Source organism: Cupressus sempervirens, chromosome 11, assembly GCF_028749045.1.
Source record: "Cupressus sempervirens isolate cs-2001-9-10 chromosome 11, ASM2874904v1, whole genome shotgun sequence".
In the NCBI taxonomy this organism is placed as follows: domain Eukaryota; kingdom Viridiplantae; phylum Streptophyta; class Pinopsida; order Cupressales; family Cupressaceae; genus Cupressus; species Cupressus sempervirens.
Window position 1 is genome coordinate 644,653,348 of NC_143128.1, and position 72,089 is coordinate 644,725,436.

Here is a 72,089-nt window from a genome sequence, read left to right on the forward strand (position 1 = left end):
TACACCCTGCATTGGATATTGTTCACATGTCAATTTGGAGTGCTCTATAAAATTTAAAAATTTTACTTTTATGATATTTAGGTGATTAAATGATATCATATCAAAACTCATGAGGTTCAATAGATGGGGTTTGGATAATGCTAAGAGCAAGAGATGTGGATGGGAATTGGATGGATTTGATGAATGGAAGGGTTTCAATGATGGTAGGAGATGAAAGAGGATTTATTAGAGGGTTTTAAATAATGGTAGGAAATAGAGGAGAATCTATAAGGGGGTTGGATGAAAGAGGGATGATAGTTATGGGACATGGAAGAGGAATGATGAGTGTGGGAGATGGAAAGGTTTCAACGTGCTAGTAACTTTGCATGATGTTATTAGATGAGATGTCCTTGTCAACTTAACTTGGACATGGATATTCTATTGGCTTCCTTGTAAGACTTCTTAGAGACTAGGTGTTCATTGTAAAACAATTAAGAAACAACATTTAGGGAATTGTGTTGTTATTGTCATACCAGTTAAAAAATAATATTTCAAAGCCAATATCTTATTGTACTTTTAAGAATATATTAAAAAAATAACCTTGAGTTTTCTTTCTCCTAGCCTCGCACCTCTAGCAGAATGAGTGCTCTGTGGTGTTCTTGTACCACTTGCTACACCCTGTATTGCATATTGTTCACATATCAATTAAGTGTTCTCTATAAAAAAAATCAACTTTTATGATTTTTAGGTGATTAAATAATATCATGTCAAAACTCAAACATACAAACCTATGTCTCCTGTTGACTAAATACCATCACCATCAAATCATCTATAAGTGCAAAACCCTCACCTCTAAATGAATAGCAAGGATGCCCACAATGTACACATGGATGAGATGACACTCCATCTTGAGACACCTCAATATCCATTCCATCACACATGAACTGACAAAAAAAAAATTAAAATTGATTAGGCCCTGAAGAGTGTAATGATGCACATAACGATGATGTAGGTGGCACAAGCAAGGATGACACTAGTGGTTTAGGTGATACAAGGAGAGATGACACTAGTGGTATAGGTGATGTTGATGGAGTTTTCATAGACTATGATGACCCTAAAGGCACATCTAATGATGGTCAAGGTTCCATAGGTGATGATGATGGAGATTTTGTAAGCTTTTATTCCCCTAAAGGTGCATCTAATGATGGTCAAGGTGCCATAGGTGAAGGAAAACCACCTAATCATGAACCATTCTCAATGATAACATATGTCAATGATGCAATTGCATGAAGATTTTGTAAATCAATAGACTACTTTACAATTGATGGGAGCACAACATGAGGCATGGTTTTTGGTGCTATATATCTCCTCTTATGTTGTGGTACCACCCTACAAGCCCCAAGTCTATCTTGCATAGAGCCTCTCCCTCTACCATGGAACTCATGGATGTCAAAGTAATTTGGCTTCTTGCCAAGGATGAAATCACAATATAGCTTTCTCAAAAAATATATAGGAACCTCATAATTATTACATTGTGGTAGGTCAAATACCATATACCACCTATCCCAAAAACATGATCTCATCCTAGTATGAGGGCACCAATGAATAGGAAAAGTTTTGGTTGTGTGTAATAGGGAGTTGCCAGATATATGATTAGTAAAAAGAGAACATATAGTACCTTTCTTTATTTCCTTATCTTTCACTTGCTGATATGATAACCCATCAACATAAAATGCATGACACCTATACCTCCATGAATCCCATTTCGTAACCTCCCTAGGCACCTCATTCACATTTTAGGTCATTTGTTCAAGTGTATTCACTAGGGTGGAGTGGTGAGAAAGTGTAGATGACTACAACCTATTGACCACTTGGGCAATGTTAGCACTATATTGTGTAAGGTGATTTATGAGGTCCTCTTTTTTACTATATAAATGATGTAATTGTATGTGTGAAGGGTTAATTATAGGCAACGATGGTTGTTGAATGAGAACATTGAGTGTAGGGTTTTGTGGTTGTGTCACTATAGGTGGACAAATTTTGTGTTTGTGTCACAATGGGTGGATTGTTTTGTGGTTGTCACTATGGGTGGAGGGTTTGATAATGCAGGAGGTGGTCTTTTGCCTCTCCCTCATTTTCTTGGATTCATTGATGCATTTGATATTAATTTTTAAAAAAATAATTACAAGTTATGGAAAAAAATTTACAGAACCACATTACAAACTATGATGGAAAAATACATAAACGATGAAAAGAATAAAGACATACCTTGTTTACAGGGCACCATAAATAAAAATACAAGAAAGATCTTCTTTACCTTACAAACCCAATTGTGTTTTGTCTTCTTCCTCTCCAATCCAAATTGCTACTATCATTTGAGTGTATAACAATGCCCTCAAATGCGGGCAGTAGAAATAACTTATGTTTCTTAAAACCTTATCAAATTTTAAGAAACCCAATTAGGTTTCTTAAATTAAAATGGTCAAGCTTGTATACCAAGCATGACTTGCATTTGACTTTTGAATAACCCAATCAGGTTATTAAAAACTCGATCAGGTTATTGAGAATTTTTTTGTTTTGTTGGGTGTCCACTTTTTTGTACACCAACTTGGTGCACTCACCCTTGTATAAAGAAATAACTCCATGCAAAAATGAATATACCATGATAAAAAAAGAACCATATAACTTAGAGAAAGTGAATCCTTATAAAAGAAAAATATATTGAGAAATGAAACCTTCCCCACAAGGGTCAAGGAAAAGGAAAAGATAACATAGTATACACTTGTTGATAGATGATTTATATTAGACACCTTTTCAAAAGAAAAAGATTGTAACTCAAGATGTAAATCTTGTAAAAATGAGAAGATACATAAAACAAACCAATAATGCAAAAAAATAAGATGAATTCTACTCCCCCTATAAACCCAAACACACACAAAACAACAACAAAACAAATAGGAAATTGTGAGAACTAAACAATTGCAAGAACATTAACATTTTCTTTCTATTATATTTGATGAAATTAAATTGAAATATTTAGATGATAACATGCTATAACCACATGCACATTTTCATTACAATAATTTGAAAACTAGACCCATCATATGAACCATTAAAACTTCCCTCGGTGACCCCTATTTGTCTTCTATATGTTGGGAAGTTTAACCGCCCTAGAAGTTTCTTGAAAATATACCACCCCCCCCCCCCGTTTGAGGCCAACCATATATATATATATATATATATACAATTTTACCCTAAATTGGAATATTCCCCCAAATGGATTTATATACTCATTTGATTATTTATAGAGATTTAATATTTTTCCTAATATTTTCGAGTGATGAAAATTTTTCTAGACCTTGGATGCTCCTGCATTAGACACTCATGGTAATCTAAGATGTGACCTTGTCACATATTAGGTGTTTAGAAAAAAAGAAATGTATTTAACGTCTTCCTTTGATATGCATTTTGAGTCTTCAATAGATCATCCTTTCCATTTTACCAAGTACTATTCATATTTCATGTCTCTTGTGCTTTTACCAACACAATTATCTAAGATGTCTTCCATCTCTTTCGTAGCTAAAATAGGTGTTAGAATCTTTCAATACACTTTTGTTATCTCATCTTCAATACTTCCTTCATGGTTATTTTTCAAATCTAAAATATTAAACATGGGTGAAATATTGAGTTCACTAGGCACTTCATAAGTATAAATCTCAAATCATTCTTCTTTAGGATTTTTCATGGTCCATATTTCTTCATCTTCAACTTATTATATCTTCCCATTAGAAACCTCTCCTTTTGTAGATGAACCATGACTTCATTACCAATTTAAAACACCCTATACCTCCTCTTTTGATACTTTGTTATGTGAAGCCTAATTAGACTTTGAGGTTGATTTTTCCCCACTTCTTTCAACATAGTTTCCCTGCAATTGTTTCTATAGGGAGTTTTGGGCCAGTGCCCCAATGACAGGGTCAAGGGGTAGTGCCCCTTGCAAGGTCCTAGGGCAGAGCCCATACAAGGAAAGGTTGAAGGGAAGTGCCCTCATGAGGATTTCTCGAGGACAATACCCTCGAAAGCTCAAATCACTTTATTATGAGAAATTGGAGATTGTGCATAAAAATGTATGGGGATCAGCTTAGGTATCTTCCCTTGGTGACTCTCATTGTTATGTTACATTCAATTATGATGCAACATAAGGATATTCTCTTTTTTAAGAGATTTACATCCTAACTTTACAACCTTGTGTATGTCTATCCTAAACAAATATCATTACATATATGTTTAAATTTTTGTGCCCTTCATCAATAATCCATTTTCACCTAGAAATAAGAGGGTAAAAGGGTGCATTGTTGTTCTATTCCCCTCTTTGTATTGAAGATGTTGTTTTTGTTCAAGAACTCTTCTTGAAAGTAGATTTCTTGTAACCAAGATCTCTTATGTTCAATGTTCTCTTATCACTTGTGAATATCCTTTCATGATTATATATTCCTTGGTTAATAAGAGTTATACTATTTTCTAGGGTTATAACATATGTTATTATTTTAAGGATATCTCTTTGTTGTTGGAAGTAATTATTCTTGTTCTTCTTTTTCATAAGGAGGGAGGGTATATATGTGTGTCTTCCTTTTATATTATACAACATTATTGATCCTTGAGGAGATAATGATTTCCTTAGGATTGATTTTCCTTATTGATCCCTAAGAAGGCAATAATTTTCTTAGGACTGATCATTCTTATTAATTCCTAAGAATAAAATGATTTCCTTAGAATAAATTATCCATATTGGTCCCTAAGGATAAAATGCTTTCTTTAGGAGTGATAATGGTTTTTGATCGTTGGGGAGACAATGCTTTCCTTAGGACTAGTCATTTTTATGGATCCAAAGAGAGATAATGATTTTCATAAGACTGATCTTGTAAGCCACCCATATATGTGAACTTTTTAAAGTTGCCCTTATATGCAAAAAAAAAGAAAAAGCTAGTCCTAAGTGCATAATATTATAGGGAGAATTGACTAGCATAACACGACTTGCTAGACCATCAATTATCCTCTCTCTCTCTCTCTCTCTCTCTCTCTCTCTCTCTCTCTCTCTCTCTAGGATGAGTAGAACTAGTATAGAACAACTTTCTATCCTTTCCACTCTTTTCATCATCTTCTTTAATGAATCACCTAGCATTAGACAACTTACTAAATTATTGGATTGATGATCTCTCTCTTTCTTCCATGATCACATATATTTTCTAGTAGGTAGATTATAGAGTGTATTTAATCCTTGGTGTAAAATTAACTTAATCATTCATATCTTGAGTTAGTGAGCTCTAATTATCACACTATTTGTTGTGTTGAGATTGTGATTTAGCTCCCTATATCCAAATTCTCTATAGAATGTTTCAAATTCATTTTGAAACCTATCTACAATGTTTGGCAAAAAAAATTGTTCATAGTTCACTATGGGAAACATAATACATTGTTTCACCTTCCTAAATAGAAGGCCAAAATTGAGGTGGCATATAGAAACCTGTAAATTTCATCATTATCTTAGTAATCCTTTGGTGGTGTATGGTTTTCAACTAACAAAGTGGTTTGGCATAATATGGTTTCTAATATTTTGTTGTACGCATTGCATGATGGGGGCTTTTATTTGACAACTTTGTGAAATAATTATATATCATTCACTAATTTGTTATACTTTAGCTTAAGATATATGTACATAGTGTCATATAGTACTATATAAAGTGGGAGTTAAACTTACCATTGTAAATTGTAAGCATAAGAGTTTTATACCATTCTAGAATTGTTTTACGTACCTTGGGGCATTCTCATTATAGATTACATTATAAAATTCATAATTACACTGAATGGGTATCGAAATTTAAATATGGGTTCTATATCTCTTTTAAATCTTGTTTAAAATTAATGTAAGCCCTTATTTCTAATTTTTCTCCTCTACTTTTCCTCTAATCAAATAATGTATTTCATCTCTTAATCCTTCTATCACTATTTTCAACCTTAGTATTTTATCGCAACATCCAAAGTGATTGATAGATATTTTCCCACATCTACTAATTATCTAGCACCCATAGTTATAGTTTGTGCCTAAAATGGATGGTATAGGTGCTCCTAGATAACCTATAATAATAATTCATCGTCGTACTCAACCCACACCTTACATTTTGGGCATAGATTTGAATTGATCCCCTATCTTGGTGAACAAATGAGGGATTGAGATCTACACTCTACCCTTTTGATTATTTCTCTTGGTTTTGTATAAAAATATTCTACACACTTCATTTTGGTAATATGGAAGTGATTGTAAGGTTGGATCCCCAATTCAAAGACATCTCATGAAATGGGGACTTTAAAATCAAGGCTACATATCAATCCTATACCAAGAATTCAAGCATTCAAACTTCTTTCATCATCATTCTAGCTACAATTTAACTATTGTGAAAATGACTAGGACAACATTGATTATTGATTGGGTTTTATCTATCCATTTGCAATTGTATATGATTTCTTTTTATTTTCATATCTACATAGTTGTACTTTAGATCTATACTTTTTACATGCTTTCAATCATACATTTATTTCAATTTCATATAAGGTTACTCTATCACATTAGGGTAGATCTATACATTAAATTTATTCATTTATCTTATTTATTATGACATTCTAGATTCACAAACTATACTAAACATGTTTATCTCTATCATACTGGTTATTTATGGAGGAAGAAATCACCAAAACATGGGGTTGGTTAAGGAAAATCCCTAAATAGTTACCCACACAAACACATTTCTCAAATTTGTAGGTATAGAAAACCTTGAAAATAATTATCATAACATTTTTGGCATCATGACATTGTGACAGTCAATCTACAACTTGTTCTAACAAGAAATGTAGAGTATAGATCAAGACATGCAACCTATACCTATGTATAGGTCACACTAGCTAACCTATACCCTCCAAAAAGTAGTAAAATTTGCCAAGCAACTACATATAAATCCTGGGATCTTATAAAATTAATTATAGCTAGTTTTGGGATACTGACAATTAGAAATTAAAATTTGTATCTCCATATTTCCATCTTGATTTTAGAGGCATTCAGATCTAACCTAGAATCTCCTTCATGTTGATATTGTGGTGATTGATTGTGTAGTGGGTTTTGATGTAAAATATTGTAAAACCCTAAAATGGTTGATTTTAGAGGTTGCCCTAAAATATTGTTATAAGAAGCTGAGATGCATAATAATTGACATAATAGAAAGGTTGAAGGTTGTGTAGAACGTGGATGTACCCTAGGTTTTGGGGTGAACCACGTTAAATTTGTGTGTTATCTGTGTTCATTTTGTCTTCTTCTTCCATGTCTGTATAACTGTTTATTCTTATATTGTTCTAGATCTATCAATCCCTAAAACTTCATCTATTTTTCAGCCCGATCAAATCATTTGTTGTTTTGTTTGGTTAATTTCCATACTAGTTTTATTCATTCTTTTCTAATTCTAAGTAGCAAAGAAATAAAAACCCCTTGAGAAAGAATCTTGTATTAGAATTCCTACCTCTAGGTTGTGTTCCTTAGGTTTATCTTTGTATTCCAATATGTGTCATATGAATTGGGGAAAATTAGGCTTTTAGGTGATCCCCAAGTTTCATACATCACAAAAACTTATCAAATATTTTTTTCAATGTGTGTAGAATGAAGTCTAGTTTCTTAAAAAATTATTTGTTTTAAAAAATGATGATAGAGTACAAAAATACACCCAAAATACCACACCTTGGCTTTTGACAAAGAAAGGAAACATTAATACAAGATAGTAAAGATGAAAACTTTAACATACTCAAAACCTAGAAAAATATAAGCATATATAGCTAAGAGAGCCTAATGTCATCATAATATTTTTTAAAAAATGGATCGAAACATGGCAAGCCTTATTGAAAACAAGCCAAAAGATTTGTCAAGCATTTTTTTATATAGAAAATGTGTCTTTGGACATGAGATGGTCATTGAACACTATAAAAAGAATTCCCAAGACAAATCCAACCCAAGTGATTGAAATTTTGCAATGCAAATAATTATATGAACATATGTAATGATCAATTTATTAAATACATTAAAAATGACCTTATCAAACTTACTTTTAGAGTGCATGTATAAATATATTTACTAAATCCTATTAAAATTAATCTTCTCAAGCCCCCTTTATATTACAGAGTCTACACTATCATAGAAGCTAATTTAGACTGATGTAATTTGATGATGCTAAACATACATAATCCTATCAAAATCAATCTACATAAAATATAGTTAGAGAAAAAGAGTGCAATCTTAATCAACTTGCCCTAGAAAATTATAGGCATCATCAATATAACAATATTGGTGGTCAATGACAAATGGATGGCTATTGACAAATAGGTGACTTTTGACATGGATAGCTTTTGACACATGGACGGCTATTAAATCCTGGTACAATTAACAATTTTTAAAAATCTCCTATAATATAAATATATTTAGATTTTTTTTGTTAGAGGCATCAAATCTTTATATATTTTTATGATAATATGTGCTAAATTTTTTTTTTTAAGAGTACAAGAAGACAAGGCAAAGGCAAAGACTCAATCAAGAAATAGTAATAATAATAGAAGTCTCAATCACTGAGAACTTTGTCTTTCTTTAATCCTCCCTTTGTACTTGATAAGAAAGTTCCCATTTTGAGGTCATGGTCGTTTAATTCAAAATTGAAACTATTATTCCATTCTAAGGAATATGTGAATCAAATTCTTGGTTATTAGGAAATTGGGCAATAATGTCATCGTTTGTCACAACAACAATTCAAAACATATATTGCCCATCACTCACCTGCCACACTTATTTTGATTGGAGCAGATACCTATTCCTCCTTGTCTTGTGCTTATATAATTATCCCATACACCTAAGATTCCAATTGTTTATTCCCTACCAGAGAACTACAAGTCAAAGAATAATGTTATGTATTCATTCACATGCATTCATGTCGGCAAAAAAAAGAGTATACAAACTTGTGGACTTTGTAAGATGAGTTGTCATTGGAGCGACATTTGAACAATATGAGGCATGAGGAGGTGCCGTCCTAAAGCAAAATGCTTTCTTTCACAGGGTCCACACAATAAAATCCAAGAACTTATACAAATCTATCACCACTTTGCCACATAATATAAACCTGAAAAATGGGGTTTTGCTTGATGAGGTGTCCTAGATTTCCAAATTGGGTAAGGTTTGTTCACAAGTCCACTCAGGCAACCAGACTGTTTATGGAAATTGGAAAATGGGTGACACCATTAGAGCCAAAAAAAAGGTGTAAAGAGGGTCCAGCAAGGCGAGGAATCATCATTTTATATGTCTTGACCATTGAATGGTGCTTGCTTGGTTGTATTGTTTGATGGAGAAATCTATTGAATTGGTCTTTTCTCATTGGTTGGATAATGAGCATTCTCATGATATGGACTTCTTGTGGGATTAAACAACCTACCCAGATAAAAATATTGGGTTGAATCTGCCAATTATTGCCATGTTTCTCCTTGGAGACTATATATATCCATGGGGGTTTTGATGGTTTTGATCAACCAGATGTTTGGACACTTTGTTCTCTAGGTTTTTACATGTTGGTGGGTAATAAAAAATGAACTGGTCGCTTTCCTTAAATATCAGCAGTACATAGTTTGGATTGGCCAAGGATTTCTCATTCCAACGGTTGGATTGAATGGCTTTCAGGGTTTTATAAGCTTTGTTTCTTACTGTTCTTGATTGTGTTATCATGAACTTGCAAGATATCAGCTTGGCAAGAACTACGGCTTCCACTCCTAAGAAGCAATTTCTACTGTTCCTACTCTCTTCTCCATGTTTTGTATGGGTTTGAAGCAATTATTTCAATGGGTTTGAAGTTTTGGGCATAAGAAGTATATGGAGAGTTTTGTACATATCATGGAGATGCCCCAGAAGAGTTTCAGTGCTTCCACTTGGTTTAACTTTCTAGAGCCAAAAGAAGAAAATTGTTGGGTTCGACCCGGAGATTACAGAGATGGGCCTCAATTCAAGCGTCTCAAAAGTGTTAACCAGGTTAGCAGTCTAACTCCACACATTTTCTTTCTTAATTTGGGTTCTAGATGCCAAAAGTAAGTAAACAAGTATTAGAACATGATTATAAAGTAAGTAAACAAGTACTAGAACATGATTATAATGTTGGTGTTCATGGTTTCTGATAATTGTATATAGACATGATTTCTTGCAGTTTATAATGTTAGTGTTCATAGTTTCTGATAATTGTTGTATGATTCAAACAACGAGATCTGTTATCAGTAGTAAAAAGCAAGACAAAGAACAGAATGGTAGATCATGTTGAACGTTTCAGACCAGATAAAATGATTTATAATCAGAAAGAAAAGAACAAAACAAAACGATAGATCATCTTGGTTGATCCAAAACATGATTAAAAAGGAAATAACATAATACCAATATTAAAAGCAATGCCCAATAAGTGTTAAAACTGCTTCTCTTTCCATTTTTTAATATTGTATTAAGAAAAACAAAACATTAGAAAAGGCTGAGACGAAAAAAAAACCAGAAGTGGCATGGACAAACACAGCTGCATAACAGCGAAAGTTTCAGTGTATTGTTTTGATATTATTTTAGTGATTTAATTTATGCAAAGGGCTCAGGTTTCATATCTCTATGATATTTCTTTGACCATGAGATTAGAGAATAGGGACCCACTTTATATATAAATTATGGTGATGATGTTTGGTGGCTTTTGGGAATTCAAAGGGCCGCCATATGTTTCGTAAGGATTGTATATTGTGAAGGCAGTCAACATCTCGAAACTCGGGTGGGGAAATGCTGCTTCTCACCTTGACCCATGCTGTCACCGTGTCATTCTATTATACATAAGTGGTGCCTCCTCACTGCATGCATAAAATTAGGTGTCCAAGTAAAAATAACACGCAACCCCTACCAAAAGTGAGAGGGATGTGGAAGACCCAAATAGGAAGAGAGTGGAGTGGTGGGGAAGACTGAGTGTGGACGAAATGCTTAGTTTAGTCAATATGTAGTCATTGTACAATCTGAGTTGACCTAATCATGGAGAATTTGTATTCTTGAAAGATAGGTCACAAGTTCAAATCTCATTGGGAGTAGGGTATGTAATTCGTGTTTGTAACAACTATGGCTAGTATGGCAGACTATAAAAGACAATTTATTGTCATAGTTGTTCAATATCGTAAGACCCTCATTTTTTATATTTTATAATGTAAAAATGTACACTCGACTATACTAATATGTTTTGAAGGTGCGTTAACATCTAGAGCGAAGTGTCAAAAGATTTTTTTAAAGATTTGACTAAAACTTAATATAAAAGTTCCTAGTTATTAAATTTTAACATATTATTTCCAGTATTACTAGAATATTGTATTTATATGTAAAATATAACATATATGCAACTTAAATTGACCAAATACCTATTACTATTTTTTAATAGTTGTGATAGTACTTGTTGATCTGATGTCCACACTTGTTGATTTCATGCCTACTATTTTTGGCAATATTGCACTCATAGTTGTGACTTTAAAGTCGTTAGTTCTATCATGACTATCTATAATTGAATGAAAGGTGTCCATTACTTCTAAAAAATAACGAGTTGTGTAATGGCACATCAACACACCAATAAACATGACTTAGTGCACATGTACTAGTCCAACATTTTCTAGTTGTTTTGGACATCTTAGCAAAAACAAAACATGTTGATTTGGCATCATATTTGATGATGTAGCCCTAAAACCTTGGTTTAAGTAGGGGACTTGCCTAGTATGGTACTATAAGAAAATTGGGAGTGATTTGAAATTTTCACATTTGATTTTGAGAAGCATGAAGTTAGGGTGCTCAATTGCTAGTCCTCTCCCCTAGTTTACTACTATTGGATTTGTCCTCTCTATCATTCAAAGTTGTGTATTAAAACCAATTCTCACAATCATATTAATGGACTTATTATGTGTGATATAGTCTTTTAACTCTCAATTATTCATATTTCTCACGTATACCCTTTTCATGTCTTTTGTATTTGTTTGTTGAAGATAAGGAACCATACTCTCCTTGGTGAGGGCATCTTATGAATTATAATTGAATACTTAAATAACAATATCATATTGTTCTAAAAAGTCAATTAATAATAGTCTACCTAAACTTGTATGAATTGTGATTGATTAAAAGGCTTATACATGACTCATTTTCAATCAAGAATCGCAAGTTAAAAAATGTACAATTTTTTTATATAAGCCAAACAAATTAAACATACCAATATATACAAAAGCTTAAGAATCTAGAGACCTATACCTAACAAATTATAAGAAAATTAGATCCTTTTAAAAAATCTATTTAAAACATGTATAAGTTATTCTACTAGAACTTTAAATCAAGATAAATTATAAATATGAAATATAAGAAAACCTATTAAAATATTAAAATATTAGAAATTATAAGTGTAAGAATTTTTCTATAACAACCCAAGATCTAGAGGCCAATGAATAGAACAAAAGAAAGAGAGAAAAAGATGGACAAGAATAATTCTTATTCACGTCAAGATGCAACAACTTTGTAAGCCACCTCTAAAGGCTTGATAAATAAGTGGTTGTGTGAAGTGAAAACATTATATTGTATTTTTCTCTTCCTTAGATAGTAAAATATGGGGACGATGATTGTTTATATGGTGGGTGTAGCCCATATTGGGTGAACCATGTTAAATCTTTGAGCTATTTGTTTTTTTCCCTTCTTTATTTTCATTATCGTATTATTGTTTATTGCTCATATCTGCCTAAACCCTAACAATTTGTAGGCCATGGAATGGTGAAACCAAACTCTACCCCTCGATACTCACCCACAATTTAAGAAAGATCAATATCATGTTGCTTATTACCATGGGAACAAATGGAGTTTGAATCAAGATAAAAGCTATAACCTAAAGTGGACTTACAATCATCAAGATCGCCACCCCAATCCAATACTTTGAAACCAATCAAGTCGAGTTCAGTGACTATTGAATAGTGAATCCCATAAGTATGCATTCCCTACATATGTAATGTAAGATGTACATTTGGTTTCCTTGTAATGAAGATATATGGTTCTTGTATAAAGTGTGAGACCATGCCAATTGCAAAGGATATGCCAATATGTGTATGAATCAAGTACATGAGACTATGAACAAGTTTGTAATACAATAAGATATCAACAAGTCATGTGGAGCACTTTTCTTAAAGCTCGACTCCTAAAAGGGAGGGAGTCAATGCAAGATTGCAATCAGTCATAGGAAACTGAGCAAGTAAATTAAGAGAATACTTAGACAATAGAAAGAATAATATCAAAAGAGGATAAGAGTGATCTCAATCCAAAGAAAGTAGTACAAAATACCCAATTTAGTCATAGAAAAATTTTCACACAAAGAATATATGACTCTACCACTAATGGGTGAAGTGCTCCTTGTTATGATCAATTCATCCAGATAGAGTACACAAGTATCAAATGTGATCATCCTACCACAAAGTGTAGACATTTAGATCTAAATGATACCCAATAAATCTTTTTGAGAGAAGATAGGAATCAATCTTGGCATACCAAGCACTAGGAGTTTGTTTGAGGCCATAGATAGACTTCCTCAATTCGCAAACCAAAGAATAATTGTGTATGAATCCTTGTGGTTGATACATTTAAATCTCATCATAAAGATATCTATATAGAAATGCACTCTTTACATCCATCTAATGTGCACCTCATACATAAGCCACAACAATAGCAAGAGTCAAATGAATCTAGTTCAACTTAGTTGTGAGTGTAAAGATGTGTGTATCATCAATACTTGGAACCTATGAGAAACCTTTAGCCACAAGCCAGTCTTTGTACTTATCCACACTTACATCCATTGTGAGTGTAGTTTGATATATCCACTTACATGAAACCATCTTTACTGCCCTGGGAAGAGGAAGTATAACACATGTATGATTTCAAAACAAGGAGCTACATTCTTCCTTCATTGTTGAAACCCATTTAGGAACTCTTGATGCTTCCTAAAATGACTGTGAATCATAAGTTGTAGCAATGTAAGTGTGTGGACAATTTTGATGTTGTTATTGTGTTCTTTGCATGTCTTAAAGATCCCCCACAATAGAACAAGTCAACTCAATAGCCTATTAAGCCCAACAAGGTCTAGTAGAAGATGAAGAAGTATCCTTAACTATAACTAGACCTTGTGAAGGTGTAAGCTTGCAATCTGGGTTGAGTAGAATCATCATCTAGGTCACTATCATCACAATCTTCTATGGAAGAAGGATTCAGATGATTAGAGACGAAGATAGAAAAGATTTCCTCAAATTGAACACTCCTCTCAATAAATATCTCATGAGTACTCGGATCCAAATGTGTAAATGCCTTAACAATGCCAAGATATCCAATAAATATGCAAGGCCTAATGAGGTTCCAATTCCATGTGTTTCTATGTATAGGTATGTGTGCCCAAGCTAGACAACCAAAACCTTTAAAGTATCTCACAATTAATTTTCTATGACACCAAGCCTCAAAAGGAGTGATACCCTTCAAAGCCTTGTGCACAACCTAAATTTGGATTAATGTGGCACAACTAATAGCTCTTTTTCAAAAAGATAGACCAAGAGACTTGATACGAATCATGTAGCTAGCCATCTCCTTAAGGGTTCTATTTTTTCTTTCTATAAGACCAATTTTTTGTGGAGTGTAGGAAATTGGGTGCTAAAAATCAATCCCCTCAAGTGTTCACATATTTGATTCCATTGTTTGTACATAGAATCTTGACTTGCTTCTCGAATTGTTTCTCAATGCAAGCCTTGAAGGAAAGAAACTTGTCAAAAACTTCACTCTTGTAACCAAGAAAGTAGACCCATGTGAAGTGGGGAGTAATCATCAGTAAAAGTGAGGACATAGCTAGCCTTTCTAAATGATGGAAGTAGAAAGGGGTCTAGTGTATCATTGTGAAGTAATTGAAGAACCTTGAAATCTCTCCAAGGGTTTCCTTTATCACACTTCTCTTCTAGATGTTTTCCCATGGAACACATTGAATATATACCATTTGAAATTTTGATTAGAGGTAGACCTATAAAGATATTCTCGATGCTAAGTCATTGAAGATAGTGGTAATTGATATGTTAAAACTTCACCTAGCATTGCTTACTTCTTAAATTTGAATGGAGGGAAAGTTTGTAGACGGAAACCAAGACATAAAGTAGAAGAACATGAGTAAAACCTCATGTTGTGATCATATTTTCCAACTACAACCAAAATATCATCCTTGACTTTTTTAAAGATGATTGGATCAAGAATAAAATCAACTCTATTTTCATCTCTATAGTGAGTAATTTGGTAAATTAAAAGTAGGTTAAGTTAGGAACATAGAGGACAACTGAACCTTTTCCTTCAACTTCAACTTAAGTATCATCTCTTATGAATATGTGATGTATCAATAGATGTTGATGAGTATATTTTCTCATTTTTAAAACCAATGTGATGAATGACACATGAGTAGGGTATCCATTCTCATGAAGATCTTGTAGTTGTCACAAACACTTTCCCTTTTACGTTTCAATTGTGAGGAAGTGGAATCCTTTTTGTTGTAGGTGGATGGAAAATTATTCTTGGTAAATTATTTCAACACATCTATTTTATTAGAGTGAAAAAGATGCTCATTGTGACCAAATTCCTTGCAATATGACTAAGTCAGCCTCTCCTTAGTTGAAATTCCTTTCTTATTGGAAGAAGATGAAAATTTTCCCTCTTATGAAGAGGAAGATTGTGATTTCTCTTGTAGTGCATTTTTCTTACCATGCTTATGCTTTTTGTGAGAACCCTTTCTTGATTAGACACCAAATTTGTGAACTTTCAAGACTTAAGAATTCTTGTGTTCATCAGTTTTAATTGCTTTAAAAGTTGAAACAAAACTTGTATGTTATGAAGGAAGCTTGTCTAAAAACTTGAAGACTAACTATGTATTATTATTCTCAATACCACAATCTTTCAGTTATGCTCTAATCTCATTTATCTTATAAACATAGTCTTGAATTGTTTTAGATTTCTTAGGATCCAAGATGATAAGTTCACTATCAACTTTATATACCTTAATCTCACCCACTTCACCATACAATCGTTCAAGTTTACCTATGCTTCCCTAATTATCTTACACTTGGCAACTAAAAGATGAGATCAAGAGAAATGTATTTTCTCAAATTACTGAGAGCCATATAATTTTTGATGAGTCATTTAGCTTTCATATTAGGATAAACCTCAGGGTTTGATCTTTTTGCAATTATTGCATTAGAATAATGATTCAAGCTTATTTTTCTATTAATTTACTTGATACAATCTTTCCATGTCTAAATTTAGGAGCGTCCAAAATTGGAAATGGAAAGAGTGCCAAAGAGAGAGAGCCACAACCAAAAAAGACACCCCCCCAATTCACTTAATCAAACCCACCTCTCCCTACCCCCCACAATATGTGTGTGTGTGTGTATGTGTTATTTATTTATTTGTGTGTGTGTGTGTGTGTGTGTGTGTGTGTGTGTGTGTGTGTGTGTGTGTTTGTGTTTAGAGAGAGAAAGAGAGAGATAATTTTGGTATTCAAATTTTGGTAATTATAACTACCTATGCATGCATGCATGCATGTATAGAGAGAGAGAGAGAGAGAGAGAGAGAGAGAGAGAGAGAGAGAGAGAGAGATGGTTTTGGTATTCAAATTTTGGTAATTACAACTACCTATGTATGCATGCATCCATGGAGAGAGAGAGAGAGAGAGAGAGAGAGAGAGAGAGAGAGAGAGAGAGAGAGAGAGAGAGAGAGAGAGAGAGAGAGAGAGAGAGAGAGAGAGAGAGAGAGAGTTGATTTTGGCACTTTATACTTAGTGTGTGCACAATCGCCACTTTCCAAGAAAGAGAAAAGTGGTATTCAAATTTTGGTAATTACAACTACCTTGATGGAGCCAAATGAGACTTTAATAAATATTGCTAAAGGTCCAACTAAAATCATAACATTACATTGATCATAAATGGATGGTCAAAAAGATCAAATTGTGAAAGTAATATTTCTACCTGAAATGACAAGAAACTTATAGAGAATTATGAAGGTAGACAAAAAATTATGCAATTATAAAAAATAGTACCTAAAACTGTAATTGCATGAGTCTGAATGGAGCCTTTGAAGTTGCAAAATTGAAAATTCAATAGTTACAATTTCCAAAAACTAAGAATTTGGAAAATTGATAATTGAAAATTGAATAGGTATAATCAAAAAATTCCTATGCTAGTGCAAACAGTGCAAAATTCTGCCCAATTTTTTTTTAAATGCTCTCAAAAAAGGCCTTGGGAAAACCAAGATATGAGCCTTCAAAGTTGGACTACAAAATTGAAAAGCTCAATGAGGAGGGGTCTCAAATTTTCATAACGGGTTGATGCTAGTAAGTTGCTACATTAATTTTGATGATTGAATGATCATCATAGTTAATTGTGCACAAACGATGTGTTAACATGTGGCACAAGTTGGTGTTGATTATGCATTGTGTGTCATAGAGGTCAAGAAGTCATTGGTGAGGATAGTAAGTGATTGGTAGTGGGGGGATAGTTTGAAACCATCTAATAGTGGAAGTGGTGGGGCTTGGTAACCATTAAGTAACTAGAGCACGTGTGTGAGTGTCGTAAAGGAAGCCAACTATGAGTGTTTCCAAAAGGATGGAGGATGGTGGGGTTAACTATGTATGGATTATTCTTGGGATCAATAGAAAATTAAAACATGAGACAAAGAAAATGGGGATACATGTGGGGATGGTTCTATTTTTGTAGACCACCCCACAATGAAAAACATTTTTTTTATTTGATAATTTTGGTAATTGGGAAAAAACCTTAAAATAAAAACTATGAACTCAAAAGAGTTTGGAAAAAATTTCAAAGAATTGTTGTTTTCCAATAAAAGCTTATATCATGCACATGTTGGTTGTATGGTTTGCCAGTGTAAAATTGTTTTACCCTTGAAATATTTTTGTCCCAAAATGGGAAAAATTATACTCAAAATCCACCAAAATGGCCTCCTAGATGTAATGATGAGGTTAAATCTAGTGCAAGATGATTGTAATTAAAAATAAAAGAATTGGTCCTCAAATTTGCCAATATGCCCTCCTTTAATTTTGCCAAGACCTCTCCAACAAAACTACTCAAAAACACTCCAATGATTATGATGCCATGTGAGAATTTGACTGTAAAAACAATGCAAGCTCTAGAGGCCAGTGAATAGCAAAAAAAGAAAGAGAGAGAAACATGTACAAGAAAAAACTATACTCTTATCAAGATGCAATTATTGAACTATTGAACTAAACTAACAGTGTACATGCTCCTACTTATATACACAAGAAAATAAGAGGAGAGTACCCAAGGATAATATGTGGCTCGATGAGACACAAGGTTAGGTGGGATAAAATAATAGATAATTTTGTTAAATGTGGATAACCAACCAAAGGTGAAAGTCTCATTTCATTATAAATGGATACAAAATTGTGATAACTAAATCACACCACCAAAGGTGGATACAAAAATAAAAACTATGAACTAAAAAGAGTTTGGAAAACAATTCAAAGAATTGTTTTTCAATAAAAGACTATATCATGCACATGTTGGTTGTATGATTTGTTAGTGTAAAATTATTTCACCCTTGAATCGACTATATCCCAATATGGACAAATTTATAGTCAAAATTCACCAAAACGACCTCTTAGATGTAATGATGGGGTTAACTCCCAAAAAAAACTACTCAAAGACACTCCAATGATTATGATGCCATGTAAGAATTTGACTGTAAAAACAATGCAAGATCTGGAGGCCAGTGAATAGCACAAAAAGAAAGAGAGAGAAAAATGGACAAGAAAAAATTATATACTCTTATCAAGATGCAATAATTGAGCTAAACTAACAATGCACATGATCCTGCTTATATACACAAGAAAATAAGAGAAGAGTACACAAGGATAATATGTGGCTCAACAAGACACAAGGTTAGGTGGGATAAAATAATAGATAATTTTGTTAAATGTGGATAACCAACCAAAGGTGTCCAAGTCTCATTCCACTATAAGTGGATACAAAATTGCGATAACTAAAAAATTATTGGTCCTCAAAGTTGCCAATATGCCCTCCTTTAATTGTGCCAAGACCTCTCTAAGAAAACTACTCAAGACACTCCAATGATGATGATACCACATAAGAATTTGACTATAAAAACAATGCAAGATTTGTAGGTCAATGAATAATACATAAAGAAAGAGAGAGAAACATGGACAAGAAAAAACTATAGTCTTGTCAAGATGCAATAATTTAATTTTTGAACTAAACTAAGTACAATGTACATGTTCCTACTTATATACGCAAGAAAATAAGAGAAGAGAGTACAAAGGGATGATATGTGGCTCAACAAGATGCAAGGTTAGGTGGGATAAAATAATAGATAATTTAGTTAAATGTGGATAACCAACCAAAGGTGGAAGTGTTATTCCACTATAAGTGGATACAAAAATGTGATAACTAAATCCGACCACCAAAGGTGGAATTTCTCCTACAACCATGATACACAATTTCCTAAGTGTCTCATATGAAAACTGCTATAAAATGCATTATTCTAAGTTAATTAATGTATAATTGTATGAGAAGATAATCGCACCAACAATAAGAAAAAAATATACTCAGTTAAAGTATAAATATTAAAATTCCACCATATAATAGGGTATGTGCAGGATCATGGTGTGCCAAAAAGTGGCGATCTGAAAAATATGTAGTTCTGAAATGCCTCAAAGAATTTCAAAATCTATTCCAACTTTTTTCCCACCCATCCTAATACTAAAAGAAAAAAATTAATACCTTTATAATTCCTACTATATCTTTCGACACCAACCTTATATGGTCATCTTTAAAACATCCCGAAAATGTGTTTTTGGCATGTTCTTATGTGTTTTTTTACTTCGAGCATGTAGCTGACAACTTTTTTTTAACCAAAATTTGATGTAATGAAAATGGTTTCTTAATAATGTTCTTAGCTTTTCATAAATGTAAGGTTTTTCAAATTATGAGTTCAGTAAGTAATTATTACTTATTTTCTAATGGAGTTAGCTACAAAGTGTTGATTGACGTACTGGTTGAAAAATAGCTATAACTTTCAAACCGTATAAGATTTGTGAAATCCAAAAGATGCGTCACATTCTATGCTTCAACTAGTATAAGAAAAAAAAAAAAAAATTAATTTTGATTTTTTTTGAACTAGTTAAGGTGGTCAGACTTGGGAGTTTTTTAATTCTGAAAATAGTTTAGTAGAAAATTCATAATTAATTATTTATTTGGAATAAAAATTTCCAAAAATATGCATCACATCTAGGCATGAGTTTAATTTTTATATCTAAAATTATATTTAAAAATATTATCATTTCATTATGATTAAGGTGGTCAGACATACACCTACTTTTTATTTTCACCCTAAAATTTTTGTAGTACTGCATTAAAATCCAAACTTTTGACCAATCAAATTTTTTTTTCTCTAGATAAGGCCTTGTATTTTAGAAACTAGATTCAATTTCCTATAGATTATTTTCTTACAACTTTTTGATATAAAGTCCATAAACACTTTAAAATTATGTGTCAAGTTGACATAACCCTGATTTGCTAGTTTTTCACTGCCACTTAAGGCCATAGTTTGGTACACCATGATCCTGCACATACCCAATATGTAAGTCATAAATTCTAATAAAAAATAAGAAATAATGACAGGACATTAAAATTCTAAACCCTTGGGCAAATTTAAAATTTTCCCTAGGAAGAAACCCACAATCTTTTCTAGAAAATAATGTATTATGAAAGGAAAGCTCACCCCTGAAAAAATATCTATCCGAATAGACCAAGTAAAAACACATAACAAGTAATAGAATTGACATAGAGACTATGCACTTTTGAGATGTGAGCTTTCCTCCCAAGAAAGAATTTGTCTTCATTTGCCTTATAGGGTTTCTTTGGATTACGTGGCAATTCTTTTATAAGTAATGGTCATATCTGGCTTGAAAATATGGCCTTGTCACAACATACAAATGTTGGAACACCTAACCAAAATCTACTTTATTGATATCTTCAAATTTTGCATCATTGACATAGGGAAATGTACTAGAGTAGTCATTATAGATAAATTAAATCAATATTTTTATACTATACATCAAATTTCAACGATTTTTTTTGGTCTCCATATCCAACTTAATTGCTTATAGCTATTGGTATAGCTTATGGGTAGTAACATTTCACATAGTGAGTTTCATTATGTGTGCAAAGGTACAAAAGTAATCCACACCTAGTAATCATACACTATAACCACCTCAATATTTCCCAATATTTATGCACAAATACCCTAGTAATCACACACTGTGGGTACCGATAAAGTTGCACAACTACTCTAATTAAAGTCTATGAATTCTAAAATTTACTAGGGTACAAAGGGGTGGCTATTGGTGCATGTTAAATTTATCAATGGGCTTTTAGTTATCATATTTTTTGGTCTTTCTAAAGCATGGTTGTGGGGCTTGGTAATTGTTAAGTAATTAGAGCATATGTGCGAGTGTCGTAAAGGAAGCCAACTATGAGTGTTTCCAATAGGATGGAGGATGGTGGGGTTAATTGTGTATGGATTATTCTTGGGATCAATAGAAAATTAAAATGTGAGACAAAGAAAATGGGGATACATGTGGGGATGGTTTTGTTTTTGTAGACCACCCCACAATGAAAATTTTTTTTTTTATTTGATAATTTTGATAATTGGAAAAAACTTTATTTAATAAAAACTATGAAATCAAAAGAGTTTGGAAAAAAATTCAAAGAAATTTTGTTGTTTTTCAATAAAAGCTTATATCATGAACATGTTGGTTATATGGTTTGCCAGTGTAAAATTGTTTTACCCTTGAAATATCCTTGTCCCAAAATGGGAAAAGTTATAGTCAAAATTTACCAAAACAACCTCCTAGATGTAATGATGAGGTTAAATCTAGCGTAAGATGCTTGCAATTTTTTAAAAAAATTGGTCCTCAAATTTTCCAATGTGCCCTCCTTTAATTTTGCCAAGACCTCTCCAACAAAACTACTCAAAGAAACTCAATGATTATGATGCCATGTAAGAATTTGACTGTGAAAACAATGCAAGATCTGGAGGCCAGTGAATAGCACAAAAAGAAAGAGAGAGAAACATGGACAAGAAAAACCTACACTCTTATCAAGATGCAATAATTGAATTGTTGAACTAAACTAACTATGTACATATTCCTACTTATATACACAAGAAAATAAGAGGAGAGTACACAAGGATAATATGTGGCTCGACGAGACACAAGGTTAGGTGGAATAAAATAATAGAAATTTTCGTTAAATGTGGATAACCAACCAAAGGTGGAAGTCTCATTCCACTATAAGTGGATACACAATTGTGATAACTAACTCACACCACCAAAGGTGGATACAAAAATGAAAACTATGAACTAAAAAGAGTTTGGAAAAAAATTCAAAGAATTGTTTTTTAATAAAAGATTATATCATGCACATGTTGGTTGTACAATTTGTTAGTGTAAAATTATTTCACCCTTGAATCGACTATGTCCCAATATGGGCAAATTTATAGCTAAAATTCACCAAAACAACCTCCTAGATGCAATGATGGGATTAAATCTCCAACAAAACTACTTAGAGACACTCCAATGATTATGATGCCATGTAAGAATTTGACTATAAAAATAATGCAAGATCTAGAGGCCAGTGCATAACACAAAAAGAAAGAGAGAAATGTGGACAAGAAAAAACTATACTCTTATCAAGATGCAATAATTGAACTGTTGAACTAAACTAACAATGTACATGTGTTCCTACTTATATATGCAAGAAAACAAGAGGAGAGTACACAAGGATAATATGTGGCTTAATGAGACACAAGGTTAAGTGGGATAAAATAATAGATAATTTCATTAAATTTGGATAACCAACCAAAGGTGGAAGTCTCATTCCACTATAAGTGGATACAAAATTGTGATAACTAAAAAATATTGGTCCTCAAAGTTGCCAATGTGCCCTCCTTTAATTGTGCCAAGACCTCTCCAAGAAAACTACTCAAAGACACTCCAATGATTATGATACCATGTAAGAATTTGACTATAAAAACAATGCAAGATCTATAGGTCAATGAATAATACATAAAGAAAGAGAGAGAAACATAGACAAGAAAAAACTATAGTCTTGTCAAGATGTAATAATTGAACTTTTGAACTAAACTAAGTACAATTTACATGTTCCTACTTATATACGCTAGAAAATAAGAGAAGAGTACACAAGGATGATATGTTGCTCAACAAGATGCAAGGTTAGGTGGGATAAAATAATAGATAATTTAGTTAAATGTGGATAACCAACCAAAGGTGGAAGTATTATTCCACTATAAGTGGATACAAAAATGTGATAACTAAATCAAATCACCAAAGGTAGAATTTCTCCTACAACCATGATACACAATTCCCTAAGTGTCTCATATGAAAACTACTATAAAATGCATTATTCTGAGTTAATTAATGTATAATTTTATGAATAGTTAATCACACCAACAATAAGAAAAAAAATACTCACTTAAAATATAAATACTAAAAACCTACCTCTAAAAAATATGTAATGCAAAAATTCCACCATATAACATATGCAAGTCATAAATTCCAATAACAAATAAAAAATAATGACAGGACATTAAAATTCTAAACCCTTGGGCAGGTTTAAAATTTTCCCTAAGAAGAAACCCACAATCTAATGGAGGTGGGAAGAACTAGTTGTTTAAGCATTTCTAGAAAATAATGTATTATGGAAGGAAAGCTCGCCCTTGAAAAAAATATCTAGCCGAATAGACCAAGTAAAAACGCATAACAAGTAATAGAATTGACATAGAGACTATCTACTTTGGAGATGTGAGCATTCCTCCCAAGAAAGAATATGTCTTAATTTGTCTTATAGGGTTTCTCTGGGTTACAGGGCAATTCTTTTATAAGTGATGGTCATATATGGCTTGAAAATATGGCCTTGTCACAACATACAAATGTTGGAACACCTAACCAAAATCTACTTTATTGATATGTCTTCAAATTTTGCATCATTGACATAGGGAAATGTACTAGAGTAGTCATTATAGATAAATTTCAATATTTTTATACTATACATCAAATTTCAACGATTTCTTTGTTCTCCATATCCAACTTAATTGCTTATAGCTATTGGTATAGCTTATGGGTAGTAACATTGCACATAGTGAGTTTCATTATGTGTGCAAAGGTACAAAAGTAATCCACACCCAATAGTTATGCACAAATGCCCTAGTAATCATGCACTACAGGTACCAATAAAGTTGCACAACTACTCCAATTAAAGTCTCTGAAATCTAGTTACTAGGGTACAAGGGGGTGGCTATTGGTGCATGTTAAATTTATCAATGGGCTTTTAGTTATCATTTTTTTGGTTTTTCTAAAGAATGGTTGCATTGATGCCCATCTCTGACCCTTGGTAACACATCTTGGAGACCAAGACATGTCTGGACAATACTAGAGACATTGTCAAAGATGTCTTTAATTACAAGAGAGTTTCAATTGTGGTTTCTTGAAGACTCCACAATCTCCCTTGTTAAAGATGTTGACTCCCACACATACAAAAATACATAAAAGTTAAAAGTTAAATGTATTAGTTACTGAATAATCACACCACAAAAGGGAAATAGGAGTCAACACTAGCTAACGAGACTACAAGTATATGTCATTTAGATATTTGCATTTCGATGCAAAGCTCAAAAGATATTCACATTTTCTATGTTCTTGTTATTGCTATTTTAATTTGTTTATGCGGACTTTGTGATATACAATGGGCATGAATTCTATTAGATCCTTAAGAATTAAGAATTTTCCTATGATATGTATTTTCTATATTCATTCTTGTGTGTATGTCTATATTCATATTCTCATATATATAATCTTTACTCACATTCTCAGTTATATAATTACATAGAATAGCAAAAGGGTTTGCAGCATTGAAATATTCAACTGGTTGGTCTAGACTATTGATTTCAATTTTCTTATACACTTCGTCTATATTCATATTTGGTTTTACAAATATAGGCCTATTTTTAGATTTTATATAAATTACCAAAATATATTTTGAAAATTAGCATCACTAGGCACCCTCGTCTTTTGTTTAGAAAAATAGCCATACCAATGGTGGTAACACTTGTAGTGGTTCAACCTTGCTTTAAAGTTTTTAATTAAGAAATTGGGTGAAGGATGAATAAGCAATCATTAGAACTATTGGAATATTATAATGTTTCTTTAATTGTCATCTTAGTTGATATTTAGTTTATTAGGTAATTTCTATTTTCGTCTTTAGTTCATGATTGTTTCTTTTAGAAATGTTAATTTTGTAAATCTATATTGGAGCTTTCATCTTCTATATTTAACAACAACATTTTACCATAACATGTTATCGACTCAAATTTGACATATTTTTAAAGAAAAATTCGAGCCTCTTCTGATCTAGAATTTTAAATTAAAATCGTTAATTTGTGGTTCGTCTTTGAAGATTTTTGTTGAAAATTACAAGCCTGGTCAAGAGTTTAGATTGTATGGTTTCTTGGTTTGTGTAAAAGTATGATTTTTGAGGGTTGCATGTACTTGCATTTTTGTTGCATGTGCTTTCTTTTGAGTTGCATGTTCTTGCATGTATTGTTTGAACATGTGAAGTCTTATATTTTACCACATGAAAGTTTTTCTATTATGTATATTATTTTTTCCTCCAAAATTATCTAATGGATTTTCATGATTGTTTTACCTTGAAATTTTTTTGATGAGTTTTAATAACATTTTTCCTCAAGTAACTATCTAGGGAGTCTCAAGTACCTCTATCTTGGTTCAACTTTGCTTTAAAGTTTGTAATTAAGAGATTGGGTGAATGACAAGTGGTCATTAGAACTATTAAAATGCTTCCATAGTGATCATCTTAGATAATCTTTAATTTATTAGGTAGTTTTAATTTTCATTTTTAGTTCATGATTGTTTGTTTTAGAAACATCATCATTGTGTGTGTGTATATACATATCTGTGTGTGTGCGCACGCACACGTGTCAAGTTTTCATCTCTTTTGTTAAATAACAACGTCGATTTACCATAACATGGTATCAATGTGGATCGATGGGATTTCATGAAGGGGTCGATGAGATTTCATAAAATTTGACAAAAATTTTAAGAAAAAATTTGAGCCTCTTCTAATTTGAATTTTTCTATTTTTTGAAATAAAAATGATTAGAGGTAATTTATGAAAAAAATTGTAGTTTGTCTTTGAAGTTTTTGTTGAAAATCACAAGCTTGGTGGAGAATTTTAATTGAGTGATTTCTTGATTTGAGCAAAAGTTTGATTTTCGAGGGTTGTATGTACTTGCATGTTTCATGTACTTGCATGTGTTGTTTTACCATATAAGTGTCTCATGTTTTTCCACACAAAAGTTTATCTGTTGGGTTTATAAAAATTTTCTAAAAAATTATCTTATGGGTTTTCATAAATTTTTCCCTTGAATTTTTTTTGATGAGTTAAATCTTTTCTTCAAAAAATATCTAGTGGGTTTATAATTTTTCCCTCAAAATTTATCTACAAGGGTTTCTAATTTTTTTCTCAAAAATTATTCAATTTGGTTTTATCATTTTTTCTCAAAAATGAAGTTTTGTATTATCTTATTGTTGTCTAGTTTTGATCAAATTTCACATCAAAAACTGTGTCTAGTTTTCCTAGGTTTTCTCATTAAAAAATTGTGGCTTTTTGTAGTTTGTTTATATTAATAGACATTTAGATTAATTGTTTGCAAGGGAAGGATATTAGGAGTTATTATTGGGGCATCATACTCATCTGCAAAGTTTGGAGGGTTTATCAAATTTTCCTCAAAATCGTAGTAGTTGTTCTCGATATGTCTTTGTCTTTAGCTATAGGGAAGGGTAGCTTTTTTATCCAACACCAAGTTTGATGTTTTATGACAATTTCTAATTAGATGTTTTGTTGATTCTACGAGGGTTGATAGACTCATGTCAGTGGCATTGTCTTGTAGCTTGTTGCAAATCATTTTGAAAAGGGGACAACCTTCACTATTTCTTTTATTTTTTATGGCTTCTTGGTCATTAATACTTTGCAAATCCAAGGAGCACATTAATACAAATAGAATGTTTTAAATAATTTGTGACTAAAAGACCGAAGTTAGACAATGACCATTAAGGAAAGGTATTAACATATTATAATGTTGTCAAGTAGGAGATATTTTCCACAGATAGTCAAATTGTGATATCGCTAGCAAGATTTAGCTGTGTAATTTTTGAGTCAAACTCATTGACCAATGATTCATGAGTATTGATTCACAAGAATCCATCTCTCATGAAAATAAATGGAACTCTTAGCACTCATTGGATCTAGGTGATGCTTCTTTAATGATCATCGTAGTTAATATTTAGTTTATTTAATGATCATCTTAATAAATATTTAGTTTCAATTTTTACCTTTAATTCATTATTGTTTCTTTTTGAACCAATCTACTATTTTTAATAGCAACAACAAAAATTTATCATAACAAGAACATAGTACACTACTAAACCCATTCTCCTTACTCTCTTTAAAAAGTAAGTATAAAAATGAGATATTATGCCCAATTCCGAAATGAATGGTGTCCGAGACAAAATGCTTCTTAAGTTTTTATTAATACCTTTCTTATATTTAACCGCCAAATGCAATTGTCGGAAAGCCTCGTCCATTTATGATGTCTTCTTGCTACATTTCAAATAATAATAATGCTTCACTTTTTGGACTGCTTGGATGAGGACGGATAACTTTTCATGATAGGGAGATGATCGAAGTTGTCCCATGGTGAAGTTTTGAATGGCAATGTTAAAGTTTTTGGCCTTCCAATAGGAATAATCCCATGGCATGGTAGATTTTATTTATCCTACATTGCTTCCAAGGCAATATGAGTACATTGCTGATTTTATGTTTCAGCTTATTGAATGTAATTTACTGATATTTTCCCAATGGAAGTAACTTACCATCTATGGTTATGGCAAGAAATTGACCCATAATTGATAATTGATGAGAAAGGTGCAATCAACTTTCTCAAAGCCCTGGACAATACCCATAAAAGAGTCACAAAGCGTCTAGTCTTAGTTACATTGGAATATTTTTCGTCTCCTTGCAATGAATTAAGTTTGTCATACATACTCATCCCTCCATGGGCTTTGTGTTAGCCTGACTTGAAATCCAACTCGGTCATATCTTGCATGCACAATCATTTCAACAAGTTATTGTCTTTCTTGAGACCTTGACAGTTATATACATTCTCATTCTCCATGTCCCTCGTTTCTATAGCAAAACATTAATGGGAGAACAACCCTGAGATGGATTAGATCTAATAACTTCTTGCTCCAGCATGCCTTGGTATTGTGTCTTAACTTCCCTCACTTCAATTAAGACTGTTGATTAGATCCCAATGTTTTGGAGTGCGGTACTCGATGGATTTAATGCTGTCTCATATGAAGAATGCGCTCTGGATACTACAACACTTTTTAAAATGACTCAATATTCAACTATTACTTGAGGTTCTTTGTTATTGCACCATCAGATATTTGGGCCGTCTCAACTTCCACCACCTCATCGTGTTTCTCTCTCAATAAAAGCACTGCAAATCTACCACCAGTATTTATGGAGTTCCTCTCGTTGGTCAGCAGAGACAAATGTGAGTTTGGTCTTGATGATTCTAATGATGTTCTCAATGATCTCTTAGTAGGTGGAATGGATCCTTGGCTAATCAATGCAATCTAAAGGTTCTCAATTCCTTCATAAAATTTGGAACACGAAAAGGTCTAACTTGTATCCTAAAGGAAGCGTTGGGTGTTGTAAATGAACTAAGCTAACAATTCGAACATGACTAAATCTGATAGAATACAACAAATGCAGCATTAAACACACAAACAGTAAAACAGATCTAGAATCTAAACACAGAAGAACTTGATTGACTGTGATAGACAGAAGCGTTGGATGCTCATTTCCTAAGGGAGATAAAGAAGCTCTGTACATGGGCTTAAGTAAGTCAAACATCATATTGGACTTTCCATCTTCACAGCAACAATGATTTGTTGCTAGATAGAGTGTATGTTCTTACAAGGAATCAATCATAAATATTAAAATAACATAATAGGTTAGGTATGAAATCTGCTTGAGGAGCTCCACAGAAAGGTGGTTATGCAATGCTCTTTTGAAAGTCCGTAAGGGTCCATTTGGTTGCTGGAATATAAATTAAGCATTGGCATTCAGAATGCTGGCTTTGGGATTCTGGAAATTGGAATCCAGATTATGATTAGGGAATCCAATTTGAGACTGTTTGGTTGACCAAGAATTCATTGTGAGAATACAAATTTCCTCCGTTTGGTTGCACATTGTAGAATTGGAATACTCGCCAAAATAACATGCAAAATACTATCATCCAACTGTAGCATTATCATCATGCAAAAAAATTTAATACTTATTTGGTTTGTTGAAGTCCAAACATTTTTAACAAGTATAAAAATATTAAGTCATGTTGAAAGTAAACATTATCATAATGGATGTGGACAAGATTGTACGAATGGATACTAAAACTTTTATGACTCTTGCTCTATAAAAAAAATACCATTGATTATAATTCACATAATTACTGATATGAAATATGTATATTGTTCAAGTCTCATTGAATGAATCCGAATCACAAGAATTGGTGAAATAAGAGTCAGAAACATCCCATTAAAAATATATATATATTTGTAGAGATCCAATAAAAAAATTGATCATCACAACATTCAAACTCACAGGTGCAAAGTCTAAATTTTTATATTAATTTTTTACGAAATCTTACTTTGAAACACTTTTATGCCAGAAAAAAAATCAATAAGTAGATTGTTTTTGCCCTGCATACAATTCATTTAATTGAAAAACAATGTATGTGAAAAAGTTATTTCACCAAACTTTTTTGCAGTAACTACTGAGGCGGATCAGGCGGAAAAACCCTGATAAATTACTCAACAGTGGCAAATATATGAGCAAGTAACAGCGGAAATTTTTTCAAATTTTTTCCCCCATTTAAAAAAATTAAATTTCAAACATTAGTGCAAAAAAGGTGCCCCCAAATGGGCATCCGAAAGCCAAACCCAATCAAATTTTACTTTAGTTGAAATCTTCATTTTCAAAAAATGGGATTTAAAATGGGAATTTGGAATCCTTGTTTTGGGGGTCGAATGGGGATACCGGATTCCACTTTTTTCCATTTCCAATTCCGATTGTGCGGACCCAAACAATGGATTAGAATTCTTTTAGAATTTCGAATGCCAATTCCATTCTAATTCCAGCTACCAAACGGACCCTTAGTGTTAGTGCAATAATATAATGACATCCGTAAATGAGAAAAATGAATCAAAATTTTGAATGTAACTTCGCTGTAATGAAATTGTAGAAGTAGCATGCTTCTTGTCTTCTGCTATATAGTTTAAATTTTTAAAAGCTCTTTCCTCGCATGATTGTTGTAGATGTTATAAAGGATAAGAGGTGCCTTTTATATATGGATCACAAAGGTTGAATTAGGTGTACGCTGACAAGTAATGATCAAAGGTAAAGATTGAGACGGGATCATTATGATAGAACGACACTCAAACACCCCATATTTTAACCCATTTTGTTGGAACTAGGGTGTTGTGTATTGTGTCCACCCAAAATGGGCCTCCGAGAGGGAGAACCAAGCATCGGGGCCCTTAATATAGGACCTCGTCTTGGGTTTCACATATGAGAGAGTTGAAGTGTAGGGTAATCGGCAAATATTTAAGGATACTATAGAACATAAATGGCCTTAAAATGAACTAGGGAAATGTATACTAAAGCAAGTACCAAAAAGAACCTAAAATTATTAGGGAAACAATTCACGATGCTATAGTAGGTCATTCAAATCAAGAATTGCGGGTATAACAGTCCATTGTGGTTGACCAAATTGATCCTGATTTTTCTCGATTTTCAATCTTTTGTTCTGAAAAAAATTCTGAAATTGGGGGAAATGATGATAAAGCTAGTCCAAAGCATAAAGGAGTGTTTCACTTGCATTTATTTAACTGACCTTAAAGGTCAGAGAAAGCAGAGTTGCAATCATCAGAAGGTTTTTCAGTACTACATTTTGTAGATTTATAATTTAGTCGTTCCAGTCCTTGATTATTCGTTATCTTATATTCTCTCCTTCAACAGAAAGTAAAGGAGGACCTAAAATTCTCTCCTTCAACGGATAGCATCCCTATTATACAAGTAAAATGTTGAGAACATTGTTTGGCAAGCATCTCATGGAATTTCTACTTCAACCTTATCAATGAAATGATCATCAATCCCAGATTAGATTTTACATAGTTGGAAGCATAAATCTCAATTCAGTATTTTTTTGTGTATCTCATTGTGTTTAGAGAAGGGTGGTCGTATTCCTCTAATCCAAGTTCCTTCATCAACTCTTAGGAAACTCATATTTGCTTGAAAGCATGAATCAAACAGTACATCTACCTTCGCCGTTTTAATCTGGATTTGGTTTAAAAGAACTCAGTAAATTCATCTACATCAGAGCTCCTTCCAGTTTCTTTCCGTTCTTCCAATGCTAATGTGGTCTTATTGGACTGTTCCTTTTGAGATTCACTACCATTGCATTTTCTGCAATCTCCCTTTGAATATCCATATCGCAATGGTTGCCATAGTATTTTAAGCATTATAGAGGTGACACTTTTCAGACCCTTTTCATTATTTTCCACCTTGCTTGTGCATGAAACTTTCTGAAATTAAGAACATTTGTTGATTGTTTCCTTCTATTTATCTGTCCCTACGTAATGGCCTTTGACAAAAGCTTTATTAATAGTGTTGGAATTAGCCTTAAGGAGTTGTTTCCTTATGTTGCTATAAAGACGTCCAAGACACTGAACAATAATGCTGTCCTAAAGTAACCAATCTCATTAAGATTGCTTGTCTCCTGAATTTGATATAATCCTACATACTTTGTCCGAGCTACTGCATATAAAATCACCACTTGTCTCACCCTTCCTTGCTATAATGGGAAAAAGCTAGAACTCGATTGGCTTCTTAAACTCCTCACATTAAGTACAGGTAGTGGTTTCTCAAAGTCAAAGAAACGCATATATTTCTTGCCTAGTACTTGACTAGAAAAAATCAAAAGATACAAAAGAAATTTGATTTCTTCACTTACACTCTGCAAGCTGAGATATAGGTCTCAAGTTTCGACAGCAAATTGTTTTCTCTGCGTCACCTTTATCTTCATAAAGCATAATATCCACCTTAGCTTTAATAGTTGGTTGTGTTGGGCAATTCTTTGTAATGTTTTGGCTGCTCCTTCCTTTGGTCCTTGGGTATCTCTGTTGCCTCGTGAAATTTGAGCATCTCCAATGAAATCACAAGCATGTCAATGACCATCTCCATTAACTTCATCTTGTCAAGTTCTCCACTGATAATGAGATACTTTCAAAATTGTCTCCAACTTCAAAGAGTTTCTCATCACTGTAGTATCTGATCTCTTGAGATACGTTTTCTTTCCTGATTGAGCATACCTGCTCTAACTTAGTTCCACCTTATGAGAAATGTCCTGCAACGAAAGTAAAGTTATATTCACCATTTGGCTGTCCTAATTATTTGAATAAAGTCAGTTGCCCCACACACTACAACCTACGGAATCTAAGGAACACCACAAATATTTGACACCAATATGATCCTCAATTAGCTAGGTTATACCCAAGGCCTATCTAAACTGATTCTAACCTGGTCCATAACTGAGATCAATTTTTAATGCAAAGTAACATGTTTATGCACATGCATCCATAGGGTTGTCCATTGCAAAATCAGCGTTTAAAAACGATGGTTTGAATTTGAATTATGGATATAAGAAACAATTACAGCAAAAATAATCAACACAATCCTGGAGAAACCCAAAGTAGGTCAAACTATCCAGCAAGTAGATGAATGCCTATTTCTACTATCACTACAAAAAATAATCTTTACAAAGTCACAAGGTTATTATGATTGATATCAATATCTAGTGTTCCACACTCAATTATGTATGCCTTCTGACAGTTCCGATTTCCTACAACTTGCTGCAACTACTGAATTCTAGTTTATCTGCGAGAACGCAATGTGGAGAACCTAAAGAAAATCCAAGTGATGGAAAATTCAACTCATTTTGTCTCGTCTATTAATGTTCTGCTTCCCTTTCCCTTCTCAGTGACACTCATTTTGGCTCTTCTTTGATTATTCTTCTTCCCTTTCCTTTCACACTGGCAAGGGGAGAACATGCAGCATGTCTATGATTGACATCTACGGCCATGGGTGGTTGTTTAAGCTGCCTGCAATTGACACGTACGGCCATGGACAAACATAGGACAAATGTGTAATTCTCAAATTTGGTTCCAGTCATATGTCACTTATCATGGTTGATCACAGAGACCGACCAAATATTTTGTGGGGCTCTCTTATCTCTTCCGGTCACTCTGCATTGATTTGTAGTTCTCTAAGTTAGGGTAAAGTCTGAGTTAGGGTAAGGTCTCGTGGGTTTCCGGATCTATTTTTTTCAGACAGAAAATATAATCTAAAAAACTGTGCTACCTAATTATTAGAATTTGAAAAGTACTGATCTTTTCTTTTTATGTCTATTTAAAGAAGTGAAATTCTGGTGGGATAGAAATTATTCAACTAACTCAAAAGCCTTTTTTCCTCTCCCTTGTTAATTATATAATATTTTTAGATCTGAAAAAAAGACAGAAAATGATTATTTTTTATTAATTTTAATTCACAACATTCTTTATGAAATCAGTAGCTTTCCTAAATTTTCTTTATAAGATCAGCAGCTTTCCTAAATTTAAAAGGAAAATCTTTTAAGTTTAACTACATTAATAATTTCATTAAACTACCATATTTAAAATTCAGGAAAATTTAGGCAGCAACACTCACTGAAATTTTTATAGGAGCTCATCGATAAGGACTCCTCCTTAGATGCATTATAGGCCAAAACAATATCAGAGATTCGGAGTAATCCATTACAAGCCGATTTGTTTTGCCAATTTACTTTTCTAAAGAAAGCCACCGACACACACTATTTTCAGCTCACCATTCAGAAAACATGCCCGATACATAGTGTAGATAGAGATAAATATGCGAGTTTGACCGAAAATTTGGCGATTTTGATTTATCTGACCTTTCGTGTGATCTTTTCATTTTTTGCGGAAACCCCAAACCTAACTTATATTTTCGCGATAGCTCGATAGCTGCACAATTTCCTTTTTACGAAAATCCTAAACCTAATCCCTTTTTTCCCGATGTTTTCACGATCAAGCTTTATCTTTTGTGTTCCAGGTGTCAAAAGTTTTGAAGCTAATTATCGATCTAGGCGTATAAGAGTAATATTAAAACACAGGCAACTTTTTTCAACTAATTCATTTGGGATCAGAAAAAGCAGAAGACAAGAGCAAATGGACAAATACCAAAGGCTATAGGTTGACCCTGCATTGACTCGTGAGCTTCTGCGGCTCCATAAGAGGTGATAGAATGTCACACTGGCATAAATGTCCATGACACGATTTTAGAGCAATAATAGCTTCTACAAACATTGACGAATCTGGAGTTGTGATTTAAGAGCTGGACTCGAAGTTTGAAGTAGATTTGTGGGATAATGGTACAGAATCATAATCCTTTCTTTAGTTCCCATTATATTAGAAAAGGCTTCCAAATTCTTATAGTTTTACTCGTCTTGCAAATCTGTCTTACGGTATGGAGTATGCACTAAAGTCATGAAGAGGAACTGAAATCATCTTCGATAATATCATTTAAACGTATGAGAGTAATGAAAAGTGAACATAACTAGAACAAGAAACAAGTAGATATAATAGTTAAGAGATGGAAATCATGTTTCAACTTGATCGGATGATAATCTCTTGATACAAATCTTATATTTTTCTGATCCCCAACAAAACATATTATTTCGAACGTCTTCTTCCTACAATAAGAGGATCTCTTTCTTTAGAAAATTGTGGATTTGGAGCTGTACTAGGTCGGAGGGAAGGCCGCTCTATAAATCGCAATTCCTATAGACTGTACATATTTTGTCTGTTCTTTCTTGCCTTAAACAAATAATCTTTGCTTGTGCAATCATAATTTGAAAATTCATGCCTATAATCAACAGTTTAAAATGATAATGTGAACCCTGATACTCTTGTTCATACGAGTTTTAGAAATGCTAACAAACAAACAGAAGAATCTAATGCAGGGTTTAATAGCAACAACTTAGTAGTGATACAGGAGTAACAGCTATGTTTATGTTGGTTCAAGAGCTAAATGGATATATAAGACCAAAACAACTGGTCCTATTAAAGAGCCAGTAACGTTTATTACGAATCAAAATGAAAGTATATAATTTCTATCTTAAGGAGGATTTTTAGAATAAGAAGTATATTGTTTGTGCCTGAGACTATCAACTAACCGCAATCTTTGCCTGTGGAAACATCAGTACATAAGCAGGGGACGCCTAATGTCTCCAGGATGTTTCAACATCCTAGATATCTGAGAAATTCCTCAATCATCTCAGGGCCTTCCGGAGTTGTTTTGATGAAAAAAAAATCTAGTATACAACTAATAAATGTATGGTTGTCTTCAGGGTGTTTCAACATCCTAGATATCCGAGAAATTCCTCAATCGTCTCAGGGCGATCTGGAGTTGTTTTGATTAAAAAAAAACATCTAGTATACAAAGAATAAATATATGGTTTCATACACTTGTCGAAAGAAAGAGTAAGACTTTTAGATTACTGCATACAACTATTGAATGAAAACTGTTAAATGACAGCAGAGATATTTTTTAAGTTCAGGATTCAACTTAGTCAAACTTACTGACCAATGAAGAATTGAAAAGTAATGACAAGAGATATTTTTACTCTTTGCATCAGTGGAAAATGGTGTGACTGCATGCAAGTTTGCAACTATGGAAGGAAAAATTACAGTTTTTTGAATGACCAAATACAACTATGGAATGAAAACGTACTTTTTGTTGAAAGGAAGTACTACTGTACAAAGTGCAAACGTATGCTTGCACACACCCGATGAAAGAAAGTTTAAGAATTTCGAATTTGCTGCATACAACTATTGAATGAAAATGTACAACTGTTAGATGACAGAAAACAAGAATGCAATGAAATTGCAATGACAAGAAACAATTTTTACTCTTTTCATTAAATTGTAAATGGTGTGACTACATGCAATCATGCAAGGAAAGTTTACAGCTGTTCAATGACTCCATACAATTATGGAATTCATACATTCTTTTGAAAGGCAGCATCCACTTGTTACTTTTTCGTTTGTGAGCAATCCTATGATTGCATACAGCTGTAGGAGAGCAGAAAATGAGAGTACGCAGTTGTAATAAAGGTGAGTCAGTCAGTACATTTTCCTTTATGATTTAGTATCCTTCAGGGCTTTCGTTGTAAAGGAAACAGTGAACAATGAACTCAAGACTTCGCATTTTTTATTGTTGCTACCGTTGGATCGATGAACATGTTGATTCATACATTATATGATTATGTAACATTGTATTTTTCCCTTGGACTGCCGTCCCCAAAATGCATCATGCTATCCCCTGCTGTAGCCACCCTCGAAATGCCATGGGACATTGGTTATTAGTATGTGCCAATGATAAACTATGAGCAGTTATGATGGGAACTATACCAGCCATGCCTATACTAGTATCATAAGGCACCAGATAATCTCAACAAGCATCTATCAAGTGACCAATAATTGCTTGTCAAGTATGTTATAAATGATCCAAAATAAAGAACTAGATTTATGCTTGATTCGGTATACAGATTAGTTAAAAAATAAGAATCGCTGAGTTCAACTTTAGCATTTCAAGTCAAATATTGCACGAGATAAATTTTGAAGATTGTAGTCTTTCTAAAAAGCTTCTATGTTCTTAACGCTTTTACTTATGCATTTTGTTGCTGATATCTTTACAGTCAGTATCAAGAACTGCAGAGTTGACATCTAGTCCTGAAGCATGTAGCTTGGATCAGCAAAATCAAGTCACTTCAATGGTCACAAGTGCATGCCTAATGCCTACAACTGCATTTCCCCAGCCTTCTAATTCAGTAGATGAGTCAAGGCCCCTAGGCTTAAGTCTACGGAAAAGTCAGTCATTGGTTGACCTAATACAACATAATCTAAACCAAAATGACCAATCTTCAGTTCCTGAGCAAGATTTGGAGGAGAACACAAAGACCAGAGGAGCAGGAGCTGCTGAGGGTCAACAGGACAAACTCAAGGCTTCAAATTTTCCTGCATGTTATCTAAAGATTGGGAAGTGGGAAGTATGCCTTCGGCCATTGATGCATTCTTTTAAATATTATAATTGTATATGTGGTTTATAACGAATGAATCTGTGAAAAAATGGACTTGGATTTGACACAGTTTTTAAATTTGTGCAACAGTGCTCTTCTGTACATGAAGGAGACTTAGTAGCCAAATGCTACTACGCCAAACGTAAATTGGTGTGGGAGGTTTTAGATAATGGATTGAAGAGCAAAATTGAAATTCAGTGGTCTGACATCACAGGACTGAAAGCAAACATCCCTGAAAAAGGACCCGCTTCTCTGCATGTTGAGGTAATTTATAAATATTGGATTATAAGGAATTCAATGCAACAAGTACTGTATCCTATTTGTAGTTTTCTTGTAAGAGTAAATATATTAGTGTAAATGCTTCTGGATATGATTGTGATTGTGAGCAAGTTTTTCATCTATATTTGGATCATACTTTATTATCTATTATTATTGTTCCTCTTCTTGTTTTTTCTTACATCCTGATAATAGATCATGAATATGATCCTAAACATTGAAAAAACAAGCATTCACAGAAATTATTTCTGAAGCATTTAAACTATACCTATGAACCATAGAAATCTAATAGATCTTAGTAAATTCATTGGCCAGCTAAAGCATATGGTTCAAGGTCTATAAAAGAACTAGCCTATTTTGAGAGACACAATATTACAATCAACTATCTTTGGGGATAATATTAACTCTTAATCAGAGCATATTCAGAAATTAGCTACCTTATTTTGAAAACGTTGCATCTATATGTTCATCTTTAGCTGTTTACCTTCCCAACATAATTGTTTGCCACTGTTTGATATAACCTCCTTATTTCCAAGGGTGTTATGTTTCACTGCAGTCTGTTGTATGTCTTGGGATTATCTTTTGTCTGCATATTACGACTTCATGAGTTATTGTGGTCAAGTTGTTCCCTACTTTTAGCAAATGCCACAGATACCATACTAGACCAAAACCACATTTTTTTCTTAAATGGTTACATTTAGAGACCTAATATTTAAATACAGAACTTGTCAAGGGAGGAACTTCTGTTCATCATTTGATTCATTTGTTCCTTCAAGTTCACTGAGTTTAAATGGTTCTTCTTATCATATGGAAAATATCTGATGCCTTCTCTTTGTAGATGTGGGGTAGTTGTGTGAGTGACAAGAATCAATAACTGTAGCATACCTTAATTGCCTGCAATATGAGGCCTTAGTACCTTGGTGCGTATGTACATATATAAATAGATATATATTTTTTAATGTGAAATGACCACATATTTTGTTAATCTTTTATGAGATATTCTTCCTGATATACTTCTTACCATGGCAGATATCAAGAACTCCTTTATTTTTCAGGGAGACAAATCCACAACCTCGAAAGCACACACTATGGCAATCCACCTCCGACTTCACCATGGGACAAGCAAGCATTTGCCGGTAATATTTTCTATATCATTAACAGTCATTCACATTGTTTTCTATTTCAAGTATGAAATGGTTTTATGGTAACCATTATGTACAATAACTGGGCTTGTAGCTCATCTCTGACATCTTACATACGTTGCACTTAAAGTAATGGAAAGCTTTGGAATTAAATGCACAGTATTTTATGTCAATAGTGGCATGTTGTGATGGTTAAGTTGTTGTGTTGTTATTCTTAACATCAAGGTTCAAATCTCATGGGGATGAGGTCCCTCGTTTGTGGCCTCACTGGTTCATAGCTCCAGGTCAAAGCGTTTACCCCTCTTTTAAAAAAGAAAAAAAAATGCACTGTATTTTGTAAATTGAAAGCAAGCTTCATTCTGCAAGCATTGAAAATGTGGATTTCTACCAGAGTCAAGATTCGTAGTCATCTAGGAAGCCTAATATGTTATGTTTTGTTTTACTGCACCTGAAAAATGTAGTTGAAGTAACAGTATATATGCCCACCATGAAACTGAAATATGTATTTTGTTTTTGGCAGTCGACACCTTGTCCAATTCTCTGAAGGTGTGTTGAATCGACACTTTGAAAAATTGATGCAGTGTGATCCACGTTTGAAGAATATCAGTGAGCGCACCATACCTTTTTCTGGTTCTCCTTTCTTTGAGGGCCAGAACTTGATGCTCGATATGCATAGACATCATCAATATCTATACCCAGGGAATATCGTGACTTCGATGACACTTGGAGGCTTGCCAAATGAGATATTTCCCATTGTGAAGCAAAATAACTTTCACTTAATTGATCAATCAGATGACAGAGAATCTACTGGAGTGCAACCATTTTCTCCAAGTTCAGGTACACCTTTTAATTTTTTAATCTTCTGTGTTATACTTTGCATTTCTTAGTCTCTTTTTGGGGCTCAGGCTAGCAATAAAAAAAATCTTAGGTTCTCATAAACAATATATTGCAATAGCCAAGGAGCCTCTGGAGAGACTGTCTAGTTGTCAAATATATCAGGATGGTTTAGGAAGTGGCTAAATTAGTGCTGAAACTTATGTGCAAGATTATTTTCTTTTGGGTTGATAGTGATGGACTCCAGAGCCAATGACGAAAGTAGTAATAGTGATACAGAGGAGTTGTATGCAGAAGACACTCGAAGACATGGTGGCTATAAGAAAACAGGTATTTCAATGATATTTGACCAAAGCTTTTTGTACGGAGATACACCAATTTCCACAAGCATGCCCCATTCTGCTGTTAATCTGGAATCTACGAGTATGGTGTCATGCTCCAATCTTCCACAATGCATGGTCCCTGGTGGTCAAGTCCCTCTGACTACACCTAATGCTACTTTGTCTGAACAAAACTTTCTACAGAGGTTATCCAATCATTTGTTTGAAGAAGCAATATCTGAAAATCTTCAAGCCACTGGCCAAGGGAAAGAACTTCCCGGCGAATTTACTCAAGATGCACAGGAAAGGGTTCAAGATAAAGAGTTATTTTCTGGAAGGGCATCTCAGCAAATTAGAATGACTGGTACTCATATTCATGACTCCTCTGTAATGACATACACTAATGGTTTTCCTGAGAATTCAGGCTTCCTCTATCCTGTAAAGGAAGAAGATAAAATCAGTGAATTGTCATTCATGCCTGTGAAAATGGAAATTTGCACTTCCCCAGACGTAAATGGTATTATGTTCTCTCCTTCAAGGAACTCGGTTCTTCATGGAGGACAACCAGATATGAGAAGACAAATTTCTTTCCGTGATTCTCTGGATAGCCGTCTGGTTCCCCATTTATGATGAAAAAGACTAGGTCTTGTTTCTAAATAGGTAGTTGAGTGTAAATAAGATGTGATATAGAAATCGTTCGATCATTGTAATCTATTTTGTGTACAATCATTTTTAGTCGTGTTTGATTGAAGTTGTTTTGCTAGCAATGATACGTACTGTTGTGACAGCAGATTTGTTACTAATAAACTTGATGACTGTATCTGTTCATCCCAGATTATTGTAATGGCCATTTCAAAATGTAATAAAAATTACAGTGTGTCGGATGAGATTCTGTTAACAAATATTTATAATCTAGCTCTGTCTTCAGAGTCTCAGACATACTCTGGCATATCCATCAAAGAGCATTCAATTCCAATTCGTTTTATTATCCTACACTAACAAATAACCCTTACTGCTGTGTAAAGCTACACCCATGCTATGTTCATTTGCTGATATTTTCACCACTATTTTCAATTTGAAGCACTCGAGTAGAAACTTACCTTTTTAAAAACCCTCCTTGGAAACAGGGCAACTTTTACTTGCATTCTGGTTTGTCTCCAGAGTTACGATTCTTTCAAGGTAACATGATGCAGATCCATCTAGAAATGTCTGCTTACAGTCACCATAGATAAACTTTGAGTACTGATTGTTTGTGGGAAACAGACATTGGAGTATTGATAAAAAAAGAATTGGTGTGATTGTGAAATTCGACATGGAGAAGGGTTAAATGAAACATAATAAACTACTTTTCTGTAGCACTGATTGAACGTATATATCATGAATTATATAGCTACATTCGAGTATATATAATCCTTACATTCGAGTCTCTACCAAGATTGTATAACATCTCTAAGGTTTTCAATTGAGCAGTGCTCTACTTAGGGTTCCAACTTGTATGGGAGATTCAAGACTCAGTACAGTACACTATGGTTCGGCACAGCACACTAAGGTTTAGGTTTCAGTTCATTTTACACTTTCTTATGGATACGGTTATCCTCCCTACAAACTGTATAGTTGACCAATTTTCAAATTATCATAAACATCATGGATTTTACTAGAAAATTTCAGTATTTGATCTTAATGATCTCCATAGTTTGTAGTCGAAAACAATAAAAAATTTGCAAAAAAATTACTACATTTTCGTAATCTGGAAAAATAAAAAGTTCCTTTGTTCTGTCTTTAGTGCATTTTGTCTGAGATTAACCTATCCCCTTTCTTGTCCTCTCTCGTCATGATTGTGGGTTAGGAATGTAATCTGAAATATTGAGGCTAAATAAATATGTACAAATCTAAAAATAAATAAATATAGATAATCAAATCTAAATAACGCTAAATTATTAATAAAATTTGGGGGTCCAAGAGAAGCAAATGGCATTGTAGCCAACTAATTCTATCTAATTTGATAACTTTATAACATTTATTAATTAAATTAAAAATCAAAAACAACATTTTGTGAATTTGAATTTAATTAGTATTAAATGCCATAAAATTGTCAAATCAGGTCAAATGCATAGCTAATCCCCAAGGGAAATGGGATAATCAAATCATATGTAGTAATAATAATTTTCCTAGATGGCAATGGAAGGACTCTGGAAACCATGTGAAATTTGGCGTGTCTCCTTTAATGATGTGACACATCATTTCATGGAAAGGCATAGTGGCCTAATTAGTAAATATCATATTTCTTGTAAAATGGCAAGATTATGGTATTTTGTGGAGAATTTTTTTTTGAATGCTAGGACTTCTAATCTACACAAGTGGAGTATTTTGGCGGTGTTGATAAATTATTATACCTAAGCTAGCATACAACACTTAAATTTCGGTATTAACTACTAGGTTTCTACTAAAAGTTTTCTTGATTATGTTTTGCAATTTTACTTCTTGGGTGGGGCTCTTCACTAATCCCTTTCATGTTTTTCTAGTTATGGTTGGGGTCGATGTCTACATTGAGCCTAGTAAGCTTGATGACTAAAAATATGTTGGAAGCATGAATGTTGATGATATTCCTATAGGGGAGTATTGTAGAAACATGATTAGATCATTATTTTGATGATATGTTACATTCATGACTGTGTTTGTCATTGATGTCAACATAATAGTTTTCTATGGTATCTAACAAAAGAACAACAATAAAGATCAAGTTGGTATGGACAAATCGTTGAGTATTCTCACAAGCGAGGTTGATGGGAGATACTACTAAGTGTCTAGCATATGCAGCTAACTTCAAGAGCAAAAAATATTGAGTTTGGAAGAAGTTATGCAAGTTTTGGTGAAGACTGTTAAGAGTTTATAAAAGCATGTTCTGGTAAACTTATTATATCTCTTAACAGAGTTGTCATTTTGAGAGGCAAGGTTAAAGGCATGTAGAAGACATGTTGGAGATGACGTGGCTAAGCTTGCTCGTCAACTCATCATGATATTACACATACAAAAAATTATTCAAGTTACAAGGTGACAGATTGATGTTATCACTACGTATAATGTGTTCTTGATGATGTCCTAAAATAATTAATTAAGAAGTTGTATTAGTCGACTTAGGGAATTGTTTAATGGATTTGCTATAAAGGAAGGACATTTTTTATTATTATGTATGAATGATGGCCTGAAGCATGAAGAACGAAATAGAAGAGAAACAAATTGATATGCGAGGATAAGTAGAGTAGAGAAAAGTTGGAGAAAACTTCATTTTCGAGGTCTTATTTTAAGATTGAAGGTTTGACATTTCGATCTGAGGTTTATGGCTTGGTCTATAAGGTCTGACAGTGATTGGTCTAGTTGACAGGACATAGGAAAGAGGATAAAGCATAGTACAATCAATTATTCTACAAGGAATAATTGAGAGATCAATTGGACAGTGAAGTTCAGTGGTCTTGCCCCATAATTTGTTTGGATAGTGGGTCCTTCAGCCTTCTTCAACTCCTCACAAGGTTGGCACAACTCCTAACAGGGTTGAAATCTCCTAACAGGGATTCAAAGTCTCCTAACAGAGACTCTTATGTACTGAATGTGTTTATAAACTCCTAATAGGGTCCATCCTCTAACAAGGAATATATATTAGTATATCTTTGTGGGCATCATTCCCATCAGGGTCTTCCCTCTGATCAAGGGTTTCCCTAGTTAACAAATCTGGTGTAATTGTGTATGTGCATATTGTTATGGTTGTTGTTTACTTTGATTGAATGGTTAAGATTAATTAAGGTTGATAAATGTTTTAATTGGATAAATGATTCACCCCCCTCTCAGTTATCTTGATGGAATATTATTTCTAATAATTGGTATCAGAGCAGTAGGTCCTTGAAGATAAAGTTTAACAACTTTGGGAGATCCATGGCTAGCATATTCAGAAAGGATAGTTCAAAGTTTGATGGAACAAATTATGACAGCTGGAAGGAAAAGATGAAGACACATCTTCTATGTATGACTCCAGGATATTGGATCTTGACAAAATCAGAAAAGACAATTATTGTTGAAAGTGTGTTGGAAACTTGTACCAGGGATGAGAGAGAACTTTTCATGTGCAACATGAAAGCTAGAGAAGCACTATTGTCTGCACTTCCTAAAACATAGTACAATAAGGTAAAAACACTTGATACTACTCATAAGATCTAGAAAGCTTTGGAAAATAGTTTTGAAGGTGATGTATGTATTCTAAGAAAATGAGGCTACAAAGTTGAATTTGTGCATTTCAAGATGTTAAAATGATGGAAGACAAATCTATAAGAACATACGTAGGCAGAATATCAAAAATTACTGCAGGTATCAAATCTCAAGGAGGAACCAAGGAAGATGGTGAGGTGATCTAGAAGATATTGAAGAGTTTAACGCTACCATTTAAGCAAGCAGTTCAAATGATACAATTATTGATCTCTTGTACCAAGGATTTCACCAAGGAAACATTATTTGGGAGACTTGAAGCAATTGAGAAAGGACTCAGATAGTCTAGAGAATTATCTAGAACAGAGACAACTTTCAGTGTCCTAAACATTCAACCTAATCTATCAAGGAGCACAAGTGAGGAGGATATTTTTCTAGTAGTAGCAAATCTAACGAGGACAGAAAGATAGAAGGAGTAGCCCTTCTTGCAAGAACAGAAAAAGATGGTAAGAAAATCTTTAAATGTTGGACTTGTAATGAGTTTGGTCATTATGCATCTAAGTGTCCTAAAAGAGAGAAAAAGTATAAAGGAAAGTTCAAACCTAGAAGAGATAGAGATTGTTTGTATGCCAATGAAGAAGATGGATCTAATGAACAAGTGGTAAGTGCTAGTGATGATGAAATAGGAATTGTGGCTATTAAAGAAGAAAGTCTAGAGAGAATGGCTTTTGTATCACAGGTTGAAAAGAAATCTAATTGGATAATTGATAGTGGTTGTTCATGTCATATGACTGGTGATATGAACAAGTTTTTTTACTTTAAAAGTTATGATGGAGGCATTGTCAGAGTTAGAAACAATGTAGCTTTCCATGTTAAAGGTATTGGATCTATAACTCCTGATGGTAAGACTAACATTGAGGATGTATATTTTGTTGATGGTTTGAAACATAATCTTTTGAGTGTTGGACAACTAGTAGATAAAGGTTATTGGTTGCAGTATACAAAGAAGACATGCATGATCAGTGACAAATATGGAAAGGTAATTGGAGCAGGAACTAGATCTAGGGGTAATGTATTTCAATTGAATCCCACTAAAATGACATGTTTGGTTGCAAAGGTAAATGTTAGTTGGTTATGGCATAAGAGATTTTGTCATATAAACTTTGACAACATTGTGAAAACTAGTAATATGTTTGTAGTCAAAGATTTGCCTAAGGTTGTAAAGCCTACTAACACAATTTGCAAGGAGTGTGTATTGACAAAGAATAACAAAGCTTCTTTTCCCAACAAGAAGTTTACTAATATAGAAAAGTTGGAGATTGTACACACAGATCTTAGTGGTCCTACAAATACTAAAGGATTCTATGGTGAAAGGTACTTCATGATTATTGTTGATGACTTTTCTATAATGATGTGGGTTGCATTTCTTAAAGAAAAATATGAGGCATTTGACAAGTTCAAGATATTTAAGAATAGAGTTGAGAATGAATCAGGTATGTTTCTTGGTTAGTCATTGAAAAGTAGAGCTTATAGATGTCATAATCTAAGAACTAAGACTATTGTTGAAAGTGCAAGTATAAGAGTTGATGAGAAATTCAGGATACAAGAAAGAATAGTTGACTACAATTCTGATAATGAGAACACTATTGTTACTAAACCAAGGAATGATGAAGTATTCTTTGAGACTAACAATAATTTTTAGAATGAAGGCGAACAAAGGCAGGAACAAAGTTCAAAACCTAGAATAGAGCTAAGAGTTGAGATCATAACTACTACTTCTCATAAGAATATGACAAAGAATCATCCACCAAAGCAGAGCATCGAAAACAGAGATAAAGGTGTGATGACAAGAAGCAGAATCAATGAAAAACTATGCTTGATATATCAAGTAGAACCAAAGAATGCATATGAGACATTAAAAGATGACTATTAGAAGTAAGCTATGAAAGAAGAATTGGATCAGATAGTGAAGAGTGAGACATGGGAATTGGTCCTTAGACCGGTAGACAAGAATGTGATAGGAACAAAATGGGTATTCAAGAATAAGATGAATGAACAAGGTGAAGTTGTGAGGAATAAAGCAAGATTCGTATGTAAAGGTTACTCATAAGAAAAAGGAATAGACTATGAAGAAACATATGCTCCTATGGAAAGAATTGAAGTAGTAAGGTTATTCTTAGCCTATGCAACACATAATAAATTCAAGGTGTATCAAATGGATGTCAAGTCAACATTTCTCAATGGAGAACTTGAAGAAGAGGTATACATAGAATAGCCTGAAGGTTTGAGGTATACATAGAATAGCCTGAAGGTTTTCTTTTAACATATGGCAAGGACATGGTATGCAAATTAAAGAAAGCATTGTATGGCTTAAAAAAGCACCCAAAACCTGGTATGCAAGGTTGGACAAGCATTTGACAAAACTTGGATTTAGCAAACGTATGATAGACAATAATCTATACTGGAAAGAAATAGATGATGGATTGATGATTTTGGTAATATTTTTTGATGATATCATATTTGGAGGAGATGATAATGAAAGTGAAAAGTTTGCAGAAGAAATGAAGAAGGAACTTGAAATGAGTATGATAGGGGAAATGAAATACTTCCTAGGATTAAAGATTGTGCAAGATAAAGAAGAAATCTTTATTTCTTAGATTAAATATTTGAAAGATCTATTGAAAAGGTTTGGTTTGGAAACATGTAAACTAGTTGGAACACCTATGATAACTAGACACAAGTTATCTACAAAGGATGATACACCTATTGTTGAGTAGAAGAAGTATAAATCTATGAGTGGAGGATTGTAATATTTGACTCACATAAGGCTAGATATAAAAAATGTAGTTGAAATTGTTGTAAGATTTCAAATTGATCCCATAGAAGCACATTATGCATTCGTTAAAATGATATTTAGATATCTAAAGGGAACACTAGAGTTTAGATTGTGGTATGACAGATCTAATGATTTCACTTTATATGCTTATACTATTGTTGATTGGACAGGCAATATGGATGATAGAAAGAGCACCAGTGGTGGAGCATTTTTTCTTGGAAGAAGATTGGTCTCTTGGTTAAGCAAGAAGCAAGATTGTATAGCACAAAGTACAACAGAGGCAGACTATGTTGCAACAACAAACAATTATAATCAAGTTGTTTAGATGAAGAAAATGAAGGATATAAGGATAGAATTTAGTGAATATATTGTCATACATTGTGCTAACACAAGCACAATGAATATGTCTAAGAATCCAGTGTTGTATTCTAAGACTAAGCACATTTCTATCAAATATCACATGTTGATAGAAAAAGTTGTAGAAAAGGAAATCAGATTGGAGTATGTAAGCACCAAAGAGTAGATTGTAGATATTTTCACCAAGCCTCTTCCCAAAGAGACTTTTGAGTATTTGCAAGGTATGCTAGGGGTTATGCCCCTACCTACATCAGAGTAGATGATGCAAGAGTGTGCTAGTCTACTGATACAAAGCATTATTGTTTGCCTAGATTGAATGTTAATACTTCTTATATGGGGGAGTATCTATGATGGACAGAGTCATCTAGGACTCTTGATAGATGTTGTTATGAATGTTGTTGTAGAGATAGATGGTTACTAAAACCTTTGACATTGATGTCAATGGGGAAGAGATTACAACATGAAAAAATATTTTGATAGGTGAAGAAGTTATAGAGCACATTGAGGTATATCAGTGGGGGAGAATGATTGATGAAGAGGATTTGAAAAGAAAGGACAATTGTCTTTAACTGTTGGTATTCTTGGAAATATATTTTTTCATCTATTTTGCCACCAATACCAAAGTGGAATATTGTTGGAAACATGAATTTTGATGATATTCCTATGGGCGATTATTGTAGAAACATGATTAAATCATTATTTGATGATATGTTACATTCATGACTGTGTTTTTCATTGATGTCAACATAACAGTTTTCTGTGGTATCTAATTGAAGAAAAACGATAAAGATTAAGTTGGTATGGAAAAATCATTGAGTATTTTCACTAGCAAGGTTAATGGGAGATACTACTAAGTGTCTAACATATGCAACTAACCTTAGGAGAAAAATATATTAAGTTTGGAAGAAGTTATGTAAGTTTTGGTGAAGATTGTTCTAAGATAGAGTTTACAGAAGCATGTTTTGGTAAACTTGTTATAGCTCTTAGCAGAGTTGTTATTCTGAGAGGCAAGGTTAAAGGCATGTAGAAGACAAGTTGGAGATGACATGGCTAAGCTCGCTCATCATGATATTACATGTATGGAAAGTTATTCAAGTTATAAGGTGACTAATTTATGTTATCACTAAGTATATAACACGTTCTTAATGAGGTCATAAAATAATTAATTAAGAAGGTATATTAGCTAATTTAGGGAATTTTTTAATGGATTCAATATAAAGGAAGGACATTTTTCTTTATTATGTATGAATGATGGCATGCAGCATGAAGAAAAGAATAGAAGAGAACCAAGTTGATATGCAAGGATAAACAAAGCAGAGTGAAGTTGGAGAAAACTTCGTTGCTGAGGTTTTATTTTAAGATCTGAGGTTTGATATTGTAACGCCCCACCAAGGGATCCAAAAGAATTAACCTAAAGTTTTACTAAGTTTGCTAAACATTTTTTTTTTTTAAAGTAAGAAAGTATAACATACACATCAAACACATAGTAGCGGAAGCTATAACATGTAATCATCGACAAACATACATTGTAAGTTACATTTCTTAAAGATCCCAAGACATTGAGTCACGTTTAAAAATTTAATTAATTCTAAGTCTAACAACTATCACATACATATGAAAGAATAATCAGAAAGTCCCATGTCCATAATATACATTTGTTCCGAATGCCTCTCGGCAAATTAATTCGGAATGCTCAATCATCCACTGTACATGTCACAGGGTATGAAAGGCTTAAAAGAATATACATATATAAAGATAAAGATACAACATCCTCAAATCCATGATACAAAGTACAGTAAAAAATATATGAAACTATTCCCCATACATGATACATCCATACATCCATAATGATAAAGCATCTATCATAAAATCTAACCATCCATCATAATAATCCAAGAACATAGTGAAGGTAAATGCCAATCATGAAAACTCTAGCCACAGTGACCATGGAACGGATCTCAATGGTAAGAGTAAAAGCACTACCACCCGACCGCGTGGAACCTAAATGGTCCACTCCCATCGCGCTGAGGAGATAGTCTCAAGTCCCAAATAGGATAACGAAACCTATAATCATAAATACTCTCTAAGTCCAGGAAATCCTATAAGTATGCTAACTCAAGGGTTCTGAAAAAGATCGACATCTAAATCTCAGAGGTACCACAAGACACGTAGGAAACCTAATATGCAAGCAGGAAAGTGTCATCGCAAAAGTCATGTAGAAGTTACCCGAGCAATCCCTTAGGAATCCCAGGTCCCTACTGATCCTGCAGCCACTACTATCCTCTCGTACTGACGAGCCCTACTATGGAATGCAAGGTCATAACCAAGCGTTCTCTCTACCCCATCCTAGTCTGTACTAGCACTCAAGGCATGGGAGAGAACATACAATTATCTTGTTAGGTTCATCTTCTCTCATTTAGTGTAAATGTTTTCACTTATTAAAAATGACTTACAATGGGTTTCTCAAGGCAGCCTCTTAGGGCTCCGACCCCCATTGCAAGCCACTTCCCGACTCTACACATAGATAACCTACCCTAGGCTCATGAAATCATAAATCAAAGAATCATAATAAAACCACCTCAGTCCTATACAAGCAACTGAAAAACATCATAAAAGATAATCCACAAAATTACATCAGTTCTTCATGAGCAACAGATAATATCAATTAGTAATCATATGATCACAACAATTCTCTATCAGCAACTGAAGGCATCAATGATAAATCACAAAATCCAATGGTTCTCCAATGAGCAACCAGAAAGTATCCCAATAGTAAATTACAATACTGATCGAAGACTCCAAAAATGGTCAAGTCAACACATGACATCATCAAGAACATAACAAACACTTCAGTCCTTTCAAGCGATCGAAAAGCAATCCAAGTATAACTAATCGAGACTCAAAAATGGTTATCAAATATAACTGATCGAGACTCAAAAATGGTTAAGTCAGGTATCTCAAATACATACACCTCAGCTTCACACAAGGAAACCGGAAAGCAATAACAAACAGTAAATACATCCATCATAGAGCATACAATCACATTATCTTGGTTGGTTTGAAAAGATCGAGAAGAAATCATCATAACATCACATTCACAACCCCGAGCCTCTGGTAACAACCTAAACTGGTCAACGCTAAACCAACCCCATAACATTCAAAGCACAAAGACAACATCAAAGTCTCAGAGATTGGATTTGAAAGTATATTATTGAGTTAAGGTAAGGTTTATGTTTCAGTTTAATGTCGAATTCAAGTAACTAGGTTTTCACAACCACCCTTTACGATTAACCCATTTCTATAATAACTTTCATTAAATCAATAATCCAAATCTATAATTTAGTCAAATAATATTCATTATTAATTAACTTAATTAAACTAATTTTAATTAAATTAATCAATAATTGCTTGTTCTACTTACTTATCTTAATCTATTCATTAATTGTTAATTTATTAATATTTAAACCAAAATTATTAATAAATTAATATTTACAAACTATGTTTAAATGCATTTAATATTTATTTATTAAATATTAATAAAGATAAAAGTATTATTAATTTAAAATATATTATAATTTTATTAATTAAAAATTTTAAATAATAATAAAATTTGTTTTAAATAATTAAAATTATATATAAAAATAAATAAAATGAACAAAGTTTTTTTTTTTAAACCAACGTTTAAAACCCGTCGGCTTTGCCGCAGGCCTGCGGTCGCAGGGCCTGCGGCGGTAGGTACTCTGTACCTGCCGTCATAGTACCTGCGACGCAGTTACTATCGGCCCGCCGACAGTGGGGGTGGGTACGGGGTGATTCCCTGCCCCCCCACTAAAAACAAATTTTTTTTGTTTTATATAATATTTTTAAAAAAAAACAAAAATAACGAATTTGTTTTTTTAACAATTTTTTTTAATTGAAATTTAATTTTGTTTATATATATATATATATATATATATATATATATATATATATATATATAGATTTATAAATATACTAACTCAAATCCTCTTTAATATATAAACATATAAATATATTAAAGAATTGCCTCTCTTTTTTTTATATTGTTATAGAAATAAAGTCAACCATCCAAACTTCTAATCTAGAATTTCGGTATTAGATTCAACCCATCCCATTTAAATCTCATGTATACAGAAGTTTATAAACAAGCATCTGATAAATTCCAATATCGTAATGTTTAAGTATTCCTCACAGAGAATTTCAGATTTACAAACCCCAGACACGAAGAAGACAGGAAAGGATAATTGTGTATTTAATCGATAATAAAAAACACAAGACCCTACCTGATCCTGATGCTATTATGCAATCTCCAGGAACTGTAAGAGAATTCGCTCCTCTCAATAATCTTCTTTCGAAAATCTTTCTTAGCCTTTTGAAATTCGCTCCCAAAAGTTGTCTCTCCAAAAATTCTCGTCCAACTTCGTATATCTCAAAAATGAACCCCCAAAGTTGTGATAAGCAATTTCTCCTCAAATCGGGGCACTAATTGTGCGTTTACCCGAGAAGACTCTTTGCACAACTCAGTTAACTCCAAATTAACCTTTATTATCTTTTCTTTTATTTTGCATTCAACTTTCATGCACATTAAGTTGAATTATTAAATAACTTTATTTAATATTCCACTTGACTTCTATTTTAAATTAATTTATTACTTTAATCTTATGTGCACTTTTAAGAAATTAAAATAACATTATTAATTTCTATAATTTAATCTTTTAATTTAATTCTCATATTTAAACTCAAGCTTAGATCATGCGATCTAGAATTCTTTAATAATTTAATGTCTATCAACTTTTTAAATTAATTTTAGAAACTTAATTGATAACATATTTAATTAATTTAATAACAATAATATTTAGCATTTATTTAAAAATGAACTCCAATTATATTATTATTAAATTAAATAAATATTATCCTATTCTAAATTTATCTTTGAACTTTAATCTCCAAATTTAGTTCTTTTATTTAATTAATTTCTCAATTAATTAAATATTAAAGATATCATAATAATTCTCTATTAAATTAAATCATTAATTAATCTTTTTAATTAGACTTAATTACTAGAAAACACATCAAGGACTCATATAACAACATACGAAAACCCAACATAGAAAAGCATATACTAAATCAAAACAAAAAGGTTATAATACCGAAATTACATCATTTGATGCATTCAGAGGGTACTTAACTCAGGTACTTTTCCTAATTATCAATTAGGACAATTGGCTAAAGGGTTTAGGAATTGGACTTAAGAGTTTATCTCCCCTCTCTTACCATTGAGATAGTGCGATAGGGTACGCTCATCCTGACAATTCAGGGAAGTCGATACCCGGTACTTGCAACCTGCATAAAAATCCACGCATGTACAAACGCAATATTCTAAGCTAAACAGACAATGGCAGGAAGTGGTGCATCGTGTAGATCCCGACTAGCAGGTGACTACGACTCCCTTCCTTAACCACATCAGAAACACCATACATAAATAAAACAACACGCACACCATACACATGCAGTATGGGGTAAGTATCCATAAGAAGCACATGGAATAATAAACCATCTAACTAATCATCATCGATAATTGAAACCATTGAATAATCATCATACATGCATGAAATATAGAGTACCAAGTAATCTCATCATATAATAAACTGAGTGTAAAACAACATCTGATAATCTCTAAAATAATAATACTAATCATCAAACATAAATTGGCCTAAAAGAGTTTGGCAATGATATCAGAAATGTAGCTCGAAAATGTAGACTAGGGGCAGGCACTATAGATATTTGGATCCGAGGTTTGTGACCTAGTCTACAAGGTTTGATAGTGATTGGTCCAGTTGGTAGGATAGAGGAAAGAAGATAAAATATAGTACAATTAATTATTCTGCAAGGGATAGTTAAGAGATTAGTTGGGCAGTGAAGTTTAGTGGTCTTGCCCCAAAAGTTGTTTGGATAGTGGGTCCTTCTGCCTTCTTCAACTCCTAATAGGGTTGGAATCTCCTAACAGATATTCAAAGTCTCCTAATAGGTACTCTTATGTGTTGAATGTGTTTATAGAATCCTAACAGGGTCCATCCTCTAACAAGGAATATATATATCTTTGTGGGGATGTTTTTCATCGAGGTTTTCCCTCTAATCAAGGGTTTCCCTAGTTAACAAATCTAGTGTAATTGTGTATGTACGTCTTGTTATGGTTGTTTTTTACTTTGGTTGAATGGTTAAGATTAATTAAGATTGATAAATGTTTTAATTGGATAACTGATCCACCCCCCCACCCCCCCTTCCTAGTTATCTTGGTGGACTATTATTTCTAACAAAAAGTAACGTAGATATGTGGCATATTTGTAGAAGAAGGGCTTTTGAGTTTATTCAGTCCATTAATGGCCTTAATGAGGGCTTATCTATCTAATTTGTCATATTAGTGAAAATGTGATTGCAAAGACTATTGTGTTACTCTTTGAGGGTGAGAAATGAAGGATAAGTATTCTGGTGGTGGATGCTAAAAGTGTAAATAGGTTTTCCAAAGTGAATGAAGCTTTGATCAATATACAAGGTAGTTATGAAAGGGAGCAATTGTTACCACCATGGAGTCAAATTTGTCTCGTGATAATGAAATATTTTATCTTAGAAGGCCAATTCAAAGTTTATTACTATTATCATACATCACTTCTTAATCATTCTAGGAATCATGATATTGCTTCTTTCTCATTTTTCATGCTTAACACTTCCAAAAGTGGTCCTAATGCCAAAACTTAGGTCAAAAAACTCATCCTCTGCATCAAGGTTTGATTTATAGGTTGTATAATTTTTTCTTGGCTCTTTGTCCTCCCAAATATTGTTGTCAAAGAAGTCCCCAAGTCAAACATTATTGATGCCCTTGACAAGATTAAAAAAGATGTGTATTCCACTTTAGTCCCTTTAAGATTACCTCTAGGATGGGGACCCTTAAAACTTCCATTCCTATAACTGTCATAGAATTGTGTGGCTTGAAAATGAAAGCCTCCAAACCTTAGGTTGTCACTAAAAGGAGAGAAAAAAATCTTTCCCCTCCCACCACAAAGTCCAAATTCTCTATTTAGAATGTATTAAATGAGGAAGATGATGGAGTTGGAGAATAACACACCAACCCTTGAAGGAATCATAAGTTGGTGATTCATTTGATGGTCAAAAGTAGAAAACGCCCAGTTCATTGACTATGATTCTGAGGAGGAAGAGGAAAAAGGGAGTGATAAAACAATGATGAAAAATGAGAAAGAGAATATTGTTGATAGTGATGGAGGTGATACTGAGACTATTGATAGTTTTGATAAATCTATAACCTATATTTCCACTAACATTTCCAATAGTGTAAAGACAAAGTTTGTCAGCCTAATAGTGGGCATGGCACCAAAGGAGAAGAATGTCAACATGAATGTAGTCAAAGGTATTTGCACTAGAACTATTGGAGTGTGGCCATACAATTGGCTATGCTAAAGAATGAGGTTAGAAAATTAAAAACTAAGATCCTCAACACCAAAAAGAAAATATAACTATTTCCAAGTTTAGCCTTCATTTTATGTAGATTTATGCAACCTCTCTTTGTTAGATGGAATGAAAGGTTCTCAAAAAATATGTAGAGAATAAATAAAGTTGCAAGGAACTATTCAGGTTCCTTGAAAATAACTAGAGTCATGTGCTCTATCAGTCAAGGTGCAACATATAATCAGTAGGCCATGCAAAACCTTTCCTAGTAATGTTGTGCAGTGTTCTTGGCCTACATGAGCTTTTTAGAAGCACTATTTATGCTTTTGTAACTTATTGGGAAACTAGACTTTGGTTCCAGTATCAACATTTCTTTACTTTCTAGTTTCATAGGCCTTACTACTTTTCTATTGGACTATAGTTCCAAAGCTAGCATTTTGTTTACTTACAATATGGTCTTAAAATTATAGGCATGATTATGTTGTTACACTATGTGAAGATAATTGTTGCTTAGAATCAATTTCTTTTTTTGGGTAGTCATTTCTTATGTTGATTTTCTTTTAATGTGTTGTTAGTTATTGTATGCCTTTAGGTTGCACAATTTTGTAAGGAACATCACTCTTATTTTGCTGCTGATTAATATAAAAAATACATATCTAAAAAAAGTTTGAAAATGACTTTCTCAAGGAAATTGGAATGTGTCCATCAATGAGATTATGTGTCATTTTCTAAAGTAAAATAATTTTTAAAAAATCTTCCTTTTGATATTTATAAAGATTATTTATTTTTTTTTTCAAAGGTAGCAAGTCTCTTGGCATTTGCGTTTGTGTGGTTCTATTTATCTTAACTATGGATAACGAAGTGTGATTTGAAATTTTGATTCAAAATATTGAATGCACATTAATCTAGTAGTAACATTCATATTATAGATCATGAATTATGGAAATCATGGAAATCTCTCATCACCATTTAATTAATGTTATTAGAGCAGGTTCTATGAATTTTATTATTAAAAAAATCAAAAGAAATGAAAGGTATCTCTAAGGAAAATAAATAAATTATAATAAAATAAATTATAGATTATGGATATTAGATTTGATAAGGTAGACCTATATTAAGGGAGTTGATTTATCAAACTTACAAATAAATATAGACATTTGAATCATTGAAAATATTACAAAAGAAATTTAAGGGTGAAAAGTCTGCTTCTAGTTAGTCTGTGCCTTATATAATGTAGGGAACTGATGTTTTCATTAGCCCCTCCTAATTACTTTTATAAAATAATTAAAATGTAACAAACTAAATTTTATGAGGACTTATTTTTAAAATCAATTATAAGAAACAAATTTCTATTTTTTGATTGGTTAGAAGCAAATGCTAGGCATTAAATCTTTTTTTCTAAATTGAAAAATCAAAGAAAGAAAAAATAGAAGAATGAATAAACTATGTGGCAGAATCCTTAACTATGTGTTAGGTAATTTGGAAAGTAAAAAAATAAAAAAGTTGTTAGTGACAATGCATTAATTTTATCCTAGGAAGAAAAGCACCACCTTTGTTTTTGTGACATTATGAGATATACTCTTGTTACACATTTGGTTCTATTTGTGGTCATTTAAAATATTTAGTAAAAATAGTTTTCTTAACACCATTGTTTGCACTACCCATCCCAACCTCCAAATCCACATTCTAGCTGACATTATGCGTAAGGGGAGGAGGGGGTAGTAGAAGTGGCCTATCACTACTAAAGTTTCTAGTGCCATCACTATCACTAACAATACTTCTCATAGTCTTGCCAGAGAAATTTCTTTGAAAGCTTATTCTCTTAGCCTAAGTCTTTAACACCTAAGGATTATGAGTTGTATCGTGCCATAAGAGTTCATTCTCGGTAACCATGAAGCTAATCTTTTGCTATTTTTCCTTGAAAATGTAAATGGAAGTAAGGGTAGGTTTGGGGATGACATATTATAATGTTCCATTAAAATTTGTTTATTTTCATAATGCATTTTGTTATAGGTAATGTGCCAAAGCCTAGAGTATATCATTTTATTATTATTGGTTAAAATTAATTATTATTATTATTATGAGATAAACTCGAGTAGACTTGAACCCAAGACATGTTAGATGTGAGCCTTAAAATTTCTTGTTGTGATGTGAGCTCTTGCCTATTTATTTTTAGAATATTATAAAGTAAAGAATAAATATTTTAACTTTTAACATTTTGAGAAGTGTATATATTAACAATTTCAAAAAAAATAAAAATTGAAGTTTCTTCTCAAAAATTTAATTTGTTTACATTTTTTTATTTTTTATTTTTTATTTTTTAAATTGAGTGTAAAATAATATATATGTAGTACAATATTTAATAATAATATAATTGACTAGATATTAATAAATTGTTTAAAGTATAATTAAAATTATTATTTTTCCTTCAATATTATTAATTTTATAATTTGAAAAAGAATACAATAAATATTTAACTTCTAAAACAATTTCAACTTTATTTTTCTACCATTATTTTAAAATTTACTACTTGTTCAGACTTTTTATTTTTTTAAATTTATTTTAACTATAAAATAACATATATGTATTATATTTTTTTACAAAAAATATAAATGATTAGATATTACTTGAAATAAAATTATAATTAATACTTTTAACTCAATAATTATTTATTTTTAGAAATTTATAAAATAAACAATAAATATTTCAACTTTTAAAATTTTGAAGAGTATATAAATTAATAATTTTAATTTTTTTAAAATTTCAATTATTCTTTAAAAAAAATATTTTTTTGGAGATTATTTTTTAAAATTGTGTCAACAAATTTTGCACTCATACAATGTGTATGTATATGAATATTGAATAGTAAAAATGTGTATTTCAATAGAGTCACATTGCTAATCAGCTTCTATTTTTCTTTTTTTTTAATATCCCTAAAAGGATTTTGCCAATATTTCATTAAAATCTTTATAGAATTGCAATGTTAGTTTTCCTTGTTCAAAGTGTAGGCAATGGAAAAAAAAAACCATTAGTCTAGCCTAGGACATTAGTGTCATGTCTACTTGATAATGCATTTGCCTCTGTTTCTTAGTAGAGGTCTTTGAGAAGGTATACCTTCTCTTACATTTGTATCTAATTTAATACATTATTTTGCATAGCCTCTTTGTGAGGAATCATATCCTTTCTAACATTAGATATAAATGAATTGAATAATTTCTTAGCATATTGTGCTCATTTTCTTCTGATTGTGGTTTCTTACTCATGCCCAAGTTACAAATATAAAATCACCTTTCGAATCTTCAAAAATTTTGAACTTACAAATTAATTTTAGCTAAGATTTTTGTTTGTGGTGTTTGGAATTCTAATGAGAAAGTGAGATGTTGAGAGAGGGGGGAAAGTGGGGGTGAATCAAAATCTCCAAAAACTTTTACCACCTCAAACATAAATCATACTAAACATAATTCACCATACACCTCAACCATGCAATAACATTTAATACCATATCTAACATCTAATAGTATGAACAAAACATAGAAACAAGTAAATAACTCATGACACAAGATTTGGTAACACAAAAACCCTCTAAGGTGAAGGTAAAACTATGGTGGGGATGACACCCACAAAATCTTCAATACTGCAGTAACAAAGTTTTTGATAGGGCTACAATTTGATCATTTCTAATGATCTACCTATTGGAAGTGGGCCAACATCCCTCATAGAGTTCACAACATGGTTTAACTACCTCTTGTGGTTCTATAAGACTATTGGTTGTATCTGGCATTAATAGGTCAATCTTTTGGTGCAACAACAACCTTGGCCTTTCTAATAATTGGTATCAGAGCTTGGTCACAGGTACGAAACTTGCAAGCCATGATGAGTGATGCTGAGAGAGGGATTGTTGGTAGTGGGCCATTGTCCTTCGTATGGTTCACGACATGGCTTAATCGCCTCTTGTGGTTCTATAATACTATTGGTTGCATCAGACATTAACAGGTTGATCTTTTGGTGCAACAAAAACCCTAGCCTTTCTAACACTACTCTATGAAGGGTCTTCTCTATTAGAAGCATACAAGACTATTAAGTCTACCTTTACAAAAGGATTTAACTTCACAATTAAGTGAGTGCTATGTTAGGAGATTTACAATAGGCCTATTAGGACCACTTTGTTAAGATATTCCCTTGATACACTAATTAGAATGTAAAAATACCTTCATCCTTTGGTTTGCATTGCTTTGCTAGTAACAGATCTTCTCTTTCCAATATTTGATCACCTCACTATGGCTGATTTGTAATAAATCCTGACTACACTGCTCAGTCTCCTTTAGTCCTTCAAAACATATTAATTTTCCTTTAGCTTCACATATACACAATCCTTTAACTTGCTCACAACCTTTTTCTTCACAATTGGGCCTTGAAACTCTTCTTATATAGGCATATTAAAAAAAATCTAGATTAAGCATTCTAATATTCTAATTGGTTCCTTATACTACATAGGAATTAGTGATGTTTAATTATAGGCATAATTACTTCCTTGATCTTCACTTTGATTGTAGAAACACATTTCATGTTCAAAAAAATGATTTATAAGATATTGTGCCATTCCAAACCCATATACTCAAACTACATAATGTGACACACATTACCTATGACACTCGGTCATGCTTGACTCTTCCTACTGATCATTGACATATACTATTAGAGAAAAAGGTTGATTCCATTTCATTTATTAAATTACCTTTTCTCCCTTTTTAAGATTTCACTTTATGCACCTTTTGCATTCTCAATTAATAATTATTTAGTAATTATTAAATAAAATTTACCTTTTAGGTTACCCTTTGTACCTTTAGGTTACCCTTTTTGGGTTTCAATCTCCTTCTATAATGATTGATCATTTGCAAGTATCTTGCATGTTTTCTTTTTCTAAGAATACATTTACATATTTTTCAAAGTAAATGCTTGCCTCCTCTTGTCTTTTTCTTCTCTATAACAAGTTTTTTACATGTAGGTATTCAAGGTCTTCATGGATTTTTTTTGTGTACTACTCAAATCCTTCATGGTATCAAAGCCAGATCTATTGCAGCTTGCTCGATATTTGGAGAAAAAGGGAGAATGAGGGTTTAACAGATCAGATCTAGTGTTTTTCAAGTGTTTCTTGTGAAAATAGAGGGGTCACTAATTTTTGGAGTAATTTGAGGCCAAACTAACTTCACAGATGGATTCAAAAGGCGTAAAAACCCCTATTTTCATATAATTTTTGTTATTTTTGGATAATGTTGACCCAGGAGGCAAATTGTTTTTGCATAGCAAGTTCATATGACCTTTGCACACAATCTAAGAAGCAAAAAAGAAAAAAAAATTACAAATATTGTGATTTTTTTTTCCCTTCGTGGTTAAACAAAACCATTGGTGATAATTGAAACTACTAGCAGTTGTGGTAACCACTAGCGGTGTCGCAGACCCTTACGGCTCGGTGACCGTCAGCATCCTTCCCCACCTCCCATGAGTAGCTCCACCACCATCCTCCCATACTCTACCTGGCCACCACTCCACCTAGCCACTCCATGCCACCTCTACCTACCACTGCTACTAGAAGCTCAACCCAACCTCCACCACTGCTTCTCTCGGTGGGGTTTTTTTTAATTTTATTTTAATTTTTAAAAAAATCCATTTTATGCTCAATCAGGGACCCTATTATTTTTTTGCGATATCTTGAGCATACGGGGGTCTTTTTTCAATCCAAAAAGGCACCAGAAAGTTGGTTTCAAGATGAGGATGATGTCTAAGAATTTTTGGGTTTTGATGTAGTTTGGTTGCTTGTTTGGGCAGTTAAAGCCGAGTGTTCTATTTTTCATTCTGGAGGGCACATCTTGAACATCCCAACTTTTTTTTTGAAAGATGTTTTATTTTTGGATAGTTCTCTTTCCATAAATGCTAGTTTTTCTTCCAGATTATGCTCCAAGTTCTATCGGTTATGGTTTTTTAAAATTGTACTATAGTGGATATCTTGGGCATTTTAGGACTAGGGATCATTTTTGTGGCATGAGATTTCTTCTTTTGGGTTGTACTATCTATTGTAATTTCTCTTTTCCCTTTCTAATCATTATTGATATCATTTGTAAGCACATTTATGAAAACACACTGAGATAAAGTACCACTCCTTGCATTTTGGGATCTTTCTCATCATTGTGAATTATTGTACTTGCACTGCATTATAAAGTTCCATGGGGGGATAATTGTTTTCCTTTTAGTGCCATCTTTATTTGTCAAGTGAGTGTCCCTTCCATGATATTAGCCCCATGATGTGTTAATGACACATGGCTTTATAGGTGTCTGTACCTCTTCCTCACTCTCGATGTTCTTGGTTCTTTCTTTTTTGTAGGAGTTATTGGCCCACTTTCCCAGTTGCTTGTCACCTCACCCTTATCAGCCTTAGAGGGGGTTCTTCTGTTGTTTCTCATGCTTCCTTGGTTCAATTGATCAACTCTTTAGGCTTGTATTTTATACCATCTGTATCTTTGAGTTTAGCTATTTGCCTTTGTGTGCCTCCTGATTTGATGCAGATTATAGTCTTCTCTACCTGGTTAGGTTCTATTTTCAATGGAGGTTCTTTAGATCAATAGTTTATTTTTGATAAAGTTTGCAAATTCTTCATGCTTCAATGATGTTTCTTCATGATTTCTCTCTATTCCTAATTTTTTGGAACAATCCTCTAGTTGGAGGCTTTTGCAGTCCTTCATTAGGTTTTCAAAAATCTCTTTTTGGAGTAGAGTTTTTCCCACTGGGTTTTCTCTATTTCTCCATTTCATAGAGTTTTGGTTGTGATTGGGTACCTTATCAAGCCTTGTTGCTAGGACCCAAGTTTTGTTTCAGCATTGCATTGTAGCTTCCTTTCTCTTTCTACATTGTTTGTAGCTGTATTATTGCTCATCTTAAGGGGGGGTGTTAGAGAAAAAGATCAATTTTATTTCATTTATTAAATCACCTTTTCTTCCTTCTTAAGATTTCACTTTATGCACCTTTTGAATTCTCATTTAATAATTATTAAATATCATTCACCTTTTAGGTTACCCTTTGTACCTTTTAGGTTACCCTTTTTGGGTTTCAATCTCCTATAAGGATTGATCATTTGTAAGTATCTTGCATCTTTTCATTTTCTAAGAATACATTTGCATATTTTTTAGAGAAAACTGTTGCCTCATCTTGTCTTTTTCTTCTCTATAATAGGTTTTTTACATGTAGGTATTTGAGGGCTTTGTGGATTTTTTTTGTGTATTGCTCAAATCCTTCATATACTATGCTCATCTTTTATTTTTTTCTTTGTCAATTGTTCAACTTATGTAGAACTCAACTTATACCATGTGTTTCCTTTTAGATAGCTTGACAACCACTATATGCTCGACAACTATACACTTCTTGGAAGATATTGAACTTGTGCACTTCTTCTCTTTTTAGCTCAACCTATATTGTGGCTCAATCATAGTGTTGAAAAAACAATTGATCTACCTTGTAAATAACTAAGTATTTTGCACTAATAGATAACACCAAGATTTCCTTTAGGGTAAACAATCTCCCCCTTTGGCATTAACGAAAAAAATACTTGTCATGATCAAAATCTAACATAACAAAAACTTCAAAAAATTTGCTCCTCATTAGGGTGTACTCCATACCTATAGCTTAGTCATTTTCAAAATCTTTTCCAAAATGTTTATGTTTAGCATTAGTTTTTTCTACTTATTACTCCAATACACCATATGTATATACATTCTCCTTTTTGGTTTACGCATAATATGTATTGCATTTATATTTCCCCTTCATACTTGATCATACTCATTTACCCCTTGTTTTTGTCACTTATGCGGAACAATGGAATTCAATTGTGGCCTAGGGATTATACCAAATGCATAAAAAAATGGTTGATGTAACCTTAGTATAATAGCCATTATTTTTCCCCAATCGCTCTTGAGTGTCTCAAGAACTTGTCTCTCTATCACCAATATGGCTGCTAGATCTAGCATATTGTCTATTATAGACAATTTTTGACTTTGAATAAGGTCCTTTGTAATCTACAGATGTCTTTGCATCACCTCCAAATGAGGTAATAATAATGCTTGAATAGATATGACTTCTGATCTGATGTTGTATTCCTCATGCAATAAATCTTATTTTTTTTCCTACAAAAATCTAATCTTTGAAAAACATACTGAACTAGAACTTCAATAAATTTTCAATTCTTTACTACTCTTCAGTAGATCTACATCAATCTTATCCATCTTTTCCCTAATTTCTTTTGTAAATGTTAGGACATTACATATTTTGGAAAACAACATATTTGCATTATTCACTAATTGTTCCAAATTAGTAAAAAGAGAGATTTCAACCTTTTTTAAGTGCAATCTTAGTTTCTACTTTCTCAAATCCTCTATTCTCAAACTTCCTTTATAAACACTGCATGATTTTTTCTTGAGTGTCTATGTTAGGGCCAATTAGTCTCTCAACTATCTTGATCAACTATTTTATTATGGGGGCCTTTTCATCTAAGTTATCTACATCAATTGTCTCAAGATATATATCTTTAATGTCATAGAGTACATGTCTCTATTAATGATCTTTCCTCATCTCCTTCTACTTGGCCTGTCTATCCAACAAGACACTAAGTGTCCTCATTTTCTCAACAATTAATTTAATGTGTCCCAATTAGGAATCACAATCTCTTCATCAAGAGAAACTGGTTTACCCTTCATGGTTTGTGGAGATTGCTTCATCTTTTTCTTTAATCTCTTTCCTTTTGAATCTCAAGTGTTGCATCTCGATATTGTTTGTTGTAGTCCTTGTGTATGAACTTCTAGACTCTTCCTTTATGTTTCCTCTTGAATATCCTCGGCTCTAAGGCTCTACATCTTTCTTTGTTTCCTCAGGTTTATTCTCCTTAGTACTTGACTATTGTACAAACTCATTTTTCTTCTCCTTATCATCATCAATTTTGAGAGTACTAGTTGAAATCTATTATCCAACCTCTTTTTCTCCCCCACTCAGAGGTCCTAAGGCAAGTGGCCTATCACCAGTAGCAAACTGATTTTATTTATCATCTTAACTCTTTCTATCTTTTTCACCCTCTATATTGTCCTTATTATTTCCCTCTTTGGCATCTTCCTTTTATTCTTACATTTGGGTATTTTCACCTTCATTAGTCAACTGGGTGAGCACACCAAGTTGGTGTACAAAAAAAGTGGACACCCAACAAAAAAAAGAAAAAATCTCAATAACCCGATCAGGTTATTTAATAGTGAAATGTGGGCTAGGCTTGGTATCCAAGCCTAGCCATTATAATTTGAAAAACCTAATCTAGTTTTTTCAATTATACTTCTTAAAACTCGATCAAGTTTCTTAAAACTTGATCAGGTTTTAAGAAGTATAAATATTTCCCTATTTCCCACATTTGAGGACATTTTTATACCCTCAGATAGAAGTAACAACATGGAGTGCAGGGGATAAGGTCAAAACCAAATAGGGTTTGGGAGGAAAAAAGATCTTTTATTGCATTTTCATCCATGGAACCCCTTAAACAAGGTAGGTCTTCATTATTTTTTTCATTTATGTATATTTCCATCAAATTTTGTAATGTGGTTTTTTAATTTATAAGTTTTGTAATTTTTTTCATAATCTATAATTTTTAATTTTTTTTTTAATATAGACGCATCAATGAATCCAAGAAAATGAGGGAAACATGAAAGATGACCTCCTACACAATTGAACCCTTCACCCTTCGTGACACAACCTAAAAACACTCCACCCATTATGACACAAACATAAAGCCCTCCACCCGTAGTGACACAACCACAAAACCCTCCACTCAATGTTATCGTTCAATAATCACTACCTCCTATAAACCCTCCACACATATAATTACATCATTTGAATACTACACAAGATGACCTCATAAATTGCCTTACACAAAATAGTGCTAACATTGCCCAAATTTTCAATAGGTTGTAGTCATCTATACTTTCTCACCACTCAACCCTAGTGAATACACTTGAACAAATGGCTCAAAATTCAAATGGGGTGTCTAGGGCGGTTACAAAATGGGATACATGGAGGGATAGGTGTCATGCATTTTATGTCAATGGGTTATCATACCAGCAAGTGAAAGATAAAGACATAAAGAAAGGTACTATATGTTCTCTTTTTCTTGATCCTATATCTGGCAACTCCCTATTACACACAACCAAAACTTTTCCTATTCATTGGTGCACTCATACAAGGATGAGATCATGTTTTTGGGATAGTTGGTATATGGTATTCAACCTACCACCATGTATTAACTATAAGGTGCCTCTATATTTTTTGAGAAAGATATATTGTGATTTTATCCTTAGTAAGAAGCCAATACTTTGACATTTATGAGTTCTAGGGTAGAGGGAGAGGCTTTTTGTAGGATAGACCTAGGGCTTGTAGGGTGTTACCACAACATGAGAGGAGACATACAACAAGAAAAACTATGCCTCATGTTGTGCTCTCATCAATTGTAAAGGAGTATATTGATTTATAGAATCTTCATGTGAATGCATCATTGATAGATGTTATCATTGAGCATGGCTCATAGTTAGGTGGTTTTCCTTCACCTATGGCACCTCAACCATCATTAGATGCACCTTTAGGGTCATCATGTTAGGTGAAAGATCCATTATTATCACCAATGACACCTCGATCATGAGAGCCTATGAAAACTCCAGCAGCATCACCTGGACTACCAATGTCATCTTCGCTTGTGTCACCTACACCACCAGTGTCATCTCCACTTGTACCACCTGCAACACCAATGTCATCCTCACTTGTTCCACCTACATCATCATCATGTGCATCATTACAATCTTTGGAGCCCAATCAACATTTTTTTTTTAGTGGTCAATGCATGGTTGATGGGATGGATATTGAGGCATCTCAAGATGGAGTGTCATCTCATCCATGTGTACATTGTGGGCATACTTGTTATTCATATAGAGGTGGGGATTCCACACTCACAGATGATTTAATGGTGAAGGTCTTTAGTGGGAAGGAGGCACATGTTTTTTTATTTGAGTTTTGATATGATATTATTTAATCACCCAAATATCATAAAAGTTTTAAAATAATATATTTTATAGATCACTCTAGATTGATATGTGGATAATATGTAATGCAGGGTGCAACAAGTGATATAAGAACACCACATAGTACTCATTATGCTAAAGGTGCAAGGCTAGGATCAAGAACACCTGAGGTAAATTTTTTAAAATATTCTTCAAATTACAATAATACATTGAATTTGAAGTAATGTTTCTTAATTGGTATGACACTAACAACACAAAGTTCTATAAAAGTTGTTAATTTCTTAACTTTTTAACAATGAACACCCAATCTCTAAGAAGTCTTACAAGGAAGCCAATAGAATATCCATGTCCAAGTTAAGTTGATGAGGACATCTCATCTAATTACATCATGTGAAGTTGCTATCAAGTTGAAACCTTTCCATCTCCTACACTCATCATTCCTCTTCCATGTCCCATAACTATCATACCTCTTTCATCCAACCTACTTATAGATCCTCTTCTAGCTTCCACCATCATTTAAACCCATCTTATAAATCCTCTTCCATCTCCTACCATCATTGAAACCCTCACATTCATCAAATCCATCCAATTCCCATCCACATCTATTGCTCCTAGCATTAACCAATCTCTATCTAATGAACTGAATGAGTTTTGACATGATATTATTTATTCACCTAAATATCATAAAGGTAAATAGTTTTTAATTTTATAGAGCACTTTAGATTGATATGTGAACAATATGCAATGTAGGGTGCAACAAGCAGTATGAGAACACCACATAGTACTCATTCTGCTAGAGGTGCGAGGCTAGGAGCAAGAACACTCGAGGTAAATTTTTTAAAATAATTTTAAAAGTACAATAATACATTGGCATTGAAATATTTTTTCTTAACTGGTATGACACTAACAACACAAAGTTCTATAAATGTTGTTAATTTCTTAACTTTTTTACAATGGACACCCAGTCTCTAAGAAGTCTTACAAGGAAGCCAATAGAATATCCATGTCCAAGTTAAGTTGATGAGGACATCTCATCTAATTACATCATGTGAAGTTGCTAGCACACTGAAACCTTTCCATCTCCCTCACTCATCATTTCTCTTCCATGTCCCATAACTATCATTCCTCTTTCATCCAACCTACTTATAGATCCTCATCCATATCCTACCATCATTTAAGCCGCTCTTATAAATTCTCTTCCATCTCCTACCATCATTGAAACCCTCCCATTCATCAAATCCATCCAATTCCCATCCACATATATTGAAACTGCATCTAATGAACCTCATGAGTTTTGACATGATATTATTTAATCACCTAAATATTGTGTAAGTAAATTTTATTTTATTTTATAGAGCACTTTAGATTGATATGTGAACAATATGCAATGCAAGGTGCAACAAGCGGTACAAGAACACCACATAGTACTCATTTTACTAGAGGTGTGAGGCTAGGAGAAAGAACAATAGAGGTAAAGTTCTTTAAATATTCTTAAAAGTACAATAATACATTGTCTTTGAAATATTGTTTCTTAATTGGTTTGACACTAACAACACAAAGTTCTATAAATGTTGTTAATTTATTAATTGTTTTACAATGAACATCCAGTCTCTAAGAAGTCTTACAAGGAAGCCAATAGAATATCCATGTCCAAGTTAAACTGATGAGGACATCTCATCTAATTACATCATGTGAAGTTGCTAGCACACTAAAACCTTTCCATCTTCTGCACTCATCATTCCTCTTCCATGTCTAATAACTATCATCCCTCTTTCATCCAACCTACTTATAGATCCTCTTGCATTTCCTACCATCATTAAATCCCTCCCAAATTTATCAAATCCATCCAATTCCCATCCACATATCTTGCTCCTAGCATACCCAAACTCTATCTGATGAACCTCATGAGTTCATCCTCCATATACCTATCTACATTGAAGAACCTCCATATCACATAGGATGTCTTGCAGGAGTGTGGAGATCATGAATCTCCAATTTTATTTCTTTACAAGGTGCCAAAAGTTCATTCACATCTCTCTTTTCCTTCTTGGTCTCTTTGTTTCCAATTTAGGCCTTATAGCCTTTTTCAGCCCCAAATCTTCCTATCTTTCAAATATCCTTCCAATATCATCCTTCAAGTCCTTCTTGTGTCTTCTTTGCCTTCTATGATCTTCTTGTTTTTATTATTACTTCTTTCAATTTACAACATTATCTCATATTCATAACAATACTCTTTACTATTTTATACGGCTTGTCGAGGGCTAAAATTTCTCAAGTTGATGATGTCACACTTTCTGCCATTAACTTTGGCCTTGAGATATATGCAATATAATAGCTTGCACACTATAAAGTTTATGATTTGAGTTGAACTCATGATGTGTCTTATTGATTCCTCTTATGTTATATTAGTTTCTTCTTTAGGGTACTCCACATAGCTCGAGGTCTAGAGGAAAAGGAAGGAAATCAACAAGAACACCAAAACAAAAAAATGGTATTAAATACAAGTCAAGTTTATATTTTGAAATTTATTATGAATGAATGTATATACATGTACTCAATATTGATGAATACATGTTGACTTATTTGTTGAATATATGTAGAAACAATTGAGTTTTGTAGAGTTGATGAATGCACTTGAGAATTCCAATGTTGAGGCAATGGAAGAGGTAAAATTTCATATTTTCCTTCTCATACATTTTAGGTTATAGTATGAATTTTTTATATATACATATTAAATAGTTGCATTTACAAATGAGTACATGTTTTTTTTTCAGTTTTATAGTAATCATCAACAATTTGTCTTATTATCATGTGTTATTTATCATTTACCTATTACATCACTCTTTGAGACTTCATGCAAATCCTTTCCCATTTCATTGTGTTAGGAGTCCTAAGCATCAAAGATGGGGTCAAATACAATAGAGGCCAGAGGTGTGTGTGTAGATTCTTAGTTGAAGCCCTCTTGTGATCTCAATTTGGATTGCTTGTGTGTGTGATAGAAATCCCTAATGCCTACTTTATAATTCTAACATCTTATTGCTTACCATATAGGTTGTGCCTCATACTAGCATTGATTCATTAGTGGTTGTGCCTCCTTCTATCACAAGAGATCAAGCTCAGGCTACAACAATTTTTTTTTACTCTATTTGGAATCCCTAATGCCACTCTATAATGCTAACATTTTATTGCTTACCATATAGGTTATGCCTCATACAAGCATTGATTCATCAACAGTTGTACCTCCTGCCAGCATGGGAGATCTAACTTAAGTTTTAGTACATTTTTGGTTTTTTTACTCTATTTGGAATCCCTATTACCACTTTATAATGCTAACATTTTATCGCTTACCATATAGGTTGTGCCTCATACCAGCACTGATTCATCAGTGGTTGTACTTCTTGCTAGCACATGAGATCTAGCTCAGGCTACAATACATTTTAATATTTTTTTACTCTATTTGGAATCCCTAATGCCACTCTATAATTCTAACATTTTATCTCTTACCATACAGGTTGTGCCTCGTACTATCACTGATTCATTGGTAGTTGTGTCTCCCATTGTCACTCTACCTCATCATTTTCTTAGGAATCCGACCCATCCATGAAGGAGCCCATTACTGTTATCATTCAGTCCAACTATGGGACAAAGGGATGAGGTAATGAGAAACTTGGCTATCCACAATTTAAAACCTATTTTCTAGTTATTTTTATATCACTTATAGGTAAGATATTTGATAGTTATTTTATTTTTTCTTCTATAGAGATAGATAGATAGATAGAGAGAGAGAGAGAGAGAGAGAGAGAGAGAGAGAGAGAGAGAGAGAGGATGGGATGGAGATAAGGATTAGGGGATATGATAGACACTTCTATAGTAAAATACTAATGAGTGAGAGAGAGAGAAGGGGATAAGAGAAAGAGAGAGGGGGATAGGATAAAGAGAGAGAGAGAGAGAGAGAGAGAGAGAGAGAGAGAGAGAGAGAGAGAGAGAGAGAGAGAGAGAGATTAGGGGATAGGATAAAGAGAAAAAATGAGTGAGTGAGTGAGAGGGAGATAGGATGGGATGGAGATAAGGATTAGGGGATACAATAGACACTTCTGCAGTATAATACATAACCCATCCCATCCTCTCTCTCTCTATCTATCTACCCTTGTGTAGTAGTAATACAAAACCTGATCAAGTTTTGAATGCATTTTTTATATTCATAACCTGATTGGGTTATTTGAATCTAGAAAACCTAATCAAGATATGGCTTTTTGATAGCTTAGGGAAATGTCCCAAAAGCTTGGGAGACTAGTTTCCCTCCATTTTTTTCCTTTAGTTTTTTTTTTTCATTTTCTAAGATGAATTATCATCTTTGTTTTCATCAGGTATACTAATGGTGAAGTGGGTATCTTTAAAAGCACCACTATAATCTTACACATCTTTTTAGCTTTCTAATCATATAATTTTTTCTTTTTTTGGACAATAATAACATTGTAAACTTTAATTACTTTTACCAATGCCTTGACATTCATCACATAAATATGTCTACCATTTTTTAAATAACTTTTGATATACTTAACCAAATTTAAAATAGATTACATATTACTATTCTAAACTTGATTATATACACATTTAAAAAAAGCTTGCATTTTCAATTTTATTGATTCAAGTTATGCTTAGCACATGAATAGGTACAAAAATTTCAGGTTGTAGTTTGTCCAATAATTCATAATAGAAAAAAATACTAATCATAAAATTACAAAAAAATACACAACTTCTAGATATGACTCTTAGCTAATATCCTACCAAAGGGATATGAAAAATACTAAATATTAACAATGACTATTGTGTTGCACACAAAAATAGCTATGGTTTTCTTAAAAATTCAAGAACTATTTTTCATGTGTGTAGGGTTTTACTTACCTAATCTTATCCATTTTGTAAAAATTCTAGTAGTTTAGAAAGTAGATTCAAAGTACTACAATTTATGTATTTTACACATAGTGTCATTTTTAGTGGATGACCTTCAAATGTCTTGTCCAAGTTTTAGTTTACCTGATTTTAGAAAAAAAGTGTCCACTTATACCCCTTTTTGTACACCATCTTGGTGTACTCACCCAAATAATTCTATTTCTTAGCTTGAATCACATTTACATCACCTTAAATAACATCAAGTCTAAGTAAAATAATAAGAATAGTAGAAATAGTATGTATTGAATCTACCTATTGTGTTCTCACCCATGTGTCAATATTTGGATAATCTTTGACTTGTTCTATCACAAGATTTGGATTTGACAAGATTTCATGAGCTAACTTGGATGTTAGAGCTTCCTCCTTCTCTATCTTGGTTAGAACATGACCATCACTCTTTCTTTTAGGTTCAACCATGCCATTTTCTTCTTGTATCATATCCTTAGTTTGATTAACCTCCAGTTCCTCTTTAATTACAATTGTGTCTATTTTTCCTTCATTTTAATGAACCAAATTGTGCATTGTGTTTGTTGGATCATCATTGATATCCTTTCTATTATCCAATTATACCTTTTAGGTTCATCTTTGTCATCTTCATCCTTCTTCTCATCATCAACCATTAGTCCATAGATTTTATTCCATATGATTTTACTCTCTTCCACTACATTTTCTTTTTACTCTTAAAAATAAAAAATGCTCTTCTTTGGAATAAACTTGTTATTGTACTCACTTATAGCTTTAGAAATTTATTTCCTACTCAGCTTAGGCATAATATGGGCAAGTGTGCATTCTTTGATTTTCCTTTCAGTTTCTAATGGTTATTGCCATGTTTTATTTATCTTCCCATACAATTCATTAGGTATCAAATTAATTAATTCCAATGGCATCTACTTGAAATTTCTTATCATATTAAGAATCACTTCTTCAACCTTGGTCTTATATGATGTATCCAATTTATCATACTTTACATACTTAAATCCTACCATACCTACACTCTGCCTGATATTCTCACAAAATTCCTCAATTGTTTGGGGTGGCTTATGCATTACAATTTTG

The 72,089-nt window shown here is 32.9% G+C and overlaps 1 protein-coding gene and 1 long non-coding RNA gene across 5 annotated transcripts; one reads left to right on the forward strand and one right to left on the reverse strand.

Annotated features, from left to right (window-relative positions):
• Nucleotides 1-9,392: 9,392 nt before the first annotated feature.
• LOC149531408 (uncharacterized) lies at nucleotides 9,393-41,026 on the forward strand. Of its 3 annotated transcripts, none has more exons than XM_089810205.1 (6): nucleotides 9,393-10,078; nucleotides 37,172-37,522; nucleotides 37,643-37,816; nucleotides 38,858-38,964; nucleotides 39,491-39,807; nucleotides 40,039-41,026. In XM_089810205.1, the coding sequence occupies exons 1-6, from the start codon at nucleotides 9,923-9,925 to the stop codon at nucleotides 40,752-40,754; spliced, it is 1,821 nt and encodes a 606-aa protein (XP_089666331.1). In that variant the 5' UTR covers nucleotides 9,393-9,922; the 3' UTR covers nucleotides 40,755-41,026. The 3 variants fall into 3 exon arrangements, with proteins under 3 accessions (XP_089666331.1, XP_089666332.1, XP_089666333.1); XM_089810206.1 differs by having other exon boundaries at nucleotides 9,407-10,078; nucleotides 40,099-41,026; XM_089810207.1 differs by lacking the exon at nucleotides 9,393-10,078 and adding an exon at nucleotides 34,141-34,843.
• LOC149531409 (uncharacterized) lies at nucleotides 32,219-41,425 on the reverse strand. 2 transcript variants are annotated; one of them, XR_016358809.1, is made up of 2 exons: nucleotides 41,225-41,425; nucleotides 32,219-32,764 (listed from the first exon to the last, which is right to left on the reverse strand). It is a non-coding gene; the product is annotated as an uncharacterized LOC149531409 (long non-coding RNA). The 2 variants fall into 2 exon arrangements; XR_016358808.1 differs by lacking the exon at nucleotides 32,219-32,764 and adding an exon at nucleotides 36,364-36,798.
• Between the last annotated feature and the right edge of the window lie 30,664 nt (nucleotides 41,426-72,089).

Coding starts and splice junctions, on each gene's coding strand:
- LOC149531408 (XM_089810205.1), top strand. CDS start 9,923: ATGGAGAGTTTTGTACATATCATGGAGATGCCCCAGAAGAGTTTCAGT. Junction 37,523..37,642: donor TAAAGATTGGGAAGTGGGAA/GTATGCCTTCGG, acceptor TTTGTGCAACAG/TGCTCTTCTGTACATGAAGG. Junction 38,965..39,490: donor GGACAAGCAAGCATTTGCCG/GTAATATTTTCT, acceptor TGTTTTTGGCAG/TCGACACCTTGTCCAATTCT.